This window comes from Scomber japonicus, chromosome 23, assembly GCF_027409825.1.
Source record: "Scomber japonicus isolate fScoJap1 chromosome 23, fScoJap1.pri, whole genome shotgun sequence".
Taxonomy (NCBI): domain Eukaryota; kingdom Metazoa; phylum Chordata; class Actinopteri; order Scombriformes; family Scombridae; genus Scomber; species Scomber japonicus.
In genome coordinates, this window is record NC_070600.1 from 7,519,765 (window position 1) to 7,591,853 (window position 72,089).

Genomic DNA, 72,089 nt, shown 5'->3' on the forward strand with positions numbered 1-72,089 from the left:
GAAGATCCATGTTCGCAGACACACATAAGCCCTTGATGATATAACTACGCCTGAGCAACACTTCAACAGTGACTCGTCAACAATGTGGCTTGTCACACTGGCCATTTTGTAGCTTTGTCACCAGTAGTCTGAACACTCCATTACCCATTTATCAGACACAAAGCAACATTAGCATTCATTTGGGGCCATTTCTGGCCAACCAATTAATGTATGTTAGAAATGTAGTCTTATTTTTGCTCTATTTTACCCTCCATCATCTTCTGATGGAAATATTTGGCTCTTTAGCTACTAAGAGCTCCATTTTGTTCACCAGCTAGTCGCTAACTTTGTCTGAGTGGTGACCCCCAACCAAAACAAGTTGTGGGCCGTGAAACCAAAACAGTGAGCTGAAAGACACTAAAAATGCCCTATGGAAGTGAAGTGAACTGCACATAGGGTGATAACTTTCTGTTAATTTGGGACAGCTTTTGCTTGAAGTGAAAATACTGGCTAGAGCGGCTTTAACATATACATATGAAATGCAAGCCACACTCCACACTGCTGCTGTACTTGCACAGCTGCTATTGCTAGCTCACCAGAATATCAAAACCAGCTTTCAGAGCTTGGAGATGGGGTAAAGGAAATTAATTGCTTCTCCTCTTTTTTCTTTTTTTTTAATTGAGAGAGAAAAGAAGAGCCTGGGGAACAATTAATGACTTATATTCTATTTGGCTGGCTGGAAAAAGTTCTAATGAATTACAATCTTCATTGAATTTTGAAAACATCACTGCATAAAAAAGACAGACAGAGTTCCTCTACTTATCAGCCAAATAGAGGAAACATAAGCTCAATCTGTCTTGATGAATAATAACCTTACATGCATGTAGTGTGTAGTTAGCATGAGCAGTATTGAAACTTAGACATCTGTCTGTGCACACACACGAACACTCAAATAGAGGCAGTGGCAATCTGCAGCCCTGTCACTATCAACCTCATCCCTATGTGACATCTTAGAGCACATTAAATACTATTACATCATAGAAAAACACAGCACACTGACACACACACTAAGAATTCCCCACAGACCTCTGTATACTGTATATGTGTGTTTGCAATTTTCTCTCTATCTCCCTCCAGCTTCTCTGTTCATACACACATGCAAACACATACTGATGTAGACACATTGAGTGTATGCAGTTTTATATAAGTCTAAACCCATATATACAATCTACATGTGTTTGCACACGTCATAGTGTGTCACTCTGTGAATCTAGATATATATATGTTTCTGTCTCGTGCATGTTTGGAGCAAAGCAGCATTTAAAAGTCAATAACCAGAGCTTAGTATGGAAATGCAGGATCACAGAGGTAAACGTAGGATAAGACAGCATTTAACAAGGGGGTTCAAATTATCTATGGCAATGGCTCAAATGATGGAGATCTGGAGAAATCTGAGAAATTAGGGAATAATGAGGCAGTGCTGAGACAAAGGCAGCTCTGATTGGCTGTCAATTTGAAACAGGATTCTCTGTATTGCCTGGAACACTTTAATATTGTTTATTTCACTGACACTATTTCACTAAAATACTTGTGTATGAACTGAAACTTGCTTTTTCTTTGTAGGGAACCTTGTGTGTGATAGACCAATATGTGCTGTGCTAACATGATGTAACCAATAAGCATATTGTAATGTAAGCAATTCCGTGTTCAGATTATCATCACAATTCATGGAAATGATTCGATTAAGTTGTTCTTGAAATTTTAGGCAAAAGAAATGACAAAATCCTGACATCATCTGAACCTGAAAACTTGAAACATGGTGATCAAGGAAAACAGTTTTAATTCAGAATTAGAATGCCTTTATGAAATTGGAGTATATAGAATATAAAATCTTAAAGATATGCATGGAAATATAGTTATTTTTTTGTAAACTTTTAGGTTTATGTTTGCACTGGTAAACACATTTTTAAAAGCTTATGTAATCAGGTATGGTCCTCTAAGTCTTTTTGTCTCAATTTTGCATATGGATGCTGGTTAAGTTAAGCTATTTAAGTTTAAAGCAGTACTAATCCATGTTTTGTATATTAATAACAGATCAAATGACCACACGTCATGTGAAAGGAGCCTTGTAGAGATGAACCCACAGGGAATTATCACATGACCATGCAGTTCCCCCAGTTCTACAGATGGTTTTAGTATTTTGCAACTTGAGTCACACTTATTAGAATTTGTTGCTCAATCTCTCTCTCTGCTGGCTTTTTGCCTCTTTCCTCTCTGGACATGTCTGCTCCCTAAGCTAAACTAAGCTAACTAAGTTGACTCAAAACTTTCAGTGCATACGCCATGCAAACAACTCAGCAGCTCTCACAGCCACAACACCATCAGTAAACAACTCTCACAGCACAGTTGGGTTCTAAAGATTGAAAAATCTTCACTGATTGGAGTGATGTTTCTAAGTTAAAGTACTCCACATTTACTTAAGTGTTTTGTTTGTTTTTTTTCCTCGTGAGCACCGCTGGTGTCTTGAACTTCTTTGGGACTTTTGAGTGATTCCTCCTGTGAGAAACCACATCTGACCACAGAGGAAGGAAGTGGGGGTCAAACAAGACGAAGGGGGAATTGAAGGACAAAGAGGTCGGATCAGAACTGGAAGGCAGCTGGTTCAAATCCTCGGACCAGCTGGGAAATAATCCTCCACGAGAAACCTCTGCTGGAGTGTCCTTGAGCACTAGTGGAAGTGTTTGGTTTGTAGCATTAGTGGGGAAAAAATATTTCTTACAGATAATGATGTATTTGAAGGGAATAAAAAGCCTCAAAACACTGCTTTTCAATCACTGAGATAAATACGAGACACAGTTATTCATCTCTGTGGGGATACTGGGCTATCGTAGCAGCTGAAGAGAGACAGAATGAAGATCTTTACTCAACTCCTCAGACAGAAACACTGAACTGGTTCTAAATCTGCACTCTGAGAATTTAAGTGAAGATCCGAGATTTAGGTGGCTCCCTGCAGCTCTGATGTTAATTTTGGAGGTGAACAGTGATGGCAGATTAGTAATCAGAAGTCAGACAGATAAATACGTAAATGTGCAGTGACACTCTGAGAGTCTGGGAGTCTTTGGGACCCCTGTAGCTCAACAGATCTTCCACTTGATCTGCACCGCAGGACCTGGCTTCAACCAGTAAGGAAGTGATTAGTTGATATTGTTCCAAGAAAGGTCAATGAGAGTGCAGCAGTGGGGTGGTGTCTGAATGTATAAATCTTGAACTAGGAATTGATTCAAATTTAATATTAGATCTGTATGACTGAAAGTTGCACGTGTCTTTGGTGAGCTGGCAGATAGATGGATTTACATTTAGTTTCCAATCTGAAATGTGTGTGTTTGTGTGCTTTGCGTCTGCACATGATTGTGTATGTGTGTCTTATGGGTTTTGGATGTGGCTCCTAATCTGAGGTCAGAGTTTGCTGCAATCTGGCACAACATTTCTATTTACATTTCAGGTCTTTCACTAATCTGTAATCCAGGGGAAAATGCCTCCATCCCTCTTCCATTAGTAACAGTAAAGGCCTACTAACAGAGTGGAAAAAGCCTCAATTAAAAAGCTTCAGCAATATCTCCAACCTTGACGTGTAAAAACACCTCAAATAAAATAAATGTCTGAAGAAACATTAAAATCCTTAAAAAAATCCTGTCATCTCAAATAAATGGTTTCTGTAGCAACATGCAGTTTTTCCTGTGTCTACATTAGGATGCCTGTCTCAGCAGTGTACATTTGTGTAACTAAAGCCTAACACAAATACACTGAATTAAAATAGATAGGTCTTTTAGCTAAGGAGGGAGGCTGGTTGCTTTCATTAATTAAAGTTGGTTCAGTATGAATTTTGGATATGAAAGCAGTACATTGCGCTTCGAAACTCATATAGAGGGAAGTGAAACACCACCATCGTGTGGTTGTTAAGTAGTACTGCAGCTTGATCTCCGCTTCACCTCATGCACCTTGACTGTATGGTTCAATGTCTCCACGTGTTCTGTATGTTTAAGATATACCTTTTGTACACCCTGACAAAAATTTAATGCTGAAATTTTTAATTGATATGATGAAAATGACATCATGCTTAGATTTAAAGGGGCAATCCAGTGATTTAATTTACGAAACTCTGGTTTATTCATCCTATGCCAGTCTTCTCTGACTCTGAAGTTTGTAAAAAAAAAAAGTCCTGATGATGTCCGGGATTGGGATGGAAACTTAAAAGCCTGTGTTACAAACTGGATGTGTGGCTTTAAAAAAAGGCGTCTATGGCAATGTAATGATCCAGTTCTTTTGGAAACATCTGCCACTGCTGTTTTGATTTTGATCACTCTTTTCTTAAAGTCTGTTTTTAAACATGTGAGTCCAACAGCTTTATGGAAGTGCACTGCTAAATTGCTGGAGAACCACTGTAACCTCGTCAGTACCAGCTAGCCCAATCTAATGCTCCACAGCTCCAAACTTTATTTTAAAGAGGAAATCCCAACATTTACAAAGATACCAAATATGTAAGACTGACTTTTTGGAATCCATAAAAACATGGAGTTTGGGATATGAGGTGGAACAACTTTTATCTGTACACATATAAGCCACTGTCTCATGTAACCATTGTCATTGTGACAGAGCAACTGTCAACCCACTGTGACTCATGCTGGTAACTTTAGCCCAAAATACATTTGACTTTAAGACATGGGTAAAGGAAAACAGGCTGGAGTTACAATATTCAGCACCACAACAGGCTGGACAGCTCCTTATCAGGCAAACTAGGGTTTACAAAAGGCTCATGTGAAAAGATGCATACTGTGCATGATTTTTGGTGCATTTGGACTATAGAGGATTAGATTATCCAATCAAAAACAGAGTGAGGAACTAAAGGAACTGCCAAATAATGGAATTACCCACTTCACCTGCTGATATGCTCCGCAGGCAATTGTCACTCTACATACTATGGCCTGGTGTGATTTCCACTTATTGACTTGGTGAGTTGAGACAAACACAGTTAGCAAGCAGTGTGACAGCAGACAGAGGAGATAGTGATCTGTTCTCATTGAAAAATCACTATTTTTGTTCAGTTCTGCTGATGCACTGTCTATATTTAGAAAAACGCAACTGACTGTTCATGTAAAGACTTCCTGTGACAACAGCCCGACAAGTGACACAATCACATGTGAGAATGCTTTAGCACTGCCCATGATCACACACACTGAGCACTGTGTGAAGTCTGAAACCATTGACAAAGTTTACAACAGTTTAAGACTGAAAGAGGTTTAGTGAGAATTAGTAAACACTGATTGGGTTATGTAACCCTCAATGGTCTCACAAAAGGGAGAAACACACGCAACTTAGCTACACTTGTAGATACATCTCTAAGTTATATCAAGACCAGCCAGAACGCTTTAGTGCTGAATTTTGTGTATGTGTGTGCAGATAATAGTTAATACTGGTGTTTTCATTGTTTTAATTGATCAAATGTATCTATTGATTACCAAAAATGTTTAAAAAGAGCTTTTCCACCGATTGAACTTTAGAAATACTAAAATTCAATCAAAACATTTTAAGATTCAATAACAATAAAATATTACATTTCTGTCATTCACATGTCATTATTTTGGTAAATCTCACTACTCCTTTTTCACACATGTCAACAGATTGAATAGATAATCCCCTTAAATGTCTCCTTGCTCTCACCAGTCAGCCAGGGTTTTGTTTGCTGGATGAGAAGCTAAGAATTAATCCTCATTACACAATGCAGGAAAAGCTATTTGGTTAATTGGTGAGTTTAATGCTGCATAATTAATGGTTTTCACCCCTTAAATCAGCCTGGTGTGTTGAAGATGTTTTGAAATTTATGACTGAGGTCGTTCCTGACAGGAAAATGTCACTTTAATGACCTGTAGCCAATTTAAGTGCAAACAATCACTCCTCCTGAGGGCTTCTATGAGTAGAAGTTGGTCTATAGTGAATGACAATGTAGCAAAACACAGTTTTAATCATGTAAAATATACCTGAATAGGAGATGTTATGAATGTTGACACTTAGAATGTTTTTATATCTGCTTAGAACCACATTATACTCTTTTAGAAAACCATTTATTCAATGTACTGCTATTGTACTACTTAGAAATGCTTAACATGAACACAGGGACAATGCTAAGATTATGTTTAGCAGAAAGTGTTTACCATCTTAGTTTCGTGTGTTAGTGTGCGAACATCAATGATTTACACTTAGCAAGCACAGCTGGGACTGATGAAAATGCCATTTGATTGTAGGTACTTGGTCATAGATCAATTAAAACCTGATGATGGGGCTAGGTGGAAAGTCAAGGAATCACATAGATGTCTCTTCCAAACTTTATGGTAATAAATCTGTCCAATAGTTGCTGAGAAATTTCATTCAGAACTGCAAATGTTACCCTCATGGTGGCCAATGTTGTGGACCAACTATGAGCATTGTCATACTATGAGCCATGTTGCTAGTGTTGCTAAAACAAATAAGAAGGCAGTGAAGATGAGGCCAGACTACTGGGCATGCAAAGCAGGCAACTGCTCCCTGAGGGTTCCCGAAGGCTCAAAGAGTGCTGCAAATAATTTCTTATTATTATTTAAATGACAATCAACTGGAAATGTACTTGTTAATACTTTATGAACCACTATTGTACACGATGAACTATAATTATAGTTGTTATAGGTGTTCTTCCGGCAACACCTGCATTATTAACCCCATATACTCAAGTCAAAATCTATCTTAATAAATGTATGGCTATGTTTACTAATGAATAGCTCTGATTTAGAGGCAAAATGTATTCCTATAGTGATTGCACTATGTCATGTTTCAAGAGTCTTATTTGATTGTTCTCTACTTGGCTTCTGTCTGAGAAATGTACAGTACCTGCTGGCACAGACACACTGAATCCTCTAGAGGGCAGCTTGTGACTGCAGCCTGACTAAGTAGTTCTCGTTCTGAGCTCCTGGGATCTTTGTGCGTCACTCTGTGAGTGTGGTTATTACTTTAATGTTTTTATGGAGTTTTTAATGCATTTTTGCACTTTGAATTGTGTTTGAGAACAAAATGTACTGCAAAGATAATCTTTCCTTTTTCAGGATTATGTTATTTCAAACCATACAATTAAATGACACAAATGCCAATTCATCACTAATGAATCATGTAACAAAAAATTAGGGTCCCACAACCTCTGACTAAAGCACTACAAAGCATGTTGTATGATAAATGTGGTCATTTTAATCTGCTGTGGTGTACAGTATACTTCTTTTTCATTATTACTCAGTTACTCTGTAATATTCACCAAACTGTCTTTTCAATTTATCTCTGTATAATTTAATTTCCATTTTTATCCAGCATCCCTAATATTTTATTATATTAATGTATTTTTTCCACAGTAATGCCCTCTTATCCCTAATATTATTGTTGAAAAGTTGTTGACAAAAAGTTCTGCTGCAAAGCTCACTAGACCCATGCACAAGCACACACCACGTCCTTATGCAAACTTAATTCAACCCTGATTGGATGGGACACAACCAGAGGGTGGGGCATCGCTGTGATTAATTAGCATACCTATCCAGCCTCATAAATGTGGCGGCAGCCTCACCTGATGCTTCGAACAGCATCAAACACAGAGAGGAGGAGAGAGGGGGACTGGTGTAGTGCATAGCACGAGAGTCAGACACGGTTGAAGTGAAATTCAGATTTGACAGAAAGTTCAGGCAGGTCCACTCACCTCACTGGGACACAGGCACAGCCAAAACCAGAACTTTACGCGCTCCCAGGAGATTCCCTCCCTCCTCCAGCACCAGCTCTCAACGGTCTGAGGCGGTTCGAGACTCTCCCCCTCGAAGGTTGGTTGGAGATTTTCACGCCAGGTCCTGCTGAGTTGTAACCGGTCCGACTCAGAGCCCCGGGTCACCCATGAGGCTAGAGGCCGCAGCCAGGATGGATCTCTTCAGGAAGCTGTGGAAGGCGAGAAAGCTGATCGTCGTGGTTTTCATCCCGCTGTCCCTGCTTCCTCTGCCGCTCATCCACCCAACCAGCGTGAGTAAATGAAAGACATGATAACTGTCTTACTGTAAACTGAAAAGCAGTGCAGAAAGGAAACCTGTGTCACCATAGAAAGTCATTTAAAGAGATAATGTTATAGCAGATTTTAAACTAACTAAACAACTATAATTTTATACTATAGGTATTCCACTGGAGATTACCAAACCAATAGACCTGGTGGAGGTATAAGTGCCATTCTGTCAGACAAAATCATTTGAAATTACTCCCTGGGTGCAACATGGGTCTTACAGGTGATTCATGTAGCAGTGAGTGAAACAAAGACAGAAAAAACTAATTTCTTGAAAAGCAAAAATAAAAAAAAAAACAAAAAACTTAAGCTACCACATATGCTGCTTATAACAATGTTGTTTTTTATTCTACTCTTCAAAACTAATATTATGATTATGAGTGTTATTATACTCTTCAAAAGTAGGAATTACTCAGTTATAATCAAATAAACCAGATAATTTAATTTAAATAAATACCTAGTAAACATCCAGTTGATCTGTTGATGTTGTTGAGGCTCCCTGTTGCTGCTGATGGTTGCAGTGTGCTGATGGGATTTTGGTGTGTGTGTGTGTGTGTGTGTGTTTGAGTGTGTGTGTATGAGTGAAAGAGAGTGAATCAATCAAAAGGAACACTGTCTTCTGTTTTGATGAATGCTTGTCCTGAGTTGTCCCGATCATCAGCTGAGCAGTGTGTGTGGAGAGGAGATGTCGCGACATGTTGATGAGATGGAGATCAGTGGAAGAGAGAGGGGGGCTGGAGGGGGAGACAGTGAACAACCTGATACTCATATAGGCTCATGATCTTTGTTTTGTTTTTTTTTTGGTAAAAAAGAAGAAGATGCCTTGTGGCTCCTGCTAGTTTTTAGAAAGATTTTCCAGAGACGTGAAATTAGATGTGGAAACAACAGGATTATCTCAATCAGCACAAATCCAGTCTTTTGGAATAAAATGTGTTTCTGTGTTGCCAAGACACAGAGTAGCTGCCTGTGTGTGAGCCTAAATGACACGTTGGGATTAAGTTTTGTTGCAGCAGTAGTCTGCTGAGTGAGTAAAAATGTCCAATGAAATAAAAAACATACAAAACTATGTACTGTCATCCATTCTGACATTTCCCCTTCTAAAGTAAAACACCATTCATATTGTTTTAAAGTGACAGTTCACTTTTTGCCAAGTTAGGTGAGAAGAATATGCATATACAACTGGGAGTTCATTAATTAAGCTTAGCACATAGACTAGAAGCACGTGGAAGCAGTTAGCTTGGCTCGCTCCACTGTTTGAAAAAAAAGAAAAAAGGCCTACCAACAACCATAAAGCTCATTAATTAAAAAAATATCCTGTTAGTTTATTGTGAATGTGCAAAAAATTACAATTTCTAGTTTTACGGAAGGTCACAGTATGAGCAGGACCATTTTTCGGCGGGTTGCAGTGACTTTCTGCAGTCTTGTTTTTCACCGTGAGGCTGCCAGACACTCCACGATGTCAGTGTGCATCTAGAAATACTTTTCTTGTAAATTTGTTGGAGTTTGGTGCGTTTGAAGAATCGCTGTGTGTCAAGCGTTCAGATTTAAGGGAGTTCTATGTTGGATTTCGGGAATTAATATAGGATCATGTTTAGTGAGGCTCAGACATGTGTGATTTGTCAGCAGTCTGTTAAGTGGAGCAGCTAAAACCCCTCTCACTTGTTAACACACTCCATTCACAGGTATCATTGCCTGTGAAAAGCCATACCAGCTCCGGTGAATGTTGTCCTTGCCACCTAAAAACAAATGAAACATCCCAGTTTACCAAAGACAAAGAAACATACATATTGAGCAATGTATTTCATGTTTTCCATTCATCATGTCATTATGAATTACATGTGAAATAAGTGTTTGATCAACAATTAAATGAAAGTAACACATAACATACAAGATATGACTAACACACCATTCATATTCATGCGTAGCCATGTAATCTTTCAACATTGCTCAACAAGGTTGTTGCTAAGTAACATGTAATGATGGTCTGAGAGAAGTCAGGTGTGTGTTTATATCTCACAGGTGTTTGTGTTTTTTAAAACATCATTGATATTCAAAGAAATTATGTGCTCGCAAGTTGTCTGTCAGCCAATCAGAGCTGTCGCCTTTGGACCCGTGCTGTTATGTGGGAGGTGGTGGATGTTTGGCAGGCGTAGGTGGCACAGGATGAGGCCAAGAAAGAACAAAAGAACAAAAACTTCACTACAAAGAAAAAGAAAGAAACAATCCAAGCAATTAAGTTATATAATCAATCTACCACCACGCAGGATTTTGGCCCCCACGTGGCTTCCTTATGACACCAGGGACCCCAGACTGTTTGGGGAATGTGACAGAGGTTTGGAGCGAGAGCACGTGTGTGTGTGTGTGTGTGTGTGTGTGTGTGTGTGTGTGTGTGTGCGTTTGGAGTGGTACTGTGTCCAGCTGCAGCAGAACAGTACATCTGTTGGATCCAGTCAGGCCGGGTCAGGAAGAGAGAGGGGGACAGAGAGAAGTCACAGAGATGCCAAACCAAGAAATGCATAATGCTCAGTAACCAAGCGTGAAACAGTATTGAATCCAGCAAGACAGATACAAATAAATGTTTCCTAGGCTACAGCAGTTACTTTGTAAATTTACACCAGTACCTCTCAAGCACCCTTCATTCTACACTGTTTTTACATACTTTTTTCTAATATTTTGTCTATATTTTGGCTTTCTGTCTTTAAAATTTCAATATTAATTTGTGCTACTGGCATGATATGAGACATTTGAGTTTCCAATTGATTAAGAAAAAAAGGCGATTACAATACAAACCTGTTGTATAAGAAATTACAAATTAATTACAAGAAAATCCCACTATCATCTTTTGTTATGGTCATTAGTCCAGTCTGACTGTATAAATACAGACATGATACACTCTCCATATAATACTCATATTATATGTATAAAGGACAGCTCAGTGTAGTTTGATGTATATTTCATCTGTCTGTTCTGAATTCTTAGACTTGTAATTTTTTTGTCCTCCTGATTCAGACAAGGAATATTTTCATCATCACACAAGCATAAAAGACTGCAGGAGCTTCTTCAAATCTTTGACAACATTTAGATTTGATGGTTTAAAAAGAAGTGATGTACTCATGCACTATATATTTGCCTTTATTTGTGAAGTTGGTTTTGCACAATTTAGCCCTCTGCTGACTGTTTCTTCCAGAGCAGCTTTGACCTGATCTACCTATCAGGAATCTTTAAACTACCATGCTCCCCCCCCCCTAAAGACCAATCATGTCCATTTCCTAAGCTGAGAACAGATAACAGGGTTGATGAGACAATCAATGTTACATGTTGAAACAAAGACTGGCCCATCAGCTGTAAAACTTTGGGGTCTGATGAAAACTCTAATTTAAAAATCAATGAAACCACATCTGGCTCAATCACAGCTGTCTGTTAGCATATCTGCTAGTTAGGCTTGTTTTGACACTTTGACACTTGGTCATATTATGATTGTGCTGCATCATGTCTGGCAAATGTGCATTGGAGACATATCAGTAGAGGAATGTTTGTTCCTCAGCAGCCATATTTCCTGATAAGACTATTTTAGCAAGGAGATTATAGAAAGTCAATAACAAATAAATGCATTATTTAAAAAAAATACATTTCATGTCAGTTATTAATAAATGTAGACATTTATAAACTTTCACAAGTCAATTTCACACTTCAGAGTCATGACCTGCTCCAGCAAAAGTAGGCCAGCACATTAAGATAGCAGAGTGGAGAAAAGAGCTGAGATGTTTTGGTCACAGTCCAACAGGTCCTTCCAAATTCAACATTAAAATACGTTATAATTGCCCTCCAGAACAATGCAATATTGTAAACTGTTTCTGACCCCCCCCCCCCCCTAAAATCCCAAATGGCCAGAGTTCTTTGATATTTGATAGATTGGGTTTTTTTTTTGTCAAACATATTCTGTTTCTCTGCTTCAGAGATTAAACAAACCTTGATGTGATTGGTCTAGAAAGCTCCATTGGGGCTTCAACCTTTTAGCCTTGGCAGTGTAAGAGTAGTGAAGCCTGCTGCGACACACACACATTAACACACAAAACCCCCCAAAAACTTAGTCCGTTTCACCTCAGGCACTCCAGCATCACATTCTTTTGCAGTCTCAGAAAATCAAGTGAACTTTTGCCTACATTAAAAAAAAAAAAAAAAAAGCTTTTTGGAATCAGCAGTTGTTGCCTTTCTGTCACTCCTGATTTCCCTAACACATAATCTGCAGGTAGGGAGAAAAAATCTGACCCCATTCTTCTCTAAAATTATTTGAAGAGCATTTACTTCACTTGTTAACCTGCCTATTTCCTGCATGGAAACAAACTCCAAAATCGTCTCTAATCTTAAGCAAACTCAGGTTAGGATACCAGCATGTATTGATGTCTGCTTCTTGACACGTCTGAGGATAAAGTCTGGTTATCGCAGCGGTTGCATCAGCAACTCAGTGATTCCTGTCTCTCTGCTTACCTAGCACTTTGGCTTCAACTTGCAAAACTAGAACAGAGTAAATGAATCGCTGATGAATGTTTTAGCATCTGATTGAAGCTGCAGTCTTTGTGTGGTAACTGACCCCTGATAAAGAGACCAATAATCAATGATCAGTAACTGCTGAATCAGACCATATATTCTATCTCCTTTGGTGTCTGTATATCCTATATCCTCTGTTTATTTATTTATCCAGTCATGTTTGACTTATTATCTACCCATTTACCTTCCCAGTCTGCCCCAACTTCCTGTTCAATCCATTCCTCAATGACAGATCAACAGTCAAGCTCTGCTTTGTTGTAATCCCATTATCAGGCAGGTTCCTCGATTACCTCACGTTTCCTATGAGATACTGTTTGAGACAGACTACTGATTAAAACTATTGTTAACCAAATGGAGAAAGACACAGGAGGGGTAACTGCTAATGGGCAAAAACAACTTTTGCCCAAACCAGAGGTGTCCAAACTATTCCATAAAGCTTCATGTGGCTGCAGGTTTTCATTCCAACCAAGCAGGAGCACACCAGGCTTGACTATTTAATCAACTGATCTCAGTCTTCAGACAGTTGATTGGTAGAATCGTGTACTCTTGATTGGTTGGAACACAAACCTGCAAGCACATGACACTTTATACATTGTTTTGACATGCCTGGTCTAAACTGTAATATGTGGAAGTGTTAGTACGTACAGTTTAATGTCTAAGGGCACTTTCACACCACTAGTTTGATTATTTGGTCCGCACCAGGCAGTAAAATTGTTACTATGTAGCATACAGGCTGCGGTGTGGTCCGTGTTCACACCTGCAAACAAATCAAAATTGGTCTGATTGATGTTCCCTCATCTTCCGGTAGATCCGCATTTGGTGCGGAGTCAAGCGGACCGAGACCACCTCTTTTTGGAGGTCTTAGGGCACTTTCACACCAACAGCAGTTGATGCGCACTAAACAGTCCATTCGGACCAAAAGCTCTTAGTTCGGTTAGTTTTTGTTGGCGCACTTGGGTTCGCACTAAATCATGTGGACCGAGATCTCGTTTGCAGGTGTGACCATGGACCACACCGCAGCCTATATGCTACATTGTAACAATTTTACTGCCTGGTGCGGACCTAATAATCAAACTAGTGGTGTGAAAGCGCCCTCAGTCCACTTGATTTAGTGCGCACCCGAGTGTGCCAGATCGGTTCGTTTTCGTTGGTGTGAAAGCATCAAAGAGCTTTTGGTCTGAATGGACTGTTTAATGTGCACTAGGGCTGGGCGATATGGCCTTTTACTAATATCCCGATATTTTTAAGCCGTTTCACGATACACGATATATATCTCGATATTTTGCCTTAGCCTTGAATTAACACTTTGATGCATACAATTATGCCAGTATGATGATTCTACATTAAAACATTGTTCATACTACATTAATATATGCCGATTTTAAACATTCATGCCAAAAGCGTAAATCACAACTAAACAAATTCATCAAAACCGTATTTATTAAAGAGTTATTAAGCAGTGGCACAAACATGTCATTTCAAAACAAATAAAGTGTCTTTTATGCATGATGTAACTAATATGACATATCAAAATAACACTAAATTAAAGTGCACATTTTGTGCATAATGCCACAAAGATATTTTAAAAGAAAAATATGCACTTTTGCGCAGGGTGTCACTGAGATGACATTTCAAAACAACACTAAATTAAAGTGCACTTTTTTTACATAATGCCAGTACAATATTTAAACAAATGAATACAATAAAGTGCCTTTTTCTGCATCATGTCACTATTAAACATTTCAAACAACACTAAATAAAAGTGCACATTTTGTGCATAATGCCACTAGGATATAAAGGTAGAGCTGTCTCTGCTAGGTAGATTATATCTTGGATCAAGTGTGTCGATGATCTTTCTGAAACCGGGCTTTTAACCACACTCACTGGGGCCATGTCTTTCTCTGTGTGGTGGGTTACTGCGGACGTTATCTCCTTCTGTTTTTGACTATTTTAGTCGTATTGCTGTTCTGGAAAAAGAAGACGCTAGACTCAGTTGCGTCAGTGCTGGTTGCTTCGGCACTTTCTTCAATATGTCACTGGCCGGAGATGTGCTCTTGCAGAGTTTCAAGCACACATGGTGATATAACTTTGTTGTAGCTTTTGTGGTGACGTTTTTATGGCGTACTTTACATATTACGGTTTGTTGTTCAACGTCCTCCCTCTTGTACCCAAACCACCGCCAGATGATGGATCCTGAATTGTTTTTTTGGGAATTAATCTCCCTCCTCCACTTGTCCATATCACCTGCTGCTCCCGCGACCTGAGATCGCTGCTACTGCTGCTACATGCTGCCGGGCATATGACGTTGCACGCACAACAGAATGTGATGTACGTACCTAGGTGCGCTTGTTTTATCTCTCTGTGCGGAGAGATGAGAGAGTGAGAGAAACCTGTAGTTCAACGGGCCGCGACTAAAAACAAACTGCGTGTAAATTGAATGTATACTCGAGTATTCACGATATAGTCATTTTCTACATCCCACAGAGAACAAGCCGCGATACATCGAGTATACTCGATATATCGCCCAGCCCTAATGTGCACCAACTGCTGTTTGGGTGAAAGCGCCCTAAATCACAATCATTGTTAGCAACAGGCAAGTTTGGACACAGTAAACTGGTAGCAATTACTCATTAAAGAGGACATATTATGCTTTTACAATTTTGTAGAAATGCTCTATGCAAGTCAAAACCTGGACTTAAACCTGTTATGAACGCTTTGTTTTCAATGTTTTTTTCTATTGCTGATGCTAAGGTTTTTCCATGCATTGTTCACGTTGTCTATTCTCATATTTCAGATTGAATGTCAGCTCGAACATGTACGGATGTATTTGTAGTTGACATTTTATGTGGGAATGAGGAAAAGAAGTGAAATCTTACATAAACTATTTGCTTATGTAGCTGCTTGAAGTTGGCTGAAACACAGCTTCTGGGCGCTAACCAATCAGAAGACAGTGGGCCCATTGTTAGTTTGTCCTTAAAGAGACAGAAGCCAAAACAGATGGCTGAACTGAGGGGTGTAAAGGATCAGCATGAGTAAAATAAGGAGTATTTGAAGCCCAGCATAGCCCTAGATTACAAACATTGACAAATACGCAACCTTTAAAAATAATTTTGGATCCCAAGAGTCAGCTCATTGCGACATAAAAGCAGTCAGGAAAAACAAAAACTGTATGAAAAATCTTTTAAATCATATATTTTCCTCTCTACGAAGTTTGCATGTGTTGAGAGGGGATTTAACTTGTTATTACATCCTCTTTGATGAAGCCCTCTTTAGTTAAGAACCCAAACACCTTGTACTGTTCTCAGCCTAATCCAACAGCTGTGCCTACTGCTTTGAAATGGCTCTTTCCGCTTGCCAAGTTAAATCCACAGTAAAGCATCCTAAAAGGAGTACAGACTGTAATTGAAGTCCAACAACCTGTGCCATGAAAGCACAAACTGATGCCAAGCCACTTTGTTGTCAGTCCACAAAAAATGTTCCCTGACTTCCTCTCTGTTGGCCTTTTTCCATTGGCACCAAGTCAAGTCAAGCCAACCCGGCACATGTGTATGAAAAAGGGGTAAATCTGGCATGAGGTTGTGATTTGGGTGTACAGGAATGTGCAAGCAAGAGTAGAATCAAGTGTTAATTTAACTTACGTCAGTTTATCCATTAGTATTCATTGATATATAGTTTAGAAAAAAAAACATTAACTGCAATCCACAAAATTCTTTGATCACTGAAAGCAACAAATGAAGTTAATCTTTCTATATTTTTCCTTTTGTCTATCTGGTTTCGTTTGGTGTAACTGATGGATTAACTGTATAATTTTCCAGACATACAATAACAATTTAACACCATTTTATTTTGTTCCATTGTGAGTTTTTATTGTTGTATGAATCAGATTTTAAATGCGCAGTGTGTACAATTTATTGGCATCTAGTGTAATGGACTTCATAAGTATGTTTTAATCAGTGTATAGTCACCTGAAAATAAGAAATGTTGTGTTTTCATTATCTTAGAACAAGCCCTTAATAGCTACATAGAGAGTGGGTCCTTTTCCACAGAGTGGAAGACATGTTTCTACAGTAGCCCAGAATGGACAAACCAAACATTTGCTCTAAAGAGGGCTTCTTACATTGTTTGAGAGTTTAATAAATTATACCAAATGTTATAGTGTTAGTGTTAGATGATAGATATGAGTCCGGGGTTTTTTTTTGGAGCAGTTTCATACTGTTTGCTTGCTTGTTTGTCTACATCTAGACCCATTTATGTGAATATTTACTAGCACAAGAAAATAAGCACAAATGTTTTGTGAAAAAATCATCACATTTATTTTATATTTTTTGGTAGTAAGAATGGCAGGTCATGTTTTTAATATCCGTTTATTCATTACACACTGCCCATAAAAAGTTTTACTTTTACGTTTTACACGTGATAAGCTTAAAGGGGTCTCATGCAACACACAGGTGATTTGTCATATTAAAGTAATTTATTTCTCTAAAGCCTCTGGTTTAAATGGCTGTGAGGTATAAACAGGTCTGGACATGCTCCTGGAGTCCTGTGGCTAATTCTTCCCCCTCTGGGTTTATTAATTTGAGATTAACTGACCTGTTACTGGCAAGATGTCTTACTGAATGTTCCTCTTACGTAAAAGTACTACGAGCTCACACAGCATGCGACAGAAGCGGGAACTGCTTGTTTCATTTGGGCGGCAATATTAGACAAATAAACTGTATCCAAACATAAGATTAAAAACCATGGTGGAAAAACATGTGCAGCTGCATTTCTAACAGTTGTGTATAAATCAATGGCAAGTATTAGCTTAAATTTGACTGATACTGTGTGTGATCTTGGCCAAAATATTCTTCAACAATCTGGGCTTTAATCCTTAATCTGGATTTGAGCAGAATCCTCATCCTTGAGTTTGGGGTGTAAAATAGTCACTTTGAGTGATGCAAAAGGTTAATGAAATCTTTCCATAAGGTCACAAGATTCCTCTTTGGTTTGTAAGGTTGGACTAAGCCTGTTGGTGTTGCAACAAAGCAGCATGAGGGACTGGTATGTTGTTATTATATAACAACATGTTTTTGTGCGTGTGTGTATTAAACAGGGAAAGCGTGGCGTGCCGCAGTAGCCTACCGGTTAAGATACATGCTGCATATCCACAACATTTATAGCAGTGGACCTTTGTTGCATGTCACCTTCTCAGAAAGGGGAAGTGTGTATGTGTGTGTGCAGTTCAGTTGTATTCTGTTTTACAAACCATACTTCCCAACATTGAGACAACACACTAGTACCGCTAAAATGCATAATATTCCTGTGGAGTGTTTGTGTATGTGCTCATGAAGTGTGAAGTGTGTGTGTGACATTTTCAGAAAATTGAGCCATTTATGTGTGCAGCCTTTGAGTCCAAGACAATTGGGGAAAATAAAGTATATAATGTATATTACTTGGCTATCTCAGCTGTCTAAAAGTAAAATAGATTTTTTTTTAACTTTTCCTGAGTTCTTCAGACAGGTTCTGCTTTACAAATGTGCTTATGGCCCATGAATGTTCAAATAAACAGGAAGCTTGTTTTTTTTTTTTTTGCTTGTTACGTTAGCAACATTTACAAAGTAGACAAACATGCTCTTTTATTTTATCAAGGAGCTTTCTGCTGTGGTATTGATAGAAAGATATAAAAGTAGTATGAACCTGCTTCTCTTGTGGTTGGAGATGAATATTCATTGTTCCTTGTTATGTTTATCTGCTTGCAGGAGGCATGTTGTGCGTATGTGCTGATGGTGACGGCAGTCTATTGGGTGTCTGAGGCTGTTCCCCTGGGTGCTGCCGCGCTGGTGCCGGCCTTCCTCTACCCGCTCTTTGGGGTACTCAAGTCCAGTGAGGTGAGTCAAATTCAAATAGCTTTATTGGTATGACTATAATAAAATGAAATATTGTCAAAGCACTTTAGGAATAAGGAACGTAGTAAATGTTGACATTACAAGATAAAAGGAATCAATACATACATTAATGTATAATACATAATGAATAGTGTTCAAAACTTAACTTCAATAGCAGATTTTAGTATTAACATTTTAGCACTACACTGTTTTGTTTCCATTATCATTATTACCTTACTTTTATTTTTATTTATATATGTTGCATTTGTGGGAGCAAACGTAAAGGCTTATTATTTGTATGCTGTATACTTCAAACGTGGCTAATAAAAAGATTCTGATATTAAGATTTAACATCTTCTCTTTGCAAGAAAACTAGGTAAACTCTGAGGTGGAAATATTCCCTGAAAACTTCTTGAGTTGCTGAAAAGCCAAAGCTAATGAGAAATAGTTTCCCTTTTTCGTAAATAAACCTCAGAAAAAAAAGTGGCAGGACTCTGTGGAGCTTTAACGCCAACTCTTTATTTCTTTATTATAGTTTTATCTTCTACATTTAGTATGGTTTATACTCGTTAGCAGTGCTAGCTTGTTCTAGTATGTCAAATTTGAATCTGCGTCAATTGATTTGGCCACTTGGGGACAAAAGAGCTACAAAATGAACTGGCTCAAAGTTCAGACAAATCAAGGAGGACAACACACATTTCAACTATGGGCCAAATCTGTAGAATCAGTGGTGTCTGGAAGTGCAAAAAGGTTCTGCTGCTGGTAGAGAGAGAGAGAGAGAGAGAGAGAGAGAGAGAGAGAGAGAGAGAGAGAGAGAGAGAGAGAGAGAGAGAGAGACTGAGCAGGCCAGCTGGTTTCAAAAAAGGTGGCCCAGCCCCCAGCCCCCAGCCCAGGTGAACTGCTTCAGCCTGATGACCTGGACCAACCAGGCAGAGCACTCACAGAAATAGTCATTGCTTTCCGCTCCTGGAAAACAGGGTTAGTGAGAGTGCTGAAATAGTAATACAGGTATTTATTTGAAAACTAAAAAAGTTAGCTAAAAACATTACAAGTACAGCTCTATAAAGCCACAGAGTTGGTTGTTAATTCTCTGTGGGTTAGTTCTACATGCGAGTATCTAAATCATTACTTTCACGTTTATCAACCTTGACAGCCTGATACAATTTAATTGACTCCCACCAACCCCCCATATTTTGCCTCATACAAACATACAAATTAGCTTGGTGCTGATAACGTTATCTCTGTATGGTGTAATGTCCTTGTAAACTGCTAATTCTGATAGCTCAGCTCAAATAAGGACATCATTTTACTCTGCGTAATGTAACTGACGCAAGTTACCACCACAGGAAGATTGATTGCTGTTGTAATATTACAGTGTGTGAACCTTTGTTGTCCCGAAGGGGTAAATGTGCCCGATACAATTTTGCTATTTAGGGCAGACGATAAACCGTGTAGGGCTTAAAACAGCTATGTAGGGAAACAACGACTTTGGTGAATACTGGGCTATCCGGTTGTCATGGAAAAAACAGAGTCAGGTGATCAGATTTCTCTATATGCGGATATACAGTAAGTCCAGATCAGAGAGAAAATGGGTGAAAGGCCCCTTTATGCTTTGAACTACTTCACTGTGTTTTTAGTATGTGGGAGGTTTCTTGTCTGTAACTCTTTTATTGGCTTACTTTACTGTTCCAATGTAAATATGTCTGCCTGTCTGAGACGTCATCAGTCTGCTGAAGTTTTATCAACCATGTCTATGGAGTGTGTAGAGAACCCCATTAACCTGGTGCTCATCATCATTATCCTGCTCATGTTCTTGCATATCTGAGTGCATGCATTCACATTTGCCTATACCCACCACTCGTGCACTTTATTTACCTTTTTACCGCCACTGCCATGCTCGGTCCATTACGCCCCTCAGTAAAATATGATTGGTTTGACTGATGATGAAAGCCTGTGTCGTCACTTTAAAAAAAAAAATCCCACTAACTAGTCTAAGTTTCCCCTCCATTACCCCATCACCCCACCCCCTCTTCTTCACCTTTCTTATCAGCATTACATAAAAAGTGAGCTGTACGCCTCATGTGACCAAATCGCATTGACAGTGACAAAGCTGCCTGTTAACGTAGCTGTAAGCCTCTCGTGATGGTGGTCTGTAAATATGCCAGCAGAGAGCTTTATGCAACGTTTTCAGTTTATTATGGTACTCCCAGTCTCCCCTTAACAAATCCTGATGACCGGCAGGATGTCTGTATGAAACATTACTAAATATGAACACATAAAAACACTTATTCACCCATCCATTGTATGTGTTCAACATCAGTAGAAATAAGTTAGGCCCACATATAATCTGCTGAAGGTTTTCACTACTCAATATCAAAAGAATCAAGTTTTAGCTTTGTCTTAAGACCAAGTAAGTAATATTGACATTTATTTGAAATGACCCTGCAACTAATGACCAATGAGTTCTGCTTACTGGCTATAAGTACAGTAGAACTGATTAACTGCTTTTTTAAATGGCGTCAATAACTGATAAACAAGCTAACGTTTGGTAACAAAGGACAGTAAACCAGCCTGTAAACTGAATACGGCAGCATTTAATCAATTTCTGTGATTAATTGGTGACAATTTTGCTAACTGTTCATTCATTTTGAGACATTTTTTAAAATCCAGCTCCTCAAAAATGAACATTTTAGTCCTCTGTGATAATAAACTAAGTATATTTGGATGCAGACAGCTGGGACAAAAGAAGACATTTGAAGATGTCAATTTGGCCTATGGGAAACAATGACTGACATTTTTTGCCATTTTCTGACATTTTATAGACTAAATGACTACTCAATTAATCGTGACAATGATTGTGAATTGCTGCCATTCATGGAACTCATGTCTCACCTCTCTATAGCTTATCTCAGATAGCTTTGAGCATTTAAATTCCTCTCCTTGGCTAATTCTCTTTCAAATCCTTATTGGAAAGTATTTATTAGGGCTTGGAAACAGACCTGCTTCTCTGATTTCAGCATAGAAATATTATAGTCACTCTAAAATGAACGCTAGAAAACTAGATGTTTGGTATAGACTGAATGGTTGAGTATTTCTTTTTCTTTTACTTCTTTTTGCAAAAAGAAATGGAAGCAATCTTTCCAAACATCGGTATTCATCACCACATTTCAAAATCGCCCATCGAGTGCATGTAAATGACAGGAAGAGAGACAGACATGGAGACGTGGAGTTGTGCGTGAGGTGTCTGAAACAGTCCAGCGGGAGGAAGTGCAGCAGGGTTTAGGTGAGAGGTGAGGAGACGTGGGCTTACACAACGCAGTGAGGCCATGAACCCTGTGGGTGGGAAGTAGAGCAGATTAAAAAGAACAAATGGCAAACTGTAAGTGTTGATCCCAACAGAGGATGTTTAAGTAGGGAAGTGGGTGAAGGCAGAAAAAGCAAAAGACACAAGAGACCATGTGATTGAGGACAACTCAAAGAACATTTAACTTTGTGCCACAAAATATTTTAGGAAAGTGTTTATACATTTTAAAAAGTTTCGGGATCCCCCAGGAGGAGCTGGAGGGTGTAGCCAGGGTGAATGATATATCTCACTCTGTCTGATGCCATGGTGACCTGGTCCTGGATAAGTTACAGAAAATGGATAGATGGATGGATGGATAGATGGATATTATAATACTTTTAAATTAATCCTTTGACCCTTTTGTGATTGTGTGTGTGTATTCAGGTGGCAGCAGAATACTGTAAAGATACCACTTTGCTGCTGATGGGAGTCATCTGCCTGGCTGCCTCCATAGAGAAGTGGAACCTGCACAAACGCATTGCTCTGCGCATGGTGATGATCGCAGGGGCCAAGCCTGGCATGTGAGCAGCACACTGTCACGCATTCAGTAAAATTAGCCAAATACACAAATACACACTGTTAACTCCCTGTGCTCAATTAACCAATCCAATGTCTTGTGGATGTTTGGCTCACAATAAAAATACAAAGTGGTAATTTAATCCCATTTTACTAAAACTTGGGAAAAAAAGTTTCACCAACATTTCACTCTGTCTCTGTCTATCATCCAGGTTGGTGCTGGGCTTCATGTGTTGCACAGTGTTCCTGTCCATGTGGCTCAGCAACACATCCACCACAGCCATGGTGATGCCCATCGCTGAGGCCGTCCTGCAGCAGCTCATCTGCACCGGCCTGGCTGACAGCCACAATGACTCTGAAACAGTGGAGGCCACGGAGGATGACAGTGATACGCCTGGCTCTGTCACTGCAGGGAGAGGTCAATGAACTATGAAAGCTTCCTAGTAAATACTTTAGACAGATGTTGACAGCATTGATTGCACCAGCAGCACTAACAGAGTGTGTAGATAGAAGTGCTGCAGTTAAGCAAAAAAAGTTGTGATGAGATGTGTTAAGAAAGCAGAGTGTGGCTCCAGCTGCACCACAATCTTTTCTAACAGATAAAAACTCTTGTCGTCTGCAGCTGTTTTAGGCAAAGAGAACCTGGACAAGAACCAGTTGGAGATGCTCTATCGCAACGACAGGTAAACGTGTGTGTGTGTGTGTGTGTGCACCTCCTCCACTGGGTGTGAGCTTAATATCAAAGTTTTTTCCAATGTTTCCCCATTTTCTTCTTCTTAATTAGAATTAGAGTTGTTGGTCTTTTGTGTTTGATGAGATGAGTGTTCTACCTCTATGCCACTTGTGCATCTTCTAAAATTAAAGAGGTTGATTACATAATGCTTCGTACAGCATTACAAATAAAGCTTTATCATTTGATTATTCAATACAAGGCATCCAGGAGGTCTGGTGATTAAGATGCATATTATAGAATCAGAACATCCAACCAGTGACATTTGCTGAATGTTGGATCCCTCTCACTCACACTGTTGTCTAATAAAGGCAAAAAAATCAGTGGTTATTTCTGTTTTGCATTATTCATTTATTTTAACCACAAAGTAAATTTTACATTTTGAAAGCTATGTGAACAGCTTTCAATCCACCAATCAGTCTTATTTTTATTAGGAAATTTGGTTTGCACCCAGGTGACATCAGATAGACACAAGCAGCAGTGAAAAAAACAGTAACAATACACTACAACTCAGATCCAATTAACAGCAACTTATCCTAAAGCAAAAATGAAAACCAGATCTACCTAGATTCTGCACCAGCCAAAGCCTGATAAAAGTTTAGCTCTTTTTTAAAACCCTAATCTTACCGGACGTCCTGTTATCTCATTATTGTAATTTTCTCTTCTCTTCTGCCTCCAGCAACGACTGCACTAAACAGGAACTTTCAACGCTTAGTGAGGTAAGAGCTGGAAAGGCTTTTTATTTGCCAAGTAGAATTTAGAAAAGTAGCAGCAGAGCAGAAGAAGAATATAAATGAATTCCATCAAATCTACATCTGTGTTCTTTTGTTCTCAGGTACAGAGTGGGCAGGCCAATGGTTTGGGTCTAAAGCAGTTCATTAGACACACCAATGGACACTTGCCACAGGTTAGGAACACTCACACACACACTCATGTTTAATTAGACATTAGTGGCCGGTGTGACTGTAAGGTTTCTCCCTCTTGTGTTAGGTTGCGATTGAAATCCCCAATGTGAAGCGGGTGAGAGCCAGGAGAGACTCCCAGTACCCCACCAAGAGGGATCACATGATTTGTAAATGTCTGTCGCTCAGCATCACCTACGCGGCGACCATCGGCGGACTCATCACCATCACCGGAACTTCCACCAACCTCATCTTTGCCGAGCAGTTTAACAAGTAGGTACACACACACACACACACACACACACACACACACACACACATGCTCGCACAAGCCAGGAGTAAAAAAAAAACTGTTCTACCCTGCTGGAAGGTGATCGAGTTCAAACCCGACAAACTCGTAGACACCATCTCAAATTTTGATGGTCGTCTAACTGAAACAGTGCATGTTAACTTTTGTCTGGGGGGCACAAAGGGTCTGAGATCAAATTAATCAGCCTTTACAGTCCTGACAGAGCCGATTTCCTCCAGCCGCTGCACTAAGCCCGGCAGAATGGCCTCTTTCATGTTGCAGCTTGTTGGACAAAGGTCAGGTTTTGATTTTGTGCGTGTGTGGGTTTGCGTCTGTGCGTGTGGCAACGGTTATACTCATGAGGTGATGTTATCAAGAGTAGACATCAGTCTGAGCATTAAATATGAAAATCCCCAAATCAGACCTTTTGAGTTTGAGTTCAATTAGTCAGATGATTGCAAGTCAGACTGGCAGATTTAGTACAATGGAGAAATACCACACTCAGCTCTTTTTCTTTTTTAAACATAGTTGACATCAGCTTCCATATATAAAGTGAAGGAGCCCTTTGTTATTTAGAGTGTGTGTGTGTGTGTGTGTGTGTGTATTCAGGTCAGTCAGTCCTTATCTGTAACAAGTCCATGCTTGTACGCCAAGGCCAACCAGACACACACTTGACACTTGAACTTGTGACTGAGTTAAATGATTAATCTCTAGTCTCTCAGGAAAGCTTTGTTTTTGTCATCACTGCACAGACACACCTTGACCTTTTAAGCACTGATGTACTGTAAATGTGTGATTTTTTTCTCCTAAATCTGTTACAGCTCTTTGATTAGATCAGTTGTCCTTTTCCTGATAGTGATCACAGACTGTGACTGCACCAGTGGTTTTCATTGGTTTAATTAGATTTAGATCACATTTGAGAAGTATCCTTATCAAGTCAGGATTGATATGATAAATGCCTGAGGGCTATAGAAGGAGGGCAGAGTTGGTTTATATAGTATACATATGGTCATCACCTTTACCCTGCCGAGGGAGTGCATTGAAGCACATCTGAGCAAACACAATTTATCGCCTATACAACTATGTATGACGCAACAGAGGAGACTGAGGAGCGCTCTGTGAAAGCTTTAAGTGCACTGGAAGATGAAAGACAGCTGATCAGACACGAGGAGTCACACTTCACAGATAAAGTGCTCATATTGAAGTAGTATACTGTACCTCACCAGAAATAGCTAGAATCACCTTAAAGCTGCATCATGTTTAGAGACAGATAGGAGCTAAAAACAACCATCGCTACACTGCATTGCTACACATTAGCATAAAGCTGGACTGTGTTAATCTCCTGTCAAGGTGCTGACATCCCTCTGTCACTCTGGACTTTTTTCTTCAGTGCAAAAAGTAATAATTTGGAAACTGTGTTTACTCTGAGATATTGGTAATCATTTTTAAACCTTAAGTTAATGCATATTGACTGAAAACTGCATGAGCAGCATATCAGGGATACTTTATCTTTTCAGGATTAAATTCAGGTATAAGCCGTTTATCGATTTTCAGACAGAGGTTGTGGATCTACAGAGAGGCACATCTGGCCATTGGAGACAATGGCACCTACCTATTTGTACAGTGCTGCAGTATGAAATGATCACTTATTGACTCACTGTGGCTCCTAACCTGTACTTTAAAAACCTAGGCCATACTGCGGCTACTCCTGCTGGTTTTATGTCACGGCACAGAGCTGAGAAACTTGAACTGAATCACTTCATATCAGTGCTGAGAGTCAGCTGAGCTGCTGCACTGATGAGACAACAAGAATGACAGAAGCTATCAGTCAAAGCAAACACTCAAGACCAACGTGAGGTCAAAGTAGGGGCTTGATGGGTATGGTTAACCTGGATACGGTCCCATTTCCATCGATATGAGTGCTATCAGTGGTCAGTAGGGCTGGGTATCAGTACTTGATACCTTTTTAAGGTATCAACTTAAATAACTCAATACCAAGTGGCATCTAAACATCTCCTTTCAACATTCAATGCTTTTTGATCCATTTGTTTGGTTTTGCTCTCAGCAGATCACCACAAGCATTCTTTGTTAACGCCACATGTGATTGGCCCACTACTCCAGCAGCAGTTATATCCAGACAACATTGTATAAAATAAAACTAACTCTCTGTGTTTTTTCTCTTTCTAGTCGTTATCCAGATGCGAAGGTAATAAACTTTGGCACGTGGTTCATCTTCAGCTTCCCCATCGCTATCATCATGCTGGTCCTCACCTGGCTGTGGCTGCACTTCCTCTTCCTTGGCTGCAAGTGAGTGCATTTCTGTTCGGATGTGTATTTTAGAGACTATATAGAGACTGATTATGGTGTTGTGTGTCCACCTCTTAGTGATACATCTCATCATTATTGACTCATGATAATCCTCTTGTCTATACACTGTTGAGTTGCAGCACCTGTTGCTGTCCTGCGGCTGCAGGTTGGAGAACTTTGAGTGAATGTGTCAGGTTGCTGTGTGGGTGACATTGTCTTTTCTGTGTGTGTGTGTGTGTGTTCAGCTTCAGGGAAACATGCTCGCTGAGTAAGAAACGCAAGACCAGGAGGGAGATGTTGTCAGAGAAGAGGATCCATGAGGAGTACGCAAAACTGGGACCAATCAGGTAGTTTGACTGAACAGATGTCACAATAATCAAGACATTTCCTTGAACATTGGGATCAGGGGAATTTGGTGGGGACTTAGAGGTAATGTAATAGAATTTTATAAATGGGCCACTTGACAGGAGAAAAGAAGATAGTATCTCCTCTCATTTGTCATAGTAAACCACTGGAAACCAGAGTGAACCTCATTAACACACCAGGAAGGAGGACCATTCTGAAGTGGTCTTAGCTACAGAAATTCATAGAGAAGTTCTTGACACTTTTAATCTCTTGTGAGCACAGTTCAGCTCCATATACCAGTCAAAGATATACAGAAAACTTAAAGCCTAAATTTGTTCAAGCAAGTAGCTTTCTTCTATCTTAGTGGCTGATTTTGAGACCGTTGAAGGCCCAATAAACATTTCAGCAACACTTTTAGCAGTAACTTGTGTGTTAAGACATGACATAGCCAAATTATGTTGTTGCACATATAATTGCTGCTCACGTACTTTTGTGGTTCCTGTGTGTGTTTCCCAGCTATCCAGAGGTTGTGACCGGTGTTTTCTTCATCTTAATGACGGTGCTGTGGTTCACCAGAGAGCCTGGCTTTGTGCCTGGCTGGACGTCTCTTTTTGAGAAGTAAGAACCCGCGGTGTTTTGTGACATACTACCACCTGTTATTACTGACAGGACAGGTGTTAGTGATCAGTGGCTTCAGGTAGTGACATGAGAAATACATAAACACTCATTAAACTGTATAAAACATCATATAGTGTCTTGAAAAAGACAGTTAAGTAGACGTAGCTTTAGATCACACTGAACATCTATCTGTTAAAACCCTTTCTTCTTCTTCTTCTTCTTCCTCACCTGTAATTTTTGCTGCGTGTTCTCCCTCTTAGAAAAGGCTACAGGACTGATGCAACTGTGTCCGTCCTTCTGGGCTTCCTGCTCTTCCTCATCCCTGCCAGGCGACCCTTCTCCTCATCCTCCTCCAACTATAGAAAAACAGGTAAGGACTGTGCACTCCTACGTGTGTCAGTTTTTGATATGTCTGTATAATGTCTGGTCTATTTCCTTAGGGCACCAGACAGGTAGGGTTTAAATATCATTATATCACTAAAATGAAGTGAAGTTGAATGAAGCAAAAAACCATGTGTCTTTTCACAAGTTATGATGTTGAGAGTTAAACACATAAACTGGACTAAATTATTATTTGTTATTTACTGCTTTATCATACGTTCACATTATACACACAATAAAAAAGAAATCACAATATTTAAGTCAAAAAATGCAAAAACTTTGACATCTAAATCATTCAGAGTCATGAATATGATGCTAAGGTATTACTTCTAATTAGCATTAGCTGCTTTGACATACTTTCTGTTGTTTTGAACCATCAGATGATGACTCAGATGACGACCCACTGGCTCCCATGATCAACTGGAAGGACTTCCAGAGGCTGATGCCATGGGAGATTGTCATCCTGGTGGGAGGAGGTTATGCACTGGCTGCCGGTTGCAAGGTATGCTGCCTTACCTGTGTTAGTGTATCTGTATCTCATGGATCATCTGTCATTCTGTTGATGTCCATTAGAGGTACACAGTGTAACATTAAAAGCTGGATGTAATTGCAGCTTAGGGTCATTGGGGATGCTCACATGTGTTGTGTGGGTGTGTGCAGGTGTCAGGCTTATCAGTGTGGATTGGAAGACAGCTGGAGCCCATGAGTGGTCTTCCTCCCTGGGCCGTCACCCTGCTGGCCTGCCTGCTGGTGTCAGCGGTCACCGAGTTCGCCTCCAACCCCGCAACTCTCACCGTCTTCCTGCCCATCTTGTCTGCCCTGGTATGACCCTCACTCATTAACACACACACAAGCAATAACCCTGCTCCTTATTAATTAACATGAAAAAGTATCACATACCTGTAAAGCGGTGACAGAGTAGGAACGATGAGAAGGGGATGAAAAAGATGTCAGAATGATTAGCTGGTTGTGGGTTTAAATTTAAACATACAAGCTGAGGAGGGAGCCAGGAGGGTCTGCAAGGTAACTGTAGCTCATAGTGTTGCTCTAGCAGCCCATTTCACCACCTTGTTAACTGGGAGACATCAAAGAGGAAATAGCAATAATATGAATTTGATTATTTTGAACTATGATTTATGTCTATATATTATAAAGTGATGCAAAACATGTAGAAATCATAAGATTTAATGTACTTTTTCCATTTTAAAACATGCACACTACATCTGACGTAGCTCATACCAGCCTAACATCAACTTTACCATGTGGTGTTAAAGCAGCCTGTTACATAAATGTTATGCATGCCATGATTTAAAGGGAAAGAACACCTCAGAAAAAAAGTCCAAAATGTGTAACACAATTATAAAATCTGCTCCAACAATTTGAATTGAAGAAGTTTCTCTATAAAAGTAAACACTTCCACATTAGGGGTCGTTTTCAAAATAAAAGCATTACTTTGACTTTGGTTCCCCCATGTGGAGAAGTGGTTCTTAATCTCATATTGATCACAGGGAAAGCGAACGCACACGTGAGGGTGAATGTGCTCTGAGAAGCTGTGATGTCACAAAGGTTTCTAAAGCGGTTTGTAACACTCATGTGACCCTTGACCTCACCCTCTCCTTTCTCTTCTTCTTTTGTTTTCTCTTTCCATTCTTCTTCCTTCCTTCCTTCCTTCCTCCCTTCCAGTCGGAGACCCTGTACATCAACCCCCTCCACACTTTGATCCCCTCCACCATGTGTGTGTCATTCGGGGTCATGCTTCCAGTGGGGAACCCCCCCAACGCCATCGTCTTCAGTTACGGCCACGTGAAGATCAGCGACATGGTACGACTCGCGCACAAACACACAGGAGGTCACATGCTCGTCCTGCACCTGCAGCATCAAAAGGCTCGTGGGTGCAAGCGTGTCAAAGTTGTTTTATGTAATCAGAGGGATGAAAATTTTTGTATTGCTTAACTCCTGATGAACCAAAGACCTTTCAGCATATTTCTACTTGGCTTTTCATTTATCCATCTCTCTTTTTTTTCTTCTTCTTTTTTCTTCTTCCAGGTGAAAGCAGGTTTTGGGGTGAACCTGATTGGTGTGGCGGTGGTGATGTTGGCCATCACCACTTGGGGCGTTCCCCTCTTCAACCTGACTGAATTCCCAGCTTGGGCAGTGGCCAGGAACGTCACTGGCAGCTTATAACCACCGGTGGAGCGGAGCCAATGGCAAGAAGAGGCAACGAAATGACTGACTGTGAGACAGATAGATTTAAAGAAATGGAGCAATGTTCCCGTGAGGAAAGACAACAAGTTTCAAGAGGATGGCCTTTCTTAGACTGATTAGACTGTGCCCAAAGGAGAAAGACAGATGGAGGAAGGAAGAAGAAGAGGAAGAATCATTACCTGTTGCTTAGATGTATGAATCAGAATTATATTACCAGGTATTACAACCTACACTCAATGTTGAAGAAGAGTGTATTTGTCAAAATGTCCACCAGGGGGAGCTTTGACATCCAACAAAAAATTTTTTTTTTTTTTGAGATTCTGAGATTCTGTTTTCACTGAATCACTAAAAGCTACAAAACATATTCAATGGTGATCAGGAACTGCTATTTTGTTTTCTTTTATTGATGATAGAAACAATAATGTACATTTTTAGTGTTCCTCAGAGCCAGATCCCGCTATCCTCTGTGGATTTCGCACAATTTAGTTTAAGAAAGAAAAAAAAAGTAGCCATATGTAGGCAAGCCTCTTTTTACTGCATGCTTGCTAAACTGCTGCACTTAAACTACATGTATTGCTCTTTAAACCAGCTAGCATATTCCAACATGATGGGCTGCTGACAAACAAGAGATATTTGAGATGACTGCTGTATTAAAGCAAGAGAAATGCATGAAAAGAGGCTTCTACTGTGGCTGTTGATGTACTGTATGCATAGTGCTACTTTATTATCGAGCATTTTGGATGTATTCGTTATCTTTTCACAAGAGTCTATACACTCTTGTGCGTATTTAGTGACGAACCGAAAGCCTGTACACTGTCTATATATGTTCTAAGCTGCTATCTGCTTTAGGAGTCTAGATCTTAATATGTGCCTGATGTCTTTACCAAAGTTTCTCAAGCTGACTGTGCCTATTGCACCTATTGCAGTACCAGTAGTGCCTTCACCATATCCCACAGTCTATCATACTACAGTTTTAGCATCTGTTGTGGAAATTAAACCCATGCCACAAACTCTGACAGTGTTATTGCAGGGACGTGATTCTCTACCACAATAAGTCTTCTACCAGCTGAGATTGCTTTTTACTGTACTTTTTTTACTTGACATCATTGCAATATTAAGAATGGATACTGTACTGTATGGAAGTTATAGAAAATCCTAAGTTACTCGTACTGTAAAGTATTTTAAGGTAACTCTGAGCTTTTGTTTTTTTTTTCTTCTCATTTTTGTAGTTTTTTTGAGTTGTAGATTTTTAAAATTAGACACACTCCAGCTATTATTCTGCATATTCAGCTGGGTGCTTATGATTCTATAAACAGTTTTACTATTGAATATATTTGAAATACACATGAGCAGAATTAGACAATGAATCTGTGAAATAAGAGGAAATTGACTAGTTATACAGTTGTTCAAATATCAATAGCGGCACTAGTTATCACAACAAATTGTTTAAAAAAAAAAAAATCTAATTTATTATGTAACCATGTTCAGAAGCAACAGGATGACCGGGTTAGGGGTTTAGTGGAGATACGGACACAGAAAGTTCCAATTCTGAGTTGGTTTTATGAATGCAGCATCCAAATCATTTAAGGAATAAGAGAGGAGGGTGAGTGAGCACAGGCGTTGTATGGTACAGTAGTTTGTTCAATCAATTGTAAAATCACTATAACACTATATTGTCTGGTGGTAAAAAGGTTTGCGCACAACATTCACTGTACTGTGCAAAATGTACAAGATGTGTTTTATATTTTTACACAAATTTTAAATGTAATTTGTGGCTTTTTTATATCACTGCATTACAAGTTTAGGTCTTAGTGGAGGCAGAATCAGACGCCTACGTTGTTTCTGTTTTGTAATTTATTCAGTTCGACTGAAGTTTTCATACATCTCGGTGTTGTCGCAGCAGTGACCTTCAACCCAGAGGCCACATACCTTTGTAAATACACACAGATTTGTAATATAAAGATGATGTGCCTTTGCCTGTTTTCCAAATAAGCTGTAATATTCCAAAATTACCGTGTTTACCTTGATGTTTCGTTCATATCCGAGTCAGACACAGGCTAGAGTTAGGATGACAGAAACAGTATACATGTACAATAATAAAACCACTAAAACCACTTTCACCAGTTCACTGTGCTTTATTTGGAAACAGCACAACAATCAGTCATGTTTGAGGTCTCTGATGTGTCAGCAACCAGTGAAGATCAGAGTGTCGCTGCTAATCTCAGCAGTATAATGTGTTTGATCCAGACTCATGACTAGTTTGAATTCACAATCACACATAATCATTTAAACCAAACTGTGCAGAGGTAAAATACAACTATGTGCTCTGAATTATTACAATGTTCAACTCACACAAATGATAGAAGTGATGCTTTCAACAGTATTACAGCCGTGTACAGCTTTAGAATGAGTTTGGACACAGACTCAGTATATGTAAGTACACAAAAGAGCTCCATGTATTCCAACATTTACATTTTAATTTCCACAATAAACAGTAGTGACATTTGTCTACAGTTAAATTACATGTCATTTGAGAGAAGTGGATTCATTAATTATGGATGTTTTCGCTTATTTGTTGATTTGGTTTCCTTTATTATAAAGAATGTCAGACAAGCTGGGTTGGAAAAATTCCTAACGCTTCCATTTGGAGACTTGATTTCCTAAAGCAGCTTTCCTCTCTGTACAAATAAATAAAGGTGAAGATGAAGTCCACAGTAAGGTTAGAAATCTCTCCATGTCCTTCACCTCTGCCCCAGATCTGAATAAGGCAAAAAAGTCTGCAGCTTTTGTCTGCTTGCTGTACAAAGTGGTTAGGAGGGCTGCTGAGGACCTTCAGCAGGTGTGAAACCCTCCGTCTGCATCTTCTCCTTGTATTTCAAGAAGTCTCTCCTCTTGGCAAAATACTTGACCTGCCGGCAGAGATGTGAAAGATAAGCAACAACCCTGCAATTATACATTTCTTTCAGAATTGTCTCATTAACTTTAAAAAATAAAGTTAGAGTTTGCTCCCAATTTCACAAACTATCAAAGATTTTGATGCATTGTTCATAGCTCCAACTTCTTCCTTTCTGACATCATTATACCTAATACATACCCCAGACCTGACTGATGCCACAAGTTTAAAAAAAAAGGGGGGATACTTTACCCACTGAGCTGGGCATTTTGCCTCAAACTCGCTCTGGAAGTTCTGGCAGGATGCAGCTTGGTCATTGTTGTCATCCAGGCATTTCCAGAGAAGGTCCCTGGCGTCCCAGCAGGCCTTCCTCTCTGCAGAGTTTGGAGCTGTCATCACTGCTTAAATCTAAGAGGGATTTTACAAGGTAGGTAAACATAGGATTAGTTAACAAGCACTAATAGTTGAAAAACACCATAACAAAAAAAAGGTACTGTACAGGACCTTAGAGACAGACCGATATATTGGTCAGCCGATACTGGCCTATCAGAGGTATAATGGTATTAGCATATGTGTTATCCAATATGCGCTGATATTTGTGTTTAAGTTATATAGGAAGCATTTTATGTATGTTGTATCCTTTTGCTTAATTCAAGTTTAATATATATATGCACATATATGCACGTTTGGCACATTTTTACTTTGTTGTATGTATTTTTCCATTTATAGTCATGTATAGGCTAATTATCAAATTCTCCGTGTACTTTACTGTTACAGTGTCATTTTATACAATAAATATAGATAAACTGTAAAATATCACAGCCCCCATTACATATATTTGTCACAAGAGTTTGATAACAACATTGCAAAAAATGTGTGTTATATGTACATATTCTGTATAGGTTATATATGATTACTGGCTGATTTATCAATGTCAGAATTGTTTATTACTCCCTAATATTGGTATTGGCATCGGCCCCAAAAATCCAGTATCGGTCGGGCCCTATCAGTTATACAGTGGCTTCATTAATGCAATATTGCTACTTCAGGTATATCACAGCATGAGTAGACCCAAACTTAACAAATACTGTAGACTTACATCTTTACATCAGCCTCAAAATACCAATATCTTAATATAATATACAGGAAACCACTGTATTGTATTTAATGTGATATTAAACTGATAATTACTGTCACTCATTAAGTATAGTGCAGGTAGACTGACAATAACTCAACTTTTACTCACTGAATGAAGAGTTCAGACCTCACAGATGATTTCTTAGTCCCGACCACCGCTCCTGGTTGGCTCTGTCACTCCATAAAACCCGAAATATCGACTTAATAATGTTATTAAACACACAAACACTTTTGTAACGTGTTTGGATGGCTGTAGCAGCAGTGAACCAAGTGAAGGACGCGAACACTTCCTAGTCGCTGCGTGATGACGTCATGACGTAATTAATCGAACGTACCAGGTGATGGCGCAGTTTGTTAACAAGTGAAATGTTTGAAAGTTGGAAACTAAAACAAGCTACTTTTGAATGAAGAATAGACACAATTGCAAAGGTAATTTATTAAAATTACCCCAGACGACGTCTTTAGACACAAAATGGCGTCTTATATCACTTGTGTTACAGTTTTCCTCAGTTTGCCTCCATATATCCGACTGAAAGGACGCAACAGGTTAGTCATTTGTGGCATTACAACACTAACTTTCCTTCGTTACATGATGAAGCTGGCAGTGTTATTGTAACGTTATTTAACATTTGCTTGGTGGCTGAAATTTAATTTAACAATAATAAATAATTAAAGTAACAGTATCTAAACCACAGTCAGCCCTTCTATTGTACAAACTGGAGCTAAAACCTTTCTATTTTTTTGTTGTACAGTTCTGAGTAAAGCTGACAAAAATACATAGCCTAGGCCTATATATTTTACATAAAGTCATTTAATGTAGCACAAATACCAAATACATGCTTTTCAAATGTGGGATTTTGCTGCTTTTCTCTGTTTTATGTAATTGTAAAATGTCCAATATTTAATGTAGGCTCATGTGTTTGAATTTTGCATTGGTCATTAAAACAAGACCTCTGATAACATTACCTTAAGCTGTCACGACTTCTTACTGCTTCACAAGTTTGACATTTAACAGTAAAAAACAATAAAAAAAAAATAGCTGAACTAAATGCCATGTTTCCCTTTGTTTAAATGCCAGAAATTATCATCATAGGCTATCACAAAAGTATTGCAAAATCAAAGTGTTACAGGGCAAAGTGTTAAAGTAGAGATGCTGTAGCTTTGGCTGGAGGCTAAAATATAAGTCTGTATGTTTTTGTGTGTGCATTCATGTTCTATTCAAATCAAGCTGTAAAAACTTGTTGAATGTTTTTTCTGTTTTCTCTGGAAGCTTCTTTTCATCCACAGCACAACCCGGGTTTGTATCTGCGCCGTGTGAACGTACAATAAAGTTTATGTGTACATGTGTGTATAGCTTGGCAGTGAGTACAAGCAGAATGAAAATGTGTGTTGTTGATGAACTCACTCCGTCTTTTTCTCTGTCCCTCAGCCACAGTGAGGGAGAATAGCCCCACTGGTTGCCATGGTGCCCAGCGGCAATCCATCTCAGTTCGTGTGCTTGTAGAGGGTGAAGGGAATAAAAAAAAAAAAAAAACAAGCACTCTGATGCAGGGGCAAGGTGCTCAGCCTCTTCTTAGGAAAAGTAAGTGTTTGTCAGCCCAGTGCACGCGTGTGTGTGTGTATGTGTATGTGACTCACGTGTGTTATCCTAGCTGCTTTAGAGACAAAACTTCATTCATCGTTTATTTCACACACCATTTACTGACCCCACTTCAAGTCTGTTTCCTCCACTGTCAATTAGTGTGCTCCACTGTGAAGAATTAAACCCACAGTTCACAGAGCTTTTTTCCCCAATAACTTGTCCTTCACAGGAATAAGTCAATGGAATGCTAATTTATTATATAATATTACTCACAGTGTATGGTTTGTTTATTTTGACTGACTTGCAGTCCAAAACCTCAAAAGACTATTTTGTCACATAAGACAAAAAAAAAAAAAACGGTGGTCACATTTGGGAAGTTGGCATTTTTGCGAGTGAAATTATGAATCCATTAGCAAAAAGACTAATTTTCTTTCGATCTACTAATTGATTATTCAGCTAGTTGTTGCATCTCTAATTTCAAGAAATGTTACTACTGTGTCATCACATTTTCAAAATGTAGAAAACAGTGCAGCAAAGACAAAACAGCATTAAAAAACCCTTCCACTCTACACATGATGATGCTTCAGTTACAGAAAATACTAACTTCATATAGATGGAAGACCAATTACAAAATAAAGTGTTGTATCAGTTTAGAAAGTGTCCACAATTGTCAGTAGAATAACCATTTCACCACCACAGGTAAAAAAGTAGATCATATTTGAAGCTGAAGGACATAGAAGAAGCCACAAAGACTGTATTCATCTTGAGTTTGTGACATACTTAAGACAGAAATCTACAGCCCAGCTATGTCCTCCTGTTGTATAAAAGAAAGAATGTCATACTAGTGCTGCACCAAGGTTTATCCTGTTAAAAATGTGTCTTTTGAGAATCATTGTGGAACATAATAAGAAAAGCGCAAAAATCCAAATAATGCAGTCTGTCTATTCTACATGGCTAGACTCACATGAATATACTACAAGATGGCTCACTCGGCCACTCAAGTACATTCAGGTAAATGTGTGTAGCATGAAAAGGGTAGGCAGGCTTTTTTTAGAAGATGCTTGCCAGATAGTTTTTGTATGTACTGCAGGCTAGAGAGAGAGAGGACATGGTGGAGATCACACTCCTCTAAATGTCTCAACAAGCCACTCTGCCTCCACCAGCATTCATCTAGTGGAGGCTGCAGTATATGAAGGATGAATTCAGCGGTCGTGCGTGTCGCGCTCAGGCTTTCATGTTAATAACCGAACATCATTCACAGTGACCTTCCACCCCAGAAAATGGCTGTTTTTTTTCGGAAAGTGAAGTACATCTCTCCTCTCTCCTCTTCTAGCCTTCATCATTTTCAGAGGTATTAGCAGGGAAGGATTAGCCAGGCTGTGACATACTCAAAAAAAACTAAATTCAAATTACATAGAAGTAAAAATTCTAAAAGCAGTGTATTGAAGGGACATTTGTAATTAACACGCCGCATATTTTCTTATTTCAGCTACTTTTTCATTGATGTATGCTTACTTCTGCTCAGGGTCGCAAGGTTTTTTGGAGAGTGCAGTTACTCTTTTCAAGAGTCTCCCAGTGGGAAATGACACCCTAATCCCAGTTAATGGCTCAACCTGTTATCAGTATGAGCTGCTGATTCTAAAGAGTTCTCTTACATTCCTGTTTGATACTTTTTTTATCAGACTTTTATACAAAGGAAACTAGTAAGGCAGCTCATCCAGAGTGCTGGTCTCAGGCTATTAAAAGCACCAAATCATTTTCCATCTCATGAGTTCCTTTCCTCTGCAGTATATTGTCAACAGCAGCCATCTGTGGCACCAGATTATTTGGGGAGAGATCTAGAAACATGAGGAGGGGCAGTTAGATTGCAGCAGTACGACATATTATGCAATCACAGTAATCATGACAAATGTTATGATGAAAAGACAATCTCCAGTGCACGCACCTGTCTCATGATGAGGAGAACTAGCGTTCACAACCAGACATTAACTTCATACCCACAAACATCATGAATAGATAAACCGACCTCTGTGTTTGGCAGATGATATTGTTCATCTTATTTCACAAAGTAATGTCTTTCAAAAGGAACCTGGAAACCCAACACATTCTTAATTTGTAGGGAAAAGGAGAATCTGCAGGGGTCATGAGCTTAGTGTCAGCTGTCAATCAGTGTCTGTTCAGTCAAGACTTAGAGACAGGAATGATGGTTCTTGACACGAGAAAGTGGGGTATAAAGCAAGGGTTGGTGAAAAGAGGGTTGTCAGGCAGAGAAGGTTGACATGACGGGGTGAATCTAGTGTCACCTCAGTTTCACCTCGGTTCATGTGCCACAGAATATAAATGTGGATTCTTGGCCAAACTCAGTTCATTGTCTTTGTTTATTTCTTTTTTTTCTATTACAGAATATTATAGAAGAAAACCTTTCAGTGCTGTAATCACCTCACTTTGACTGCTGATCATCTATCTTCTGACCATCATACACTCCTCCGCTGGTAAGTAGTAAAGAAAATAAGTGACTCTACCGGTGGTTTGGCACTCTAAATGTATATTGTTGCCATTTTTCAAAGCATACGACCATTTTTCATGTTCAGTGTCAAGGCAGTTGTGATTTAGTCAATATCTTTCCATTCATTCAGTGCACTAATCAATAGAGAACTAAAACATTTGAGCTATATGGTCTATCACAGTAAGCATTTTGGGTGTGAAACATGTAAAAGCGTTAATATTGTCTGTGAAGCATCCAAATGAAGAAACTGCTCGATACACTGTCTATTTCTCTCCTCTCTTTATGTGCCTCTCTATTTTACTTTATTTCCTGGTGACTCATAGAAAGTGTCATGTAAACACATTAATTAGATTCATGGGAGGAAGGTCAATGAGTAGGCAGAACATCCTTCCATTTTTCACCCTGTGCTAGACACGGTCAAGTCAAACACTATTTAGCAAGATGGCATCTTGAGAGAATTAAGAAATTGAAAGAAGACAGGAAAATGGTGTGCCATGGTGATTTTGATTAAATATTTTATGTGAATCTGATGATTAGACAAATTGTGGTTCAAAGGGAAAATTGATGAAATTGGTGGTAATCATTTTTCACATAATAAATAGAACTTAAGTGTAAGATAAGTCACATGACTTTAAGATCTGGGGTAGAACCTTTAGTATGCCAGGAAGGTAAATATCAAATCACAGTCAGAGACACACTTCTGAAAAGGCCAAAACACTCACATCTAAAGACACACACACACATACACACACTTGCTCACTTTCAGTTTCACACACACACACACACACACACACACACACACACACACACACACACACACATACACACACTTACTCACTTTCAGTTTCACACACACACACATACACACATACAGATGCAGGCAGGTAGCTCTTGCTGTTTTCTGAAGCAGCTTGATGCCGATGATAAATGACAAGCATGACATTACTCCACTCCCATCTCAACATCTCAACATGTCAGTCTGGTCTGGCTGCTTTTCTTGCTTTTGAAAGAGAGATGATCTTAAGTGTATTATGGATCTACAAGTATAAGAGTTTATTCATTATTAAATAGAGCAGATTCTCCCTAAAGGAACATTTTCTTACAGGGCTGGCTCATAGGTCAACCTGCCTGTTAATTAATGAGAACAAAGACACCAACACTGAAAAAGTGCTTACAGTATATCCTTGCCTCTAAGTGTACAGTCTATTGTGCAATAAAAGCCTACATCAAAGGATATTAGATCACACCACTTTAGTGAAACACTATTAGCACACGTCTTATTTCCAGCTCTCATATATTTACACACATACATGTGCAGTTATTAATCTACTACAATAGTCACCCAAATGTCATACATACATGTGCAGGACTAGAAAGGCACATGAGAGACACACATATACATGCACACACACATCGACCAGTATTTGTCATCCCAGTGGTGTCCAGGATACTGACCTCCAGTTACCACCACTGGAAGTCAATATCACTGTCAACTCAGAAATGGCCTCCACTGTCATGGCAACAAGGGCTCAGGCAAACACACACACACAAACACACACACACACACACACACACACACACACACACACACACACACACACACACACACACACACACACACACACACACACACAGAATGACAAATTGAGGGTAAAGTGATAAGAAGACATTTTTTTTATAATGCCTCCAAATCAACATGATAGGTAAATTTCTCTTGGGAACATGAGAATGAGTAAAGACTCTTTACTGTTTTCTGCTAGTTTGTGTACTTCTTCCTTTGTTGCTCAGTTAGCAGCTGGCTCTAAAAACAGCAATCCAGTCTGTCTCATTTATAGCTTTGGTGCAGCTAAACACAATGATCATAAAGTGAATTGAATTCTGTTTTCCACACAGATAAATTGTTCACTTGGGGGGGAAAGGAAACACACTAATGAATGATCTGTATATTTGGCATTTGTGATTCATACAGAGACAATATGGTAGGTTTGTAGCACCCGCTCAAAGCAAACCATTGTCATCAACCTGTGTTTTTCATAGTCTAATCAGCAGCACCTTGTTTACAGGTTAAAGACACAATCAAACAGAGTAGCTAGTGTTATGTTAAGACTGCTGGCCCAAAGTAGAGGCATGCAACTTTTCCAGAAGGAATTCTGATCATTGACCTCCAAGATATTCCATGTGATGGACAGAACAGAGTCAAATACTTCACAGAGGATGAACTCCTGTTGAGTTGTTGATCTTGTTCCACTCACTTAATGAATGCACAGTCAGAGAGAGGAAAGAGAAAGCAAACACATAATCTATAATCCATAGCTGCCTGTGTGCAGCGAAAACAGAATGGGCTCTCCACAGTAACAGGGTTAGAGATGTGGCACCATATACCGCGGTGACACACGCTGATGGTGTCAATACCGCCAAGCATTTCCATTACTGTCATTGATTATTTCACAGGACAATGTTAAGACTCCAGCTTCTGCCTTCATTAGCAACTTGATTTTGTTTAACCACAGGGATGAAGCTTTCTACTGTTCAAACAGATGCAGAATAAGCAGAGAACAAGGCTCCCGTCTGCTGCTTTAGTAATGCCTTTCTATACTAACACCAGCCATCAGCCCAGTGAGGTGTGGATAACTTATGGATGTTTAGTTTGTAACATTCAGTGACAGAGAGAGTGAGATGAATTTGACCTGACTGACAAATTCCCTGCATTGAGATCCCTCACTGGTCAGCTTCATCTCTGCTGGTGGAGAAGGTGTGTAGAGAAGCAGGTAGTGCTACTTGCCTAGAAGAGACCAACTGTTAATTGTAAATATCCAGTAAAGTAATCGAGTCCAGTAATCAATTGATCAATTCCATCATGAAAAATTCAACAATCCAACAAAGATGCAACATACAGACAACTATTCAGAGGATAATATCCAGAGTATTTTAGCATTAATTCAAGGATTTCAGAAAACTTGAATGATTATTGTAGTAATGCTATTTATTGTGATATTTTTACCTGCAATAATCCTGCCATGAAAATATGACAGCAGCACATCCTTAAACAAAGGTGTGTGTGTGTGTGTGTGTGTGTGTGTGTGTGTGTGTGTGTGTGTGTGTGTGTGTGTGTGTGTGTGTGTGTGTGTGTGTGTGTGTGTGTGTGTGTGTGTGTGTGTGTGTGTGTGTGTGTGTGTGTGTGTGTGTGTGTGTGTAGGCTCAGGTTATGTTGTAGGAGGCAACAGCACTGTGATCATTCATCAAACAGCTTGTGTTTGTGTGTGTACAGATGTGGTTTGTTGTGACAGTGTTGCTTTAGTTTTCTTTCTTTTTACACTTGTATCAGTTGGTGTGTGTGTGTGTGTGTTACATAAGACTCTAGGAGGGCTTTTTTTCTGTTGCATTCATTTTCTTTTCTCTATTTCCTCTATTTTTGTCTGATAGAAGAAGAATGATGCTACAATCAACATGTTGTTGCACTACAAGCCAAACTCCCCTTTTCTCACACACATGCACACACACACACACACACACACACACACACACACACACACCCAGGCCTACATCCCGGAAGAACAGAGGCAGAAAGGATATTGTAACAAGCATCCGAAAAAATGTTGGTCCAACAAGTGAGACAAGGCTCCCGCATGAATTAAAAGAGGATTATCTCTCATAATTTATGCTAATTAATGCTCACAGAGTAACGAGAGCAGCACGGTATTGTGTGACTGAAGGCTGTCTCACACACACTCGCACACAAACATTTACAAGCTCCCACAACTGTGTGTTATTGCCCCATTGAAGCCTGTTGCTCGTGGAAGTGCACTCCCTCGTTCTTTCTCACAAAACACACACAAGAACACACACACACACACACACACACACACACACATACACACTCAGCACTATGCCATTGTGCACTCGATGGGAATCTTGTAGTGCAATCCCTGCCAAATCTTAGCACGATCGCTAATGCTCACACACTGATCCCGCTGTGGGACAGTCCTGGCTTGGATGGATTCACATTCTTGTGTTCCTGTGTGCCTGTGTGGTGCTGCTTAAGTTCAGCAATCCAAAGCCCTCTCCTCACACAAAATATTCACTCAAACATGACGATCAGTGTTTTCCCTCTGATACTCTATTCAGTCAAATGTATTACACCCTCTCACGAAGAGTCACCATGTTCCAACAGAGACTTTATACGTGTGTATGACACTTAACGGGGACATTGCAGATAATTGTAATGACATGCTGACCAGAGCTTTTTGTTAATGTCCTGTGTCACTGTTGATTTCCTTTCTAATAGCAACTCAACATGTCATTTTGCACTCTTATAATTATCAGATGCTGGATGTGCAAATACACACACACACACACACACACAAACACAAAAACAGTCCATCACTTAGTACACATAACATAATAGCGAAAATGAAAAGAGGATGTCAAAATACTACAAAAGACTATGTGTGAATGATAAACACCCTAGGAGATAGAAGCCATTAAATTGCAGCTACACACAGACACACACACACACACACACACACACACACACACACACACACACACACACACACACAGTCTATCACTTGATACAACACAACATAGTAGAGAAAATGAAAAGATTGTGTCAAACTACTATGATTAACACTCTAGGAGATAGAAGCCATTAAATTACAGCTTCTCACACATACACACACACACACGCACACACACCATGTCCCCGTAGTAATATCATAAGCATATTATAGGAGTGATACAGTGATTTCCATTAAGGGCAGTGGGCGGCGCGCGCGCTCAGTCCGTCTCCTTTTTTGCGATTGCACGCGAGTGCGCGTCCGCAGTCATCCAAGCAGCCCGCGAGACAGCACTCCTCCAAAACCAAACCCAGCCGAACCGCACCGAGGCGAGCCAAAACCGACCCGAGGATAGACCCCACACCGCTGCCCCCCCACACCGAGGCAGCAGAGCAGGAACGATGACCTGGTAGCTCATCTTTACGCACTCGACCCGCCGTCCGTTCCCCCTTTTTTTTTTTTTTTTTTTTTTTTTTTTATAAAGCCACATTCTGCCTCTTTACGTTCAATTTTCTTCGCCCGAGACCATGGAGACGGCAGTTTTGAGGAGCGATGTTTTCTTCTCCCACCTGCTTCTTTTCAGCCAAATAGGTAAGAAACTGAGCAATCGTGATTTAATTGACTGTGGCGGTTGACATGTGATGCTGTTAAACGCTGTCAGAGATTGAGCGCGTCTGATTTATCCGCACAGATATTCAACATCCCGCACACTTCAGACTGTGTTTCCACAATCAGAAGAATGTAACATGTAGAAGACATTAGTTTGCAGATGCATTTCCGATCTGCAATTGTTCGTCTATATGATGGACTACCAGTAAATATTTCTGTCCACTCACATTTAGTTTCATGTGCAACACACGCAGATTGTTTGATGTTGCATGTTGAAGTATGAATGAAAAGGCATGTTGTGCAGTGTGACGACGCTCTGTGTGTGTGTGTGTGTGTGTGTGTGTGTGTGTGTGTGTGTGTGTGTGCTGGTTTCTGTCTGGATTTAAAGTGCCTCAGTTGATCCTACAGTATCTGTTGAACTTACGTGATAAAAGCGTTTAGTGAATGTTGCTTTGAGCCGTCAAATGTTTCCTTCATAACTTAATCTTGTGTTTCCCCCCCCATGCAACACAAATCTGTAATGATACTGAGAAATCACGATATTTTTAGAGACATAAAACTGTGTGTTGTGTCACTTATTTGTGAGTTCTCAAACCTTTTATGTGCTTAAGTTACTGTAATATTAGTTTGGCTGCTGAATATATCAAATATATCATATAATTGATATATCATATACATTTCTCATATAAGCTGAGTTCACTGAGGCATCCCACTTATCTGAAACTTTTCAGGAATCATCTAATTGATTTTTTTTTTACAGACCATGGTTGGTCATTTTTCAGCATGTTAGTGATATGGCTGTACAGATTCCAGAGTTCATTTTATTATCACTTAAGACAAAAGTCAGTAGCAGCTGTTGAGGCACAGATCCCCATCTGTAAAGACATCTGAGAGAAGGACTTGGTGCAGATTTGAGGAACTGTCTGGGTCACAGCTGGGAAGTAAGACTGTTGGTCATTTTTGAAAGTCTATTACATAGAGACTATGAGTGTGCATCAAGTAAAGCTGCAGAGCATCATTTCTGTGTAATTCTTGTACATTCTGTTTGTGTACTGATCCTCAAATTAAAATAAATAGGACATGCAATAAATATGCAACTCCTCCAGTCAGTAAGCAGGTGAATCATCACTTCAACTAATAGTGGAACAGTTATTTGAAGTCTTTGAACAGTCAAACTCCCACAACAGCACATGAGCAAACTGCACAGTTTCTTTAAATGAAGTCAGAATAGAAAATGTTCATCTAAGATGAGCAAAAAACAAAACAAAAAACTTTTCTGTTCTCTGTTATGGATTATGGTTGATTAAATAGCTTTGAGTTATATCTATACTTCTATCTCCATATGGAGCTCATTTCTTGCTCCTGGAAAAAAAAAGATAGAAACATAAACCATATTCAGAGTCCATTACATCTTGAGTGCTCACTGAGGTCATGGCATGTGCTCTATATAAGCACAGTCATGGTCCTGACTTCAGCTTAATGTTAACTCCACACAGTGAGTCATGTACCATTTGTTTTTTCCATCACATGGTGCTTTAGACAGGTGGACAAAGCCTTTTTCACTTAAGTTGAGTATTTAAATGAAAGTTGATGACTTTTTCTAGGAACTCTCTTGAACCCTGTAGGACCCTGGTGGATCCATTGCAGTCAGTAAAAAGCATCAGTTGACTTTTCAGTTTTCCATTTGAGCCTGCTAAAATGTTTCCCATTGATTCTAAACAAGGTTACGTCACTGTTTTATTTTCATCATTTGTTTGTTCCAGGGAATAGCAGAAGATGAATCTCATGACATTCAATTCAGGAAGCTGGGCTCAAAGGTTTTCAGATGTTTTGATGTCCCTGGCATGAACCTTTGTGTTCCCATTTGATGAGATTTTGTGGTCAGATTAACCTTTGATGAATCCATGAGAACTTTTTTTTTAAATGTAATATAACTCGGAGAGAAATAGACAAATGTTGATAGATGAGCGAGTACTGTGGATTCCCTCACTTTTGATTGGTTGTTTCTAATCACAGCAGAGTTAATGCTACTGCTCATGTTTCATAAAATTAATATCCCATTTCACTCTCAGCTTGTTGATTGACTTATAAACTGCAAGTTTACATACATGCAACCATCTGATGCAAGCTGGATCATTTCCCTTCAAGCGTTTATGTTAAAGATTCTGTTTTTCATTAGTTCCGATAGAGATAGAAACATAGTTCCCTGTAGAGCATCCTCCAGCCATCTGTCCCACAATATGCCTGGATACCACTCAAAACACACACACACACATACACACACACACACAAATCACTGTGATGTCTCGAGTGCTCTCATTGTGGCCTTGTTGGTCCAAACAGTTCTGCCAGCTAACACAGTCTTGTAGCAGGAGTCACTCACTGTGCCATATGCTTTTTTAACAGCACGGTGCCTTCCATACATCATATATCTGACTTCTCAGCAGTCATCACACCTGCCGCCTGTCATTCCATATGTGCCATTCAGCAGGAAAGGGAGTGTCCGAGCATGCATTTATGTTGATGCAAAAACTTCCATAAGTGTAACTGGAAATGTGAGTTTTAGCATCTTGTGATCTCACTACTTTAAACTAATCTGATGCTCAGCATTGAGGTTGTGTCTTCTTCTCTAGTGTATGTACCACCACACACTAGAACCCCCCCCTGTATTTCTTTTCTCTACTCAGCTTTCAAAGCATGAAAATCTGTGTCTCTTACCCATGATAGCTTGCATTTTTGGGTCTTTTCCAGTAGTCAGTGGTGATTCTCGCTGCTTCACAAGCCGCATTACAGTTCTTTCATGATATGACTGACACTCATAATTTGACGGGTCTTGGTGCAGTGATTCGGTGCCACCAGAGCTCACATGCCACGGCTCTCACTCTCAAACCAGACAAAAGAAGTCAGCTCTGCAGAGTTTGGATAAACTGATCGAACACGCTGTCTGTGAAAGCAGCCCGAGAATCTGTCTGAAATGCCTCCAATATGCCGAGTGGATTGCATGTCGACTCGCTAGAATCAGTCATTGCTTTTACGATACAAATTTAATGAGATGTTCAGCTCGTTTGCACATTGTTTGAACTAGAAGTGGCTAGTTAAGCATTGTGGGGTGGATAGACTGGTGGTGCATGGCAAATGGTTAGTTAGAGTCACACAAGAACAGCCTGCATGCTATTGAACATTTAGCTGCCCAATAGGATCTATACTGGAGTATTGGAAACAAACTGGTGTGTGGGTGTGTGTGTGTGTGTGTGTGGGGGGGGGGGGGGGGTAAGAGAAACTAAACTGCATGAGTGTTTATATACTAAGTAGTAGTTAAATATTTTCTTACACCTCATTTCATACATTACACACTCAATATTGATGGTGAAATAGAAGCTTTTTAACAGTTTGCACCTACTGATAATCCTCCAGTGATAAAACGTCAATAAATAGCACATGCCATCCTATTTATTGCCTCAAGGAAAAAATCTGGGCAATATATAGTCCCACCATACTATATGTCACAGTTAATGTGTTAAAGTTAATGTAGTTCAGTGATCATATGTTCTCCTTGTGAGATACCATCTGGTCACCCCGTGCGTTCAGAGCGTTTGAACCCGACCTGAGGAGTTGCATCCGGTGTCATAATAGAGCGCCTGATGGTGGCATAGTAATTGCCTGCGAAACACTGGCACACACATGCTGGCACACATTGCATACTCCGTGTGTAAATCCATGAATAGTACGTAGAGAGCAGGGATGACATGCACTCAGATACATAGTAAAGTACAGTTGGGAGGAAGTTAATTTATGCTTACCTTTTTTAAACTAATTAGAAATGTATTTATTAACTTCTAAACTTTTGTAAGGATGAGACTAAAAGCTGCTGACTATACCTCCTAAATTTCCAATGAACCTTGTATGAGCTAATAATTAATTTAATAGCATCCAAAGTGGTAGATTCATTAGATTTTAACAGTGAATAGTTTTCAAAGTCAAATCTGTATAATAGCTTTAACCTGGGAGAAATAAAAGAATGTCATACACCAACATGCTGCAGTGCTAAAAACAAGTCTGAGGCAAATCGTGACTGAATTAATGTATTTTAAGACAAGAATAAAATGAATTTTAAAGTGACTCTGACAAAAAAAGTGTTCTTAACATGTATTGGCCAATCTGTTTAATAAGGTCAGTGTTGGAGGCCAGTACTGATCTGGTGGATCTTGCATTTGAGTTAAATATCACAGTTTCATAGAGCTCATCACTTTAGAGCTAAATAAAGACTGGTCTGCTAATGATATTGCCACCAACATCATTAGTATATATCACTACTGTTCATTTACAGCACTTTCTTTCTATTCCTAACCTCTCTTTTTGGTGACTGTATAAAGTATTTGACATATAAGTATGTTCCTCCCTCCTTCCAGCTTTAACTCCATGCTTAAGATGAGATTATGTGTGCACCAACCGCAAACATGCATACACACATATGCATACACACACACACACACAGACACAGCATGATGCAGTCAAGCTCTGTAAACCAGCCAAATAAAAAATCTTCAGAGAGGGAAATAAATGTTAAAAAGATTTTCCAAAGCCTTCTTAACTGGTCTGGTTTATAGCTGGAAAAAAATATAATCAGATTTTCTTTTTAATTTTTTGGCATTCAAGTTTGGGAGATTGTGATTTTCATTCTAAAATAATGCAAATACATATATGTAATGTCCTAATAAAGATGGTTAAATCCACAGAATGGAACCAAATGTTTTATACTTCTGTGGATTTGATGTCCTTCTATGAGAACTCTAACAAGTAATGAGATTTGTGACACATGAATGTATAATGCACTGATAGAAATAGGTTGCACTTTTATAGTAACCACACTGTTGGCATTGCCACAAACCACAGATGTTACATTGAATAATTGATCGCCTGCTTTCTACGGTGATATTTTGTCTTCTTTCCCTCTGTCTCTCTCCCCCTCTCTCTCTCTCTTTTTCTCTCTTTGCCAGTTTTTTAGTTTGGCCTCTCCATCTAAAGCATTTTCTTCATAAGTGCTCTTATTCTTTAATCCACTTAGCTGCAGTCTGCTCTTACTGCGGCAGCGTACGGTCACAGTTATTTTAAAGGCGGTCTGTGCCACGAGGACAGCTGGATCTCTTTGATGCTGAGCAGCTCGGACAGGAAACTCTGCTCAGTGCAACACTTCTGTCACTCAAAAGTTTTTTTCAGGAGCTGCCGCAGTTGCTCCCGTCAGCAGTGATTGCTAGAAGTACAAAGGCTTATAAGTGAGATTAGAATACAATGGTGGAAAGCTCTCTTGTAATACACTTACAAGGCTGAATAGAGCAGACACAAATGTAAACCTTCTATTGGTTAAATAATAAATTAGAAGTTCATCATCTCGACCCTAAATGTAATCTGTTTCTAATGTTTGAATTATTTAGAAAGATGAATAGTTTGGGTGGTGAAAACACTGACTTTCCTCAGCCACTACCCTACTTTAGCTTGATTTTACCCGTAAAGGAAAACTTTAGCTTTCCAGCATCAAATACAATCCCTCTGTAGGCTTTCAGTGTGGCTTTGTAAAGTTTACAGCTTGTTCCATCACCATCTGTATACTTAGTTTGTTTCAAACTGTTGTCAGTTTGCCAAGTAAATCTTAGAATGTACTAACTGTGCTAGAGCTTCAGAGCCAAGAAGAGGCATAGCTTTCTTTGCTAAAATGTGGAGAAACTATGAGTGTTTGAAATATACTGAGCTAGGGTTGGGCGATATTCACCAAATCATGATATTTTTCACCAAATACCTCTATCAATACTGCAGCAATATTGTAGGGATGACTGTTGGTGCTTTTACAAAATATTTACACAATAAGGTTAAGGAAAATAATGGAACAGCTAGAACAGTCTGGAAGGTTCAGAAAATTGCATAATTTACTGTTATACAGCCTCTAAAACCAAGAAAAAGGCAAAACCTTTGCCGTATTACAACATCTAAAATCTAAGACGATATCTAGTCTCATATCACGATATCGATGCAATATAGATATATTTCCCAGCCCATTAATCAACATGAGAATCAGTGGAGATTGATTATGCTGCAGGGGTGCTTTGAGAAGTTTCTATGACTTGGGGTCTCCATTCGAATCCATTGCAACTGATGTGAATCTAAGCTGGCAGCTGCCGTCCACTTTGAAGCAGCAAGCTACAAAGTTTTCAGAGCGGTCTTTCAAGGCTGCAAGGGTTAGTATTTTTAGGTTGTATACTGGGTAGCTCCCAGTTGAAACTGGATGATTGGCAAAAGTCAACTCTTTGAGGTATTCTCCTTCAACAGTACTATGTCCTGCATTGGTATTTCATCAGGTTTATTGATGATTGAAGGTACAGTATGTATAATGAACTGTATGATCATGGTGCATCCCATCACATGGACATGCATATCTCAAGGCATTTTAGTCAGTGTTCAGTGGTCAGTGTGCTCTTGGAACATAACCATCTCCCACTGAGCGGTCACCTTGACTTTTTAATTCTTCCTATCCAGTGAATTAGTCGGCATTCTCGGTAGTCTTTTTAAAAATGTGCATGTTGGAAGGCGAAAAGGAGAGTTGGTTGGGTAGGCCAGAGGAAGGATTTTGATCCGTTGGATGGAAGAAAAGAAGTACGAAGGGTAGCAGAGTAGCGTGAGGTAGAACAGGAAGATGACAGAGGACAAAAGGTGAAAAGGAGAGGAAGAGTGAAACTTAGTCAGAGAAGCTACAAAATGCCAACACTCTCTCTGCGGTCTCTCCAGTTGAGGAGGTCTGTCTGAAGTTACAGCCGCTAACAATGGCCGTCTGTCTCTGTCTGTGCCCACATACAAAAGCCACTGTTGTTTTTTAAAAAGGCTGGCACCAAGGACTGAGGCTACCGGAGAGAGAGAGAGAACCCTGTTTCTACTCGGCTGGCCAGCTGATGGGCATACGAGACTGAAATGTGCTAAGAGGAATGCGCACAAGCAAACACACAAACATGTACTTCTCACTAGATATTTGGGTAAAGTTGAAGAAATGCAGAGTACGAGGTAGAAATATTGAATTTTCATAATAATTTAGTGTGATATATACTTTGCTTAACATCCATCATAACCTCCAGGGACACAATTTGCTTATTTCCATGCCTTATTAGCCACTCCTGGTATAGTTGCTTGGCCAGACCCATGTAAGTGAACTTTAGTACAGATGTCCTTCTATTTCTATCTGAAATATTGATGTTTTAGAATAGCATGCAGTGTAAATGTTAATTATAGGTCAAACTTTGGGGTGCAAGATCCCCCCCAAACTGCTCTTCACAGCATGAAATCATGTATGTGTAAGTTAAATGACTGGAAATGAAAAGTGTTAGAAATCATGTCAGTGGCAAAAGAGGCAGACTAGTGCAGAATCAGTGACTTCAGTTTAAGAAACAGCTGGATGCACCTTGTTACACAGGCTGCTCGTAGAACTTTTTCATTCATATTCCCGTTTCAGTGCCGTGGAGCAGAGCGTGACTAATGAATGAAGATGCCCTCGCCACAGTGTGTCTTAACCTCTCTATTGTATAGTACTGTTCTGTCTGTCTTGAACCAACTGTGGTTTACAAGGATGCCTGTTGTCCTGAATCAGGGGTCAGATGCTGAGGCTCATCTCATTACACACTTTGCCCTGTGTCTTCTACTTGTGTTATTATATGATGTACCAAGCATGCCGTACCGGAAGCCAGTTCAAACTTGAATGAGTGAGAGAATCAGTGAAGTGAGAAGGCAGAGCGTTCAGAGCATTTGACCACTGAGCAGGTCAACTGATGTTTATTTGCAAATTTCAACTTCAGTAGTCAGTTAGATTAAGATGTATAAAGGACATGCAAAAACATCAGCATGAGAGTAATATTTAAGTATTGAGGCTATAGTCTGACTAATCAGTAGTCAACCATAAGTGACAGTAAAATATTTCAGCTCTGCTTTTCTTTAAATTGGCGTTGCTGTTGACTCCCAACATACAATACAATGGTATGGAAAATCAATTTATCTTACTCAGTTTTTTAATACCTTAGCTGATGTTTATCTGATAATGCTGTGTATAATAATGACAATATAAGAAGCACCAGACAGCACATGCTTGTTTGTATCTGATGTAATGGATTGTGCAACCGAAGTAACAGGCAAAATTGCAATTTCTGACCATGTTATAAAGGTGCTACTATGCTGCCATCGTAGACTGTAAAAAATAATTAGCCTGTGACACCATCCACCTCCATATTTTTTGGATCAAGTTGTAAACCTGTTTATTTCTGTTGTAAAGTTGGGCATTTTATCATGGGGATCTATGTGAATTGACTAGCTTTTGCGAGCCAGCCTCAAGTGGCCATTTGAGAAACTGCACTTTATGGCACTTTGGCACCGTATCGGCTTCATTTTCCAGCCCCGGAGGTTGCCGCTTGGGAACAAGGCTATCACATCAAGCAGTAAATTGGAGACAGCTGTTAGTGACAAGACTCAAAATGAGGAAATTGCCAGTTAGTGAATGCCTTGACCAAAAACACCATGGTCACATTTTAGCCTTGATGGATCTAGTGGAAATGAACCCCCTAATCCTGGCAGCTTTGCCAACCACAGAAAATGAATCTGCTATTACTGCCTGGCTGTACTTGTTGATCTACACAGGACTTCCTCATTTTCACCTAAACAAGAGAACTTCTCATTTTGGTAGTGTAATATGTAAGGAAAGCAGATTTAGATCTATTTAAGTTAATTTAATTATATTTAAGAAGTTTTCATGAAGCCAGAATTCTGTTTTGAATGCAGCTTTGTCTGGATGCAGCTTTTGCTTTAATGTAGTATAGTTAGTTTTTCTCCCACACACTGAGATCATTTCTAACTAGTTTCTGTACTGACACTTTATACACAGATTTTTTTATACTTGACAAAAAGGAAACACAGATTTCAATGTCTTTATTAGTGCAACTGGACTTTCCTGTTGTGACTTGTGTTAGTGATTTAATTGTAACTGACAAGGGTAAAATGAACACAGTGATCCAGTCAGACAGAAAACACGAGCGTTTATTGAAGTTTGCTGAGCCCCTCATCCCCATATGAAAGCATTTTTGTTTCTTTTTCTTTCAGGCTTTGTCGTACGTGAGAACCCACGGTGAAAAACAATATGAATGAAAATTAGAGAGGGAGCTAGTGCCAGAAGTTGCTTTTCTTGAACTGCTGACAAATATCCCTTTTTATTGTTGCTGAGAGTTGAAAGAGAAAGAAAAGAAAAGAAAAGAAAAAAAGGAGGCAAAAATCACAACTGGAACACTGTACTGTTTGCTTCAAAGTAAAGTCGGTTCTTTTTCTACATCAAGTACGTAAGGCTTTCATCTGACAAGCTGCAGATAGGCTCATTATTTTAGGTCACGATGAAGTTAAGTGGGAACAAAACCATTGATTTGATGAAAGTCAATAGAGGCTTGCCTGTTTAGTCAAGTGTGGAGCTCTCTATCGGAGTGGAAGTTAGCTGGATCTCAGCACAGGGCAAACTTTCTTCTCTCAGTGAGAAAGTTCATTGGGGGGCTGCGGGTGTGACCAATCAGTAGGTTGAAAGTTGATTAACCCGCACCCCCACTGGCCAACCACCCCCCAAGTCACACACACACATTTCAATAGAAATCTTTGGGTGGGAGTTCCCCTTTAAGATGCACACAGACACACACACAATGTAAAGCATCACTGTGGTACATGTATAGAAGTATACATGTCTGCATACTTTTATCTGTATACAAGTCTATGAGTGCAAATGTTACATTTATACAACATTTATATCTTTATTATTATCCGTGTGTGTGTGTGTGTGTGTGTGTGTGTGTGTGTGTGTGTGTGTGTGTGTGTGTGTGTGTGTGTGTGTGTGTGTGTGTGTGTGTGTGTGTGTGTGTGTGTGTGTGTGTGTGTGTGTGTGTGTGTGTGTGTGTGTGTGTGTGTGTGTGGTATCTGTTAGACAAGTGAGGAATTGGGGGCGTGACCCCGCACTGAAAGATAGAGAAGCGAGGGGATGGTTTTGTATCCATGGCGATAGAAAGAGTCTGAGCAGGAAGCCGACAGGAAGTCAGGGTGTTCAACACGCCATCGGGGGCTCTTCCGTTGTCATGACGCTGTGAACTGTTGTCATGGAAACTCCACTGACTCAGGCTGAATGCTGATGGAGAACATGTTGACTAGATTGTTCAATGTAAGTAAATAATCCACAATCGCACACTAAAGCTTCCACACTTGTTGATACACTTTTTGGTTTTGTTCAGCAATTGAGAGAAGTTATGTTTTAAAACTGACAGCAGAACTTGACTCGAGTGTTTGTAACATAAATGAGACTTTTAGAGAACAGCACAAAAAACTTAAGCTAGGACAGAACATCCTGTAGCTTACTGATTTATTTAAGCAGGCAGACACCTTAATGTCTTCTTTGTGTTTTCCTTTTTTTGTTGGTCTTTTTCTACTGATTAAAACAGAATTGGACTTCAGACACTGCTCTCCTCTTTGTTGAACAGTCATCATTGATTTCAGATACCACAAAAAAGAGAAAATCATTTTTTTCTTTCATCAGAAGCTGCTGTGTGGGGTTGCAGCTCCGCTCCACTGAACTGCCACATGATTACTAATCACACACATACACACACACACACAGAGTGCAGTATTTTCTCAATTTGTGCCAAGCAGATGGAAATGGTGCATCTCACTGCTCTAACTAGGCAGGCAGATTAGTGAGAGACACACACAGACACACACACACACACACTCACACACACTCACACACACACATAGCATAGAGCTCCCTCACAACTGAGGTGGACATGCGCAATCATATGAGCTCAGTGGATGAACCAGAACACACAGGATTGTGGCTGGATTGTACATCACACACACACACACACACACACACACACACACACACACACACACACACACACACACACACACACACACACACACACACACACACACACACACACAAACACACTTGGGGATGTGTGTGTGTGTGTGTGTGTGTGTTCCAATTGGCTGACTTCTTTCTGTCCCATGTGCTTTCTCCCTGGTATGTTTCAGTGTGTGTGTCCTAAATGTCATCTCACATCACACACCCCTTACTGTTTCAACTTGTATGTCGTGTTTTGATTTATGGTCTTTTATAATTGTGTTTTCACCTCATCTATCTGAGACATGGATCTGTGTATGTCTAAGTCAGTGTGTGTGTGTGTGTGTGTGAGCATATGTTTCCGTGTCTATTTATTCATACAGTAGCTTCTTGATCGGATATGTCCTGCCTGCCTGGTTTGATGTTTAGCTGGAAGCACAGATTTGAGGTCAGTGCCCCGCAGGGACTCTACCACTCACAGCTCATCAGAAATATCTGCTCTCCAGGGTAAAAGTGTGGAGGAAACATGCTCATTGGTCCCCTTAACACCTGTCTTTAACCTAAGCCTGGGGTGATCAGATTGTAATTGGACAGCTTAATAAATAAATAAAGTATCCAGGCGTAGCAGCAAATGCACTGAGAACCAGAAACATTGAAGTGAAGTCCAAAACAAGAGCTTTTTACTACCAGCACTGGATTTCAAATGTTAGTAAGCTAACAAGCAGATGTTCTGTCATCATACAAAACATGAACAGGAAGTAGTCAATCACTTATACTCACTTAAATGATGATCAGGTTGTGTTTTGATAATAACATAACATTAACTTTTTGTTAATAAATTGATCATTTTATCATTTATTAAGCACAAAAGGGCCAATTATTGACTAGTTCCAGCTCTTTTAAAGGGAGGATTTGCTGTTTTTTTCTTTTATCTATCATTTTAAATGAACAAATGATTAATTATTAACTGATTAATTGAAAAAAAAAAACATAAAACAAGCAAAAAGATAAATTGCTAATGAAAACAACCTTTAAATGTAAATTGACTTGATGTAACAGCAAATTGCCCATGTGACATAAAGCAGGCAGTACTAACATCTGCTCTGGATTAAGCAAATATAGCCTGCATCTCAGCTTTTAGTGCTTTTCTATCATGTTTTCTAGTTGTTCTGTGTTGTTGGTATCCTTGAAGGGAAGTGTGTCACTGTGGATCTTTTGTTTGTGTTGTGTTTGGACAGTGTCTGCACAGACTATTTTCCATTCCCAGCATGAACAAAATACTGAAATTCAAATGCAGCACTTAAGGCATGCTTCTGTAGCTGAGATGGAGGCAAAAAGGCCATTTTTAAACCAAATCAGCTCTTCTCGGACACTGTTATTCATTTAAATTCCTGGGTGTTATTAATTTGTTTGCATTTATGCATTATGAAACAGTACAATAGTCAGTAGAGCACTGGTTTTTTTCCAGTTGGTGCACTGGAGCATAATGAGTTACCGAAAAAAGGGATGAGAAATGGGTCTGGCTTCATACTATACAGCATATGTGATAGCAGCTAATTAAAAGATACTAAATAAGCTGTAATACAAAGCCTGTTGATATCAGCCAGACTATAGCTGTCCCCAGCGCCGCCTCTGAGAGATACTTGAGTAACAAAAGTCCAACCTGTTACCCTAAAACACACTAAACCCTTTATTACATGGTCAAGTGGAGATCTGCAGAAACAGACCACAGATCACTTTTTGTGTGTGTGTGTGTGTGTGTGTGGTTTAAGCTGCACAGAGTTTTAAATATCAGAACTGTTTGGTTTTATTAGACTGTGGGGGCTGCAGAGGAATTTGTGATACCCCATCTGGTTGGACATAGTGGAGTGTTACCTTACATTGTGTGTGTGAGAGTGTGTGTGGTTAGGAGTAAAGTGTCAATTCAGCTTGGTTAAGCTTAAGGTTAGGCATGAATTGGTTATGGTTAAGATTAGAGTTTGGGTTAGGCTGTCCACAATGAATGGAGGTCAATGCGATTTCCTAACAAGGATAGCTGGGCAAACTTGTGTGTGTGTGCGTTTATGTGTGTGTATGTGTGTACATGTGTGGATTTTTTAACCCTGCCCAGCTGTTCAACTGTATTACCACCTCCAACATGGGGGCCCCAAATTCTCACGGTCACCTCTTAACAGAGACACACACACACACACACACACACACACACACACACACACACACACACACACACACGAAACAGTCGCACTACCTTGTCCCCACCAGAACAACTGGAGTGCAAGACATTGGCACACTCTGTTAAACACACACACACAGATTCTAGTGATAGGCTTGTCTGTTAAGGTTTTATATTGCGGCTTTTAATGCTGCCAGGTCCCTGCAGAACAATGCACAGTTTGTTTTGTGCCCAGATACAATATCCTCCATTTAATATGGAGCCTAATCTCATTAAGTCATAACCTGTGCTGTCGGACTTCACTGTGAGGCTTCCTTCTTTGAGCCTGACACAGGAGATACAAGGAGACAACATCTCCCATGATGCAGCATTAACAGTTGGTCACAAGTGGACCACAAAAGGTCACAAAACACACAAAGACAAGCCAGTCATTTTTACTTTTTTAGTGTATAAAAGATGGGGAGACAGCTTTGCCATTGTTATATCCTTAACCATAAATCACCTCAAATCCACCTAAAAGTCACAGAAGAAGAAGATAAACACTCAATTTTCCTTGTTGCAAAATTAATATCCAGTTTTGCCAGCGTCAGAAAATCACCTCTATGTATAAGCAGTGATGATTGGAAACATAAGAGTGTAATCCTAACTGTCGTTCACAGTGAAGAGAGCACTCTGTCCAGCGCTGGCAGAGAATTGTCATCTCCTCCACAGGTAATTAAATGTCTAGTATTTAATTAAACGGGTAATTAAATGGCTGATATAGGCTCTTGTCTCTCTTTCTCTCTCTTCACTGCTTTGTCTGTGTGTAACCAGCCTGTTAACTGTCCTGTGCATAGTTTCTAAATGACACGCAGCAAATCAGATGGAGGCAAGAAAGCAGTCGAGCGTGCTAATTTAACCAGCTGACACTGAACACAGCTGAATGCTATATAAGTTATAGTCTGGCCCCTGGGGTTATGTGTCTGCGTGTGGGTGTATGTGACACTGAGGTCAACAGGTGAAACACGTAGGATGACACAGATACCACTTCTTCATCGGTGATCAGTTATGACAGTTGTCGTCTCAAAGTCCTTCTGCTTAGTAAAAGATATTAAACGGTAGTAAGTTTTATTTGTAGTTCACTGCGGGAATGCGACTCATTATGTGTTGACAGAAGGCTTTAGAGAAATATTATGTGCTGAGAGATGATTAAAGATGAGCTGAAGGCATGCTGGATCTCCAACCTGTTAACTTCACAAACTCAGGAAATGATTTTGAGATTCAGCATCCTGTTTTTTTCCTCTTGTTTTACTAAAATAAACTGAGAAAACTCGAGAAAACATGAACCATTAAAATCCATAACTCTGAGGACTAACAATTTGATGCAAAGACCTTTCACATACAGTAAAGGAATGCAAGGTGTTGCCTTTCACGCTTTGAAAACACATCCCCCTACCTCAGACTGAAGCAAACACTAGCTTACTGGGAACACGTAGTGGTGCACACTTGGGCTAACATAAGCTATTTTAGCTACTTTAGCAGGTTTCATAATCAAGTAATGTTACTGAAATATTAATATAATAGTCTGACTCGGTGTGACTCCCGGAGCCAGGGAGAGCAGCAGTTGAGCCAACTGTCAATCATAGCTGTCAATCAACGCCCACACGGCAGACTTTAATATCATAAGTCTTCAAATATTATTAACAGAGTAATAATATTCCAAACTGACCACCAGCTCTCTTATTAGAGGGCCTCAATACAGCAATTGAGGCCATAATGACACGTTGACAAAAATGAATGACTTGGTATGTCTAGAGAGAAGTTCAGGCTTTTTGAAAGGGAGTCAATTGGAGCCAGGGTTTTTTTGGAGCCAGTATTGCACATCCATTCATTCTGACCTCGACTCCCATCATTTTTGTTCCGCTATATGACTTATGTCACTTCATGTTTTGGTACTGAATCAGTTGAAAGCCAAGTTTTTTTTTAGCTGAATCAAAAAATAATACAAATGCTTTCATTTTTCTGGAGAACTCACACAAGTCTCGTTTATCAGCATTCATACTAAACCATTCATAGTTGGATAAATTCACGGAACTTCACAAACACTCTTGTGCGTCGAACACACACACAGGCTTTCTTTCCCCCGGAGTAACACAGAGATTCATTTAATAGAACAATAATAATCACATCTACTGTTCAAAATCAGTTTGTGCTGGCGTAAACGCAACTGACAAACGGTTCCCTCAACTCAGGGATTCGGACTAAATCAGCCCCAGGAGTCCTGTAATCCAACACGGTGCTATTCATTAGTGTTCAGCTGGGACTGGCTCACTTATCCCAACACTAATAACACAGAGCTGCAGAGCCAGCTTCAGTGAATCCTCCCCACAGCGTCTCCATCCCCAAAAATACTGTCATCCAGTGCTGCTGCTAAATTAAAAAAAAAAAAATCACTTTATGACTGCTAGCTGTTAGAATTTAATTTAATGCAGTTACTGTACGAGACGGTGACAGCCAGAATTTTAAAGAAAACATGCTGCGAGGTTCACAGCTAATACTATTCCTCTGCCCATATGTCTCCATTTGACTGAGAGCAGCAAGTTCATGCCCCCAGTCATGACACTGATGAAAGGCACTTTGGGAAACATAAGAAATCAGTAACTGAAGAAGAAGACGTACAAAGGTCAGGGCCGAAGCCGTACACCCAAACAGTAAATAATTTTCAACGCTTCATCACAATATCACCTCAAGAATGAGCAGAACGTGATGGATTGTTGTAAGAGGATCTGGGTCAACACACTACCATGTTAGGAGGGTGAAAATTGATGGTTATAATAGTGTAACATCACCTTTTGCCTTTGTGGCCACTTCTGGTGCGATCATGTGACTTAATATTCTTTCTTCCAATGGCAAGAACTGTTGCAAAACAACCAATCATCTTGAGATATATATGACTAGAGGCGTAGTAAATAAAGCTTGTAATTGCCAAAAAGCTGCATATTCCATTAGGGAGGGGAAAGTAATATAACCTCAAGTAATACTAGTACCAGCTCATTAACATTGGTATCTTTAATATCATTGAAATTCTCATTTAAGACTTAATCTACCCACTACATAAATTAATGAACACGCTTTTAAGATCAGATCAAAAGTCCTCTGGCATGAAAGGATTTTACCATCCACCTGATTGACAAGTGAGGGCTAACGATCTCAGTTCCACATCGCCTCAACATGTTTTGGCCATATAACATATTTATGAGAGGTGCTCTTAACAGTAAATTAGCCTCAGTGACTGACATTTCAGCATGAGTGAAGCGTGTAGTCAGAGTATCAGGTGACTGGCAGACACACACATCCTCATTTGGTTTCATTATTCCGTCTCGCACCAACAGCTGTGGAGTCAGCCTCACCCATGCTAATACACGGTTCAAATTGGGCCAAAGCATAATTTAGTTTGAATGGAAACCAGTCCTTTACTCGGTCAGATGAAGCAGAGCATATCCGTTGACCTCACCTATATGAATAAAACACTATCCATAGAAATGTTATGTTGCCACTGCAGTCACCTGAACCTTTAATGTCAGGTCCCTGAAGCCTCCTGGGAAATGGGATAAAGCAGGACAGTGCAGGCGGGCGGGAATAATACAGAGATTCAGCTGTGAGCTTCATGCATGGTCAGCCGGCAGCAATGAAAGTCTCATCCCTATCTGCTGTGCTCTCAAAGCTGAGCACCGGTGTCTTTTTTTTTTGCTCCTGGCTCTTCAGCTGCGTGGGACTGTCTCATCACCTCATCCTTCCTCTTCCTCTGATGACTGACAGCTACTGTGTGTGTCTCTTTAGCTCTTAGTCCTAGCACACCGCTTACACTATAGTAACTGTGGGCTGACTGGAAAATCACTTCCATGTGAGGTAGTAAAGTGTACGTTGACTACATTGTCAGGATATCTGGAAAATTACATTTGCAACTTGGAATTGAAAGAAACAGCAGCCATTGAGATTTCTGTTGCTCCTAGTTATAACAATGAAGAATATAATACCCACAATGCTTTGTACAGACATCATGGACCTTAGTCCACCTCATCAGGACCTCAATCATCTTCTGCAGTCACAAAGACCTTACATCATTAATGCCTCTGACTCTTAACCTGCTACTCATATTGGTAATGTAGGAATTAAACATTGTAATATTATTACATTTGGAGCTCTAGATGAATATGAAACTCATGAATATAAAATGTAAGAAGTTTGGTGACTTTTTAAAAACTTCATATGTCTTTGTTTCACTTAATTGAATCAGTTAGGTTGAGATGTTTGAAACGCCTCAGGATGTGAATAATACTGTAATCTCTAACTGCAGAGGAGATGGTTTGATTGGCTCGTGCATCAGCTAATTGCTCTGGGTTTTGCTTGAGTTACTGTAAATCAAAGCATCCTAGAAAACCTAGTTCCTAGTTTTGTGGTCTCACTGTTGTTAACCTCAACTCAATTAGACAGTTAGAAGACAGGTAATGTGAAGAGCAGGAGAATGTAATGCAGCTAACACAGACTGAAAGAGAAATCATTAAGATGAGATGTGTCGCTGCTATTTTGCATACTTTCATACAGGAAGAAAATCTATTATATTTCAGATGTTTACAATCATTTTGAAAATATTTCAGATACATTTGAATACATTTCTGAGTATGCAGTCAACTATAAAAGTAAGCTCAAATATATATTTATGTTATATAATTTCTTCTTTAGGCCAAATAAATAATACAAATACTTCATTTCAAATGGAAATTCAGTTCTCTAAAAATATTTCAAAAATTACATTGAAACAACAGGTGATCATTAGCGTGTCTGTGTGTGTTGCCAAGGGCAAATTAGATTAAAATCTCTCCCAGTGTGATGTTAATGAAGCCATTATTGATGCTACAAGCCCAGAGTCGCCTCCATTCTTCTCTCTGTCCCGTTTTCTTTGCTTTCATTCATTTCTCTCATCAGTCTTTCCTGCTTTGTGTCAAAGTGTGAACGACAGCAGAGTTTCATAGTAAGAACACTGGATTCCCCCTTTCTTTCCTTCCTTCCTTCTCTCTTTATATTATCCACTTATATTACACAGCCATATGACACCGTGTCAAGCTGCATGTGGTGAGGTCACACTGGTCAGGCCATAGTTTCCTTCACTTTTAAATATATTGGTCTTGTATTTGTCATTCCTGTCACTACTATATGGCTCAATATAACAATCTGATCATATGTCCCAAACTTCATCTATCACGTTCTCATGAGAATTCAACTATTACTTACAAAGCCCCATTCATCACATATTTCCAAAGTGTATTTTCTTTAAAGAAAGGAGTGTTAACTTGTTTTCATGGCCATGAATGAACTTCCATGCTGTTAACCTTGACCCCTCCCCTGCAAACCCCCTCAATCCCCAAAGGGACCACAACGGAAATAAGCCTTAAGCCTTAATAGTGTTATCCTGACACTCAATGACGTGGTGGAACTGGTGTTTTTGAAATGAAACTGTCAAATAAAATCAATCAATCAATCAATTAATCAATCATGTTCTGGTTGAATCTAAGGGAGAGCATGCACTGGAAAGAAACTTTTATCAGATGGGGTTTTAATTCCTCTTAAGGCCTCAGGAGTGAGTCACTGCTCAGATTTTTTTAAAGACCTTTTTCCGGCTTTTCGAGGACCCATAGGTGGTCTGTTTTTAGCTCTTCATCCAGCTATTCAGCACCATGCCCCCCCCCTGCAAGAGCAAAGCTTCTTTACTTTTAGCATCAGTGTCTTATGGGGGGGAAAAAAACAGAATAGAAGCAAAAGCGAGTGAAAGAAGTGTGAAGTACGACTTAAAAATCCCCCCGTGGGCTGCATCTGTATCAGGGTTTGTTGAATATTCATCGATGCAGAAGATTTTACAGATGATACAGGAGGGGGTTTGTTTTCACCGCGGATGACTGCAAGACTTGTCATGAAAACCTTACGAAGAAGTAACTCAGAACCGATTTTTAACTGTTGTATTTGAGCACACGCCGTCGCATCCAATATGACAGCAGCAAATATGTGCAAGACTTCACCCTGGGTTTTGATCCTGCTGCTGTCTGCAGTAAACAATAGGATTATACACTGTTCACACGGACAGACTTAATGCAGTGGATATGATGATAGTTGTCCATGACCTAAATCTGACTCTGCACAGGGCTTTCATCTTCTTGGAGGGTACGGGTTTTTGCACACATTGAGAGATCCAAAAAAGAGAGAATGTTTTGTTTAATTCCCCTTTTATTTATTCATGATATTATTATCTGTATTTTCCCTTTTTATTCTATTATGATGATGTCACCTGCTCCATCCTCCTCCTTTCCCATTAGCTTCTCTCATATCTCACCTGTTCACTATTTCTCTCATTGAGTTTCCTGCTCCTCCTATCACCTGATCTAATCACAGCTTTATCATTATAATTCCAAGCATGAATATATAGGGCACAGTGGCTCAGTAACATACTTCACCGGATTGTTTATGTTGCCTGTAAATGCCTATTTGCCCCAGTTTTGACCCCACTGTAAACATAAATGTGACATTTGCTTGTATTTCATGTCCTTTACATTATCAGGATTAACCCACTATGTATATGGCTTTAGAATCAGTGCTCTTCAAGCCACTTAAGCATAATTCTCCCTTTCAAAACATAGGTTTTGTATGTCTCACCTAACTGTAAAGTATTTATTTTTAAATGTATGCCTCTCATTATTATCAATTAGGACACTTGATAATATTGTTATATATTATCCGGCAGACATACTGTAAGCTCAATATTCTACAAGTTAAACATACTGCTTAATAATAAATATACTGGTTAGCACAGTGCTCATGTTTAAAAATAAGCCATGTGTTGTGTGTTTTCTTTTTTTAACAGATGTAGCAAAATCTGTCAGACTGAGCAGCAGCTAATCCTCTCATGGTTAGGAAGAAGGAGAACGAGGCAGACTGATAGACAGATAGGAAGTGAAAAGGGAACGAGAGACAGGTTTGGGTAGCATGCGTGTGAGGGAGAGCGGCAAAGTTCAGGTGAAAGAGGTGTGTGTCTGTGTGTGTGTGTGTGTGTGTGTGCACGTGCTCACTTTTGTGTTATCTCTTGTCCCTCAGAAGAGATGGATAAGTAGGCGAGAGAGAGAGAAAAGAGAGCAAAGCTGGAGGGAAGTAAATGCACCGCTGGCATGAGAATCAGTTAGTCAAGTGGCGTGCACACACCTTCACACACACACTCATTTTTATATATATATATATACACCCACACCCACACACACACACTGAATCTTCCATCTCTGAATTCATACATCATTGTATCCTCTACTGTCCCTGAGTGAAAATTGCCACCATGAAATGGATAGCTGTGTGTGTGAAAGAGTAAGAGAGGGAGAGAGAGAAAATAAGAGTAATATCAGAGTGGTGCAGCACAGCCCTGCACCTTGTAAAGTGCTCCATGTGATAGCCAGTGACAGTGGTTGTGCATGTTTCCTATGAGAGAAGGAGACAGGTGTATTCATTTCATTCAATTTCTGCCGACATTCACAAACTTTTGTTGACAGTTCAGATATAAAAAAAAGTGGATTTCTGCAGCGTACACAAACAGAACATGACAACCACAGTCAGTTTAGTCTTCCACTGTGTTCAAAGTGTTACAGAAATGTTACTACGTCCACAACCTCCACTAGTAAAACTGCTCTTATGTAAAAGTAACTGGTGCACTTATTCAGACATGAGCCTAACATTAAATTGCCATCACATTTACATAATTAGGTGCAAGTCTGGCAAGAGGGTTATTCATGATACTAATGTTGAGGTGTAATTGGAGAAGTAATCAGACTGTCTTGTAATCATGTGGTTCAAGTGAAGAGAAAGAGAATGGAGATTTGAAATATCTGCCGCGTGCAAAACACAGAGAGAGAGTTGGAAAATGCAAATGTTAGCGAGTGGCTCTTCCAGGGAGCTGAATGGCGTCGGGATGAAATGTATCCCCTGAATGACAGGAAAAGCCTGTCACTCATCACATGCCCAAAGTCGCACAGCAGCTGGTTGTGGTTTCTCCTGTCAGTGTGTGTGTGGTTCTTGGAGATGCAAAATGATGTTAATAATCTCTCTCTCTCTCTCTCTCTCTCTCTCTCTCTCTCTCTCTCTCTCTCTCTCTCTCTCTCTCTCTCTCTCTCTCTCTCTCTCTCTCTCTCTCTCTGTCTCTGTCTCTGTCTCTCTCTGTCTCTCTCTCTCCCTCGTGCAGTTGTGGCAGCGGAGCCTTTGGTACGAGGCTTGAGGAAACTCCCTGAAGATATCGACTGGTCATACTCAGGTTAGTATGAAGCAGGTGTTTATTTGTGCATAAAGATAGAAGATATGTTGCGCCTGCCAATCATAAAAACTCTGTAGTAGCAATTTAATGCACACAGAATAATATAAGAGCAGTGAGGTAAACTTTAAAACACATAAGCTGTGTCTCTAGATTCTTACATGATTTAAACTGTTGATTGTTCAAGCAACCATCAGTGACTGGGGCTTTCAATTGGAAGACCCTCCAAAGATAAAGCTGCTCTTTTCTTTTTTGCCCCTCTAAATCACACAGACGCTTCCTAAAACAAACACAACAAGGGACAGCTCCACCAGTTTGGTAAATGTCAGTCTGAACGGTCTAAATATCACATGAATCGCAGGAATTATCTGTCAACATCTCCCATGGGAGAGCCTTGATCTGCTTCAGGCCATATGGTTAGCTGACATCAGCTAACTCAGCAGTACACCCCCCCCCCCCCCCTACTGCGCTAAGCTGTGGTCCAACAGAAACAAAGAGTGGACACAAACAGACAGTAATGGTCCCAGAGGGGGAGATTAGCTTCTTACTGGTCAAGAGGAATCAGAAGCAGCAGCAATAGGAGTCTAGGGGCTAAACGCGGAGCGATTAAACGTATTAACCCGCACCTCAGACGGATTGCTGGTGAACACTTAAACATGATATTTGAATAATATTAGGAGTATAACATGATGGATTACGGCCAACGTGCACTGGATTGCAGTTGGACATTTGAGTTTGCATCAGCAGTAACTTAATACCATTCTGATGTGCTGTCAGGAGAGTGGAAGATAAACAGTGAGGCTGATATCAAGGAGATTGCAAACTGTAACATAACCTAACATATTAAAGGGCTATTGCTTAAAAAATGTTGGTCATAAATGAAATAAAAACAGGGTTTGATTTAAAAATAGTAACTTAAACTTAAACCTACTTTTTGAAGGCTTTAATGGCAGATGTGCTTATTTTTATTCTACTTATGCCTGTACATTAGTTCTCAGCTGTTAAAACATAACCTGAAGTCACATTATAAACACACGATTTACTACCACACATGTATTAAAATGTTAAATAAGTTTATTATAATGAAATAAATAACAGAAATTAATAAGTGCGCCATAACCAATTTAGAATGAATCACATGGATTGCTTTTCATGGGTCTTATCATCCCATTAAATAGACTTTGCACACAGTGTATAATATGAAACCTGCTTCTGTGCTGTGCTTTAATAGACTTCTATTAGTTCAAGGTACAAACACGCACACACAACCGTTACAGCCGTGAGATTTACTTTATTGGACTTGTATTTTCTCATGTGTGTCCTACAGCATGAATATCAATATTCACACGTATTTTCATTTTGCAGTTTGTTTTCTTCCCCTCTGTCAAATCTTTGCCATCAATTCCCAGGCACACACACTCTGTTTGTTAAAGTGTAATAGGTATTTTTTGTGTGTGTGTGTGTGTGTGTGTGTGTGATACACTGAAAATGGTCACGAATGATGAAAAGCTTGTCTGCAATAGGAATGAAGTGCAGACGTGCCTTCTTCTCCCTCCTCGTCTTCTTCTGTTCCATTTGTAATCTTGCTTTGTTTTTCTTTGTTGTTTTTTGTTGTTGCTCTCTCCGGTTCTTCCTCTCTTCATATTTCACTCTGTACTTCTCATTTTCCTCTCTGTTGGGTTTCGAAGTTCATCATCTCAACTAAAGGCAACACGGTGGCAGTTCATTTGGATTCACTGTAACTATAGCTATTCCTGGTGTGTGTGTGTGTGTGTGTGTGTGTGTGTGTGTGTGTGTGTGTGTGTGTGTGTGTGTGTGTGTGTGTGTGTGTGTGTGTGTGTGTGTGTGTGTGTGTGTGTGTACACGATCTTGTTTTTCTGACCAGCTCTGTTTCCTGCCTTGTGCTGAGCACTGAGCCGTGAGTAAAAGCATTAACATGTGAAAGAAACGCACTTCATTGTGAGGCACGGTGCACAGCTTTTTAGTTGGGTCAGAAGTAGGGGGGACGTGAGGAAATAAAGAGAAATAAAGAAAAGAGGTGGGAGGAGGGTGAGGGGGGGGGGGGGGGGGGGGGGCAGGAGAGTGAGAGGGTGAGTGAGTGACGGAGAGAGAAAGAACTCGGCTGAAAGAAAGAAAGACAGAGGTATAGAGAAGTTTAAAATTAGGCTACATCGAAATCACAGTACACCTTTTCAAAGTGCTTACGTCAAACAAACCAAGATCTGTTTAAACTCTTAAGTAATGAACACTGTATCACTGTTGTCACTCTTCTCATTAGGCCAGTATTTTTTAATATGACTGACTCTATCTCCAAACACACAGATTTGAAGGGATTATAACGTGAACACTGGAGCTGCTTCCATACGGAGGAATTACAAATGAAAAATTCCTGTATTGTGTCTGACAGATGTTTATGCATTTTCACTCCCAGCACTTAAAACCCATCTCATGTACATAATCTGGTTGAGCATATGGTTTATGTAAAAGCACTACAGTTTCTCTTAAAGTTGTAATCCTTGAAATGCTTGAGTCGGCAATACCCTTGGTTACCATGGTAATAACGATTGTGACTCGACGCGAGAAATACTCCATGAGCTGCTACTTTGTCACAAATACGTGATTCTGCTGCTCCATTGTACTCTGTGTTTTCTCAGTTGAATGCTGTTAATATAAAACAGCTGCAGTATGAAATGTTCAATTTTCATTAGCAGTAACTTCAGCTCTCTGAATACACAGCAATACAGTGCTGCTGGATTACACGCAACAGTTCCTGTGAATCCCCTGAGCAAAAGGTACGTGATGTGAATGAAGTGGAGGAATGACCCGACACAGTCTGCCTGCAGGTCTCCTCTGTGGGGATGCCTACAGCGCAGGCTCCACTGACAAGACAGGAAATGCCACCAAAATAATGCAAACTGCAGATGATCCAGCTGTGAGGGCATATACATTCTCCCAGCACAGTAATGTTATGATATGATAGTTCTTTAAGTGTAGTGATATATATTTAATCCATCAACATACCGAGGCTAATTCATGCTTTCCGCCTCCATGGACAGCTGTGGACTCTCACACGGACTGTGAACACAGACCCATCCCACATGTGCATACTAATAAACAGGGTTACAGTGTGATAACTTTGCAGAGTTGTAAAATCCAAGGATCCAAGTCCAATAACTCCAACTGGACTTACTGGAGCGTATTTTATTGTCTCACCGGAATTTTAAACAACACACCAACACAGGACTGTTTTCTGTCAGTATGCAGCTGAGGAGTTCATGTATGATGCTGAACAACAATGAAAAGTGGAAAAAAACAAAAGCTTAATGAGAATAGACAAAACAGACATTTCTGTTTGCTTTTTTAGCACATGCACAGTTGCTTGCAGTGTGCACAGGCTGCATGTGGATGTCTATATAGAGGTCATTAATTAAGAGGACCAAACTATAGAAAAGTTTGGTGTGGTGTCTTGTCAACTGCTGAGTGTGTAATTGCATTCATTTGACTGCAATTTGTTCTTTCTTTGCAAAGATACATTTTCTCTCTCTCTCTCTCTCTCTCTCTCTCTCTCTCTCTCTCTCTCTCTCTCTCTCTCTCTCTCTCTCTCTCTCTCTCTCTCTCTCTCTCTCTCTCTCTCTCTCTCTCTCTCTCTCTCTCTCTCTCTCTCTCTCTGTGTGCGCTTAAACAACTCAATATTTCAAGTATTTGTATTTAATTAAAGGTAGCCTGTGGAGTTTCTGACCTCTAGTAGAGCCACGGAGCAGTTTTTATTTTCTATATTTATACTGTATATTTATGTATTTTATATAACTAGGTCCCCATGTTGTCTGTTGCACATGCATGGGCATGTTGCAGATGTTTCATTAGGATGTTCAATTTTAAAATTTAAAAATCTTGCTTTTAAAATCTGCACAGTCACATTTGTGCAGGAAGGATTTGCTTCTCCTCTGCCTCCGTGCTGTCCTCGTCCTCTCTCTCTCTCTGCTTAGTCTCCAGGGGGTCCCTGGGATCCTTCTGCCTGGAAGACACCCCCCAGGGCCCCATCTGCTATGTGTGTGCGTCTGTATGTGAGAAATTGCGCTCTGATAACTCAGGGTTATCTCAGCACAGCAATGGGACAAAATACAGTTTTATAGAATACTGCTCAAATATCTCACACCAAATGAAAAGCTCCACTACTATAAAGACTATTTAGAGGTGATGAATATTAAAAGATGTAGGGGTTCCCTTCTTACTTTAAAAATGTGCTGACAGAGTATTATTAGACATTTCCAAAGAATTGCTTACCATAGAACAAAATCAGTATAAATGGTCAGAATAGAGAAGATCAGATTGAGTCAGATGTTGATTTTTATTTATCTCTATCATCAGAAGAAAGACAAGAATGAGAATCAGCTGTAAGAGAATATGATTGAATCAAAATGATGAATAAATTATAGAATAACTCCAGTATCTTTTGTCCATCTGCCTTGTTCTGTACCTCTGTGTCTCTTCCTGTATCTCTCTTCTGTTTTTTCTCTCTCTTTCTGGTCCAACTAAGTCATAGCTGGAGGCAATGCAGGTTTTGATACTCCCCTAGTGCATTTGTTTGGGGAACCCACACATGCATAGATTTTTAACATGAATATCTCCACTTATCCAATCTAGTCCTCTAACCATTGCTTGATGTTCTACTTTTTCTGATTGGAAAGACAAGTGGACTGTGATACACACATGCACCAAATGATTTGCATGTTCACAATTAAAATCAGGTCACACTCTTGGTTCAATTGTGCAGAGATTTCCAAGAAAACATCATGCTGCATCTACTCTGCATATATACAGCAGACTAACTGGCAGACACAGGATTAGACTCATGATGCATGTGATGGCTCCATCTTGATAAAACTCACAATAAGTAATTAATGGAAATACTAGTTTTGGTCGATATGAAGGTGTCAACATTGATTATACATTTACTGGTATGTAAACAAAACGTTGAACGGAAAAATTCTAAGATATAGAAATATGTGAGCACAGTGCAACCATTAAAGCTCACCCACACCAAGAACAATAACTATAATTATAACTATAACTATATAGTTTTAAACATTTTAACTGAGGTGGATGACATAGTCCACACAACAACTATAACAACATCAACAGTAGTGAACAATGTCGTTGGGATGACTTTCAGAGCGACTTGATGAAGGATATAAACACTGACAGCCAATCAAAATCCTTCCTCTCAACCATACTGCACAACAATGTCTCCATCTAGCCTCACTGTTACGCCCCAGTCTAGGGGTGCCTAGGGCATAACCTGATTTGGCCCAATCTTCCTCAATTCCCAAATAGCCACAGGCGAATAATTGTGTTTAAGGAAAATGATTATTTACACAAATTAAATAATGAATGTATAGATATAAATAGAATACAAAATCAAACTTCAGAGTGGACCAAGGCCAAAATAAACAAACAAAACAATCCTATCTGAAAATTAAGAAACTTACTCTAAGAAAACAAATGACAGGAGAAAACAAGATTAACCAAAACTGGCAGTCTACCCTTACTACTCAACATAAACTATACAACCCATATCTACTTTCAAAGAAACCAAGACACAAACAAAAGTGTGGCCGGTTGGGACAGGAGGAGGACGGGGATTTGCCTGCTGCCCGCTGCCTGCTGCCACCAGACTGCCGCCATCTTGGCTGTTTTATAGCTGGCCCCTCCTAGCTGCAGCCAATCGCAGGCCAGGATGCAAACCTCGTCAACCAATCACAGCATCGCGACCTGTCTGTTAAGAAAAGAACCAAAAGAAACACAGGGCACACAAACAGACCAAAACAAAAATATGACCAGTCATAACACTCACATTTCCAGTAAAACTTCAAAATCTGCAAATATCATCTTAATTATAGAAACGGACTGATGATTTCTTCAGATAGGTTTGTCTCTCTTTATTATACAGATGCTTAAACTCTGATCTCCGTTATAATGTGAACAAAGAAAGTTAGTGAATCTTTCAGGCTTCAAGTTCATGTACTCATACTGTGTGTCTCTGCCACAGCTCAATAAAAGCTGCTCATCTGTGTACTTTTACACATCGTGCTTCAACGTCTGCTGCTGTCGGTCAGGTCAGTTCGGTCTGTAAATACTGAAACATCACAGCAGCTAATGTCCCAAAATACTACTGAGCAACACACTGAATCACCACCCGCCTGTGAACCCTTCTGCTTTTCTTTTATTCCTCTGTATAACACACATCAGTAACCGCTCATCAATATCCATTTTCAGTATCTGCTTACCCAGCTGGAACGTACTGCACGTGCTCGACACCGACGTTATCATTCATAAGTGTGGATGCTCACATATTGTTATGGTTATCAGTCTCAGGTGGGTTAAAGGACCGTCCACACTATATTTGCATCACAGGCAGAGAGTTGGCTCTTGCTCAGTCCCCCTGCCGCTCTCACCAAACTCATCACATACTCTAAACCTTGCTGTTGTCCCTCTCTTGATATCTGCCTGGTCCATATTTAGTAACTGCTGTGCTGAAAGCTCTACCACTGTGGTGTAAATGATAGCTGAGAAACTATATTTGAAAAGATGATACTGTAATTGAATGAACCTGTTAACGGCTCTTTTTAGGACGACACTTGCAACTTATAAAACATTCATGTCAGAAATGCTTGCTTTAATATTTTGCATATGAGGATTTACACAGTCTGACAGTCTAATACAAACTATTAGAAAAGCAGCACAATCCATTTCACTCACCAAGACTAACTCAATCCAACACAGCCTAACCTGAAGATATTTGTATTTACAAGTTTGATTATTGCATGAAAGCAACAACAAATGGATGACTAATGAATTCATCATAATACTTATCTCTTGTGATGACTGTGAAATTAGCCAGTCTGCATCTCTTAGGGTGTATAGTGCTATTTTTTTGATCACATATCCACAGTTTATTAGAAACCTTCAACCTGATTTGACTTCTTTGTTGTTTTTCATGGTCACAATTTTAATGACGGGCTTTTTAGCATCCCATGATAGTCTAAAAGCTGTTGTTAGTGCTTTTCTACCTCGATATGAAGAAAATGTCCTTGATCAGAGTCCTTTTGAATCTCTCTAAACCACGCCAGCCGTTCATCTCATGTGTCTGTTGTCTCCTTTTTCTGTCTACATGCATGTGTTCACCACCCACCACGCTCTCAACTGCTTCTCTTAGTCATCAAATACTTTAGGCTGGCTCCTCTTCTGCTCCAGTTATTGCTCAGACTGTGTGGCTGCTCCTGGA

General features: G+C 39.7%; 2 protein-coding genes across 4 annotated transcripts; one reads left to right on the top strand and one right to left on the bottom strand.

The window, feature by feature from the left end:
• The first annotated feature begins 7,932 nt into the window (after positions 1 to 7,932).
• slc13a4 (solute carrier family 13 member 4) lies at positions 7,933 to 30,116 on the top strand. The gene is made up of 16 exons (XM_053344236.1): positions 7,933 to 8,055; positions 18,376 to 18,504; positions 22,229 to 22,365; positions 22,573 to 22,778; positions 22,998 to 23,043; positions 23,770 to 23,809; positions 23,926 to 23,997; positions 24,081 to 24,265; positions 26,469 to 26,588; positions 26,834 to 26,935; positions 27,450 to 27,551; positions 27,812 to 27,921; positions 28,313 to 28,434; positions 28,593 to 28,754; positions 29,616 to 29,753; positions 29,979 to 30,116. The coding sequence occupies exons 1-16, from the start codon at positions 7,933 to 7,935 to the stop codon at positions 30,114 to 30,116; spliced, it is 1,932 nt and encodes a 643-aa protein (XP_053200211.1).
• Positions 30,117 to 32,594: 2,478 nt separating this feature from the next.
• LOC128353245 (cytochrome c oxidase assembly factor 6 homolog) lies at positions 32,595 to 34,445 on the bottom strand. Of its 3 annotated transcripts, none has more exons than XM_053313931.1 (3): positions 34,295 to 34,445; positions 33,283 to 33,438; positions 32,595 to 33,046 (listed from the first exon to the last, which is right to left on the bottom strand). In XM_053313931.1, exons 2-3 carry the CDS (start codon positions 33,424 to 33,426, stop codon positions 32,948 to 32,950), a joined length of 243 nt encoding a protein of 80 aa, XP_053169906.1. In that variant the 5' UTR covers positions 33,427 to 33,438; positions 34,295 to 34,445; the 3' UTR covers positions 32,595 to 32,947. The 3 variants fall into 3 exon arrangements, with proteins under 3 accessions (XP_053169906.1, XP_053169905.1, XP_053169907.1); XM_053313930.1 differs by having other exon boundaries at positions 34,277 to 34,445; XM_053313932.1 differs by having other exon boundaries at positions 34,267 to 34,445.
• Between the last annotated feature and the right edge of the window lie 37,644 nt (positions 34,446 to 72,089).

Coding starts and splice junctions, on each gene's coding strand:
- slc13a4 (XM_053344236.1), top strand. CDS start 7,933: ATGAGGCTAGAGGCCGCAGCCAGGATGGATCTCTTCAGGAAGCTGTGG. Junction 23,044..23,769: donor ATGCTCTATCGCAACGACAG/GTAAACGTGTGT, acceptor TTCTGCCTCCAG/CAACGACTGCACTAAACAGG. Junction 28,755..29,615: donor TGCCCATCTTGTCTGCCCTG/GTATGACCCTCA, acceptor CCTCCCTTCCAG/TCGGAGACCCTGTACATCAA.
- LOC128353245 (XM_053313931.1), bottom strand. CDS start 33,426: ATGACAGCTCCAAACTCTGCAGAGAGGAAGGCCTGCTGGGACGCCAGG. Junction 33,047..33,282: donor CAAAATGCCCAGCTCAGTGG/GTAAAGTATCCC, acceptor CTCTGCCGGCAG/GTCAAGTATTTTGCCAAGAG.